The following is a 72,089-nucleotide window of genomic DNA, read 5'->3' as shown; positions in this document are numbered from 1 at the left end:
CAAGTGCTCCACTATTTAAAATGTATTTGTGCTGGTTAACCTGGTCAAATGAATGTAGCAGCAAAATCAACCACAACAAATTCTAAATATTTCAAATATCAACTCGTTTGCCCCGTCATTACCTAGAGAGAGAGAGAGAGATTCTTCCTCCTTCGTTTACTTCATTTTAGTTTCTTCATCTCGCCCGTCTCTCCAAAAAAACAGAACAAAACTATTTTGACATTGAAGTACCTCCTCTCTATAGCTATATCACTGCATCTTAAAGAAGATGAGTTATGGTTTAATTTTGCGCCTATTTAACTTCCCAGCCAATGAAATATCTGATCAAGTTATTCTGAAGACTGAGTGTTTTCTTTAATGATATATTTTGCTTCTAACTAAATTGCTTTACTTAGCAATTTGTGTTACAAGGGAAGCGCTGATTTGATATTTTTCAGCAGGGGGATAAGTAGATCATCCAGTGGCTAAAACCTATCTCCTTGCATCACAACATTTTATCAGGAATGAGTACTTGCCAGTCCTGTATCTTTAGTACAACACTTAGTGTGAACGTCATGAAATATTAAAATGAGAAAGAGGCCTAGCAGATCTTGAGTCTGTAACTTTTAAATGAGGACCTCAGGACCTGATCACCGACCTCAGCTCTACAGCTACGGGCCAACAAAAAAGGAATTAGCACTCATGGCTTCTGGCATAATCGCGGACTCTCCTGTCGCAGTGTGCAAGAAACAAGAAAACAAACAGGCAAAAATCCACGGCCACTGTTCTGTGAAGGAACACATCTCTTTAAAGAAAGTGAGTAGAAAGAAGTGAAAAGGAAACACAATAGGTAAATCTTAATGGCATGTGTGAGAAGAAGCCTGGAGGATTTGGGGGGGGTTAAAGGATGAAATTGAGCAGAGCAGCGTTTTGTGCGCATGAATTCTGTCCCTTCCGCATCTCTTAAGCAAATGCATAAGAAAAAATGCTGTTACTCACAAATGCTTCCCAGAGAGGGTGTTTTGAGATTGCTAACACATATTTTTTTCTCAGTTCATGTAAGTGGCATTCAAATCTCAGGTGGAGGTTTTTTAATTTGACCCTCTTGGATTTACGTTTGACCGTCTAGTCGACTGGCACGTTTTCATTCATTGAAAAACATACACATTTAAGAAATTTGCTTCTCGTGCCAATAAGTGGGCTGTCAAACTCCATTTCAAAAGGGAAGCAAAGGGAGAGCAAGGTCTGTCTTCCCGTGTCCAGTTAGGTGGTGCGTGTAATCCGCTCCCCCCAGGTAGAACAAGCCCTTTCGTTCCCTCTGCATTTGCAAGGATACGTCCTGGAACGTAGTTGGCATATTTATCCACTTCTCCAAAGGCAACCAAACAGAAAAGTTTCACATCTCCCCTGCTTTGAGCAACAGTTGTTGAAGCTACGGTGACACACATTCAATAAGAGCAGGCAAAACCGAGCATGGAAACACCAGTGTCCTGATTGCCAGGCAAGAGGCAGCATCAGATCTTGTTGTACCAACAGAGCTCCAGAAAGACACACGACTGAGCCATTAATGCTTTGACAGCACCCTTCTCCAAGATAAAATTTCTTTTAGGGATTAGAAAAATATTTTACAGATGAAGCTATTTTCAAAGCACGATCGAAAAAGAAGCACAACCGAACTGTTCGCTCCATATTGGGTATTATAAAAAAAAAAAAAAAATAGCCAGGTGCAGAATTTTCTGGAGCAAAAATGGAAGGAGTTTCCTGATTTTGTAAACCATAGAACATATTTAATTGAATTGTTTTTACGTGGGTGAACTATTTTGCCCAGATATCTCAAATCTAGTCATTTACTCGGCGGAAGGCTGTGGTCCTGAGAAACGAAACCCTAGTAGAAAATGGTGATTGATTAAAATTACTTCCAGTTATCTTCTTCCAGGAACTCGTGTAAACGGTGTGCAGGTGACGTCATGGAGCAGGCTGATGCCCGCACCTCTTCCTGTTTGGCTGTTGGTGGAACTAACTGCTTATCTATCACTTGTAACCAGCAAACATGCCTTATCTATGCGTGCCCACGTGCGCTGGAATATTTTCACCCCCACTCTGTCTTAGAGGATGTGATATATGTATATTACAAAAACGAATATATATGAATGTATATAATCACTAGATATGTCGATCCTATCAAAGTGACTGAAAATACCAACCTTAAATAAAAATGTACATCCTTATATTTCTATACAGTTCTTGGAGACAAGTTAAGACAGGACCCTGGTGGGCCAAGGTACATCTGAGCTACAAATTCGGCCTTCCTATTATTCCGTGTTTGACCTCAAGTTGTGTTTTTGTCACCTTTAAAATAATGATAGTTCCACTTTGCGTGTTAAAACCAAGTGGTATTTTCTTTGTAAGGAATTGTTGGAAGTCGTGCTTCTAATGAAGCTTTATCATTGGATACCTTGAATTTTGATATGAAAATTACAGCTATCATTTCCCACTTGCCCTTAACAATAAAGGCTCTTTCTAATGGACTTAGATCTTCATGTCTTTTTTTTTATTATTATTTTTATTTTTATTATTTTTTTATTTTTTTTTTAATGTTTATTTTCGAGACAGAGCGAGACAGAGTGTGAACAGGGGAGGGGCAGAGAGAGAGGGGGAGACACAGAATCCGAAGCAGGCTCCAGGCTCTGAGCTGTCAGCACAGAGCTTGACGCGGGGCTTCGAACCCACGAACCGTGAGGTCGTGACCTGAGCCGAAGTCAGACGCTCAACGACTGAGCCACCGAGGTGCCCCTATTATTTTGTATTTTAATTTTGTTAACGTTTATTTATTTTTGAGAGACAGAGAGAGACAGAGCGTGAGCAGGGGAGGGGCAGAGAGAGAGAGGGAGACAAAGAACCCGAAGTAGGCTCCAGGCTACCAGCTATCAGCACAGAGCCCGGCATGGGGCTCGAACTCACAAACCTCAAGATCATGACCTGAGCCACAGTCAGATGTTCAACTGACTGAGCCAGCCAGGTGCCTCCAATCTTCAAGTCTTTTTAAAAACCAATGCCTGATGCTGTAGTAATCTGAAGAATTCTGTGGGGTTTTCACTTTCTCATTGTTGGTCTTAGAAGAAGAGAATACACCAAGACATCTTTTGACTTTCCTTAACTTACGTTATTTATAATATTAATGCTTTGTGTCCGTTGGTGTTTCGGTTCTTTTTATTCTTAGGTTATCGATTCAACATCAGTAAGATGAAGTACTAAAAAAGAACGTTGTTTTATTTTAGAATATCTCTGATTTCCTTGTTTGGCCCCCAGTGGAGATGGCCACTTTCACAAAAACCTGAAGCAGTGATAAGCCAATTACTGACCACATTTCTGGAGGTGGGATTTAAAAAGTCCTTTAACTGCTCCTTTCTCACGTGGACTAGAAAACTTGATAATCCTACACAAATTTGATTCCAACTTTCTACAACATAAAATCAAATTGTCTCTCTTTTATGTTTGTTTATACATTTTGCCTATGTATATTTAAATTTTAACTCCGTAATCTCTTTGAATTATGAGTAACGCATATTCAGCAACGTATTTGTAAATAAGATTTCTATTCATTTGGGGAGGCAGCATATCTTCTTGTAGGATGAGAAGGAATGTAAATTGTCTGCAGATGATTTCTGTTATAGGTTATAAGCAAAAATACCATAGAGCAACATTTACTTTAAAGAGCAAAAGACAACAAACAGTTACATTTCTCAGTTTAAATATTTGGAAAGGAGATCTATAACATATGTGTTCTTTGTTCAAAATTCCCCAAAAATGGTAGTTTTGTTTAAATTTTTGTTTGCCATTATTCTATGAAATCTGTGTTCCAGAAAGCAGCAGATGTATAACATGCTCTATTAAAATACAATAAAATAGCACCCAGGGCACTTTATTAAAAGTAGCATTGACATAATACTTTTGATGCCAAAGAATTGTATTCTTGGAAGTTAGCTTAGTAAAAGTCATTGGAATCAATGGGTTAATTGTTTCTAGAGCACTTATAAGTAAATATTATTAGCAAAGTATTTTAATTACTGTACTTTATGTGGCCTAAATGTAAGCATTTATTAATACAAACCAAGCACTCATTACAAATTTGCACAGAAAATGATAAAATATTATGTATGAAATGAAGCATTAGCATGGACCATTAAGTCCTCTATTTTCATTTAATTGAATTTGTCAGTAGTACCCTCTTTAACTGAAAACCAGTCATAACCACAAAATTAAATAATAATTAAAGAAACAACTATTGAAAGAGTGTTGCTTGGAAGCTAAGGTGCCATTTAACCAAAACATAGCAATTTCATGTAAATTGCAGACCATGTAGACGCAGTTCTGAAAATTATGCATCCTGTGGTTCCGTGTATGTTTGATTTAGCAAGCATTTTCAGCATTGCAGATTAGATATCCTAGACGAAGGGCCCGTCTATAATTCAGAAAGGTGGGACATGGGCAAAAGTTCCTGTAAACTCACTGATGCCGTTATAAGGTGATAAAAGTCCCACCTAACAATTCAAGTTATTGCTGCATAATCAATGGCTTTGGCCTACTCGTCCACGAATGGGCATATAGGACTCTGAGTGTCTGTGTTCTCAGCATTCCTGATAAGTCACTGTGCCTATCGGGTAGGTGACACTATGACTAGAATTAGGACCGAATTAAAGTACACACACTTCACTATTCTAGTATCTATGAATGTGGGATATATTTTGAGCGTCTTTCTTATTAAAACTATGATATTACCCTTTCAAATACGATTGTGTCTATTGATTATCCCCTGAAAACTTCTAATGTAGGATTCACGTTAATTTACCGAAAGCCTCATGTCCCTGTGTGTGTGCATACACGTGTGCATATATTTTTATACACACGTATGCAGGTATTTATTTTTATGAGGCACCCTTTAAAAGGTCTCCAACCTTTGCCAACTAGTTTTTACTCTACCTAGACAAGTTCCATGTTGCACAGCCAGCAGGGGGAGGTAAGATTTAAGGAAATAGCAAAACGAACTTGATGGAAGCAACTATTTTAGGAGGCAAATAAACAAACAAACAACAACAACCAAAAACGTAATACGCAGAATGAAGGGGTCTCTAATGCATTTGAGATACATTTAACCTCTTAGATAAAACGCTGGCTGTCGATCAGAATTTTGATAAACATTTGCCAACGTGCTTTAAGGGCCTAGCTTTAAAATATTATACACAGATTAATTCGTTATCGGAGACCCTTTGTGATATTTCCAACATGCAAACCATAGCTGAATTTGTGTATGTGGATCTTGGATCCGTAAGACAGCTTAAATAATACAAAAATATAGCAATCAACAAATAGTCTCTTCAGCTTGCAGAAAGTGTTGATTTTGTTTAAAAGTCTTACAGGATGTATACAGCAATTAATAAAAACCACACAGTAACTGAAGGATTCTAGTTCTTAAAAATATGTTACTAAAATTGTATTTCCATACTTGTACACAAGTGGTCAGTTAAATTTGTAGATAAATTGGACATGATGTGTTTTCTTGAAAGAGACTTACGTTTCCTTGGAAATAATCAAGGTTAGGACTTGGCGCAGAGCAGTAAAATTGTCATATCTACAAACCTCATTTTGATAAAGTCCATTTAGCTAGGATGAGAGTTGAAACTCAGCTTGCCTGCCGGAACTTTGACAAGTATAAACAGTGAATGTGTCTGTAGTTAACATGAAGTATATAAAAATGCAGACTGAGGTGGAAAACCTATTGAGTTACATTAACATTGTCACCAAGGAAAGTAGAAAATTAAGACCATGTTTTACATTTGTCAATCGATTTTTCATTGCGAAACATTTCACAGATTTTATTTCAACTGATCCTCAATCAGCTGTAAGAGGAACTTATACCCATTTAACAGATTGAAAAGTAAAACATGTTTTTAAGAACACTTTAAAATAAGTCTTGCTTTCACAAATTGTAAGGATTTTGCCTCTTATGTTAAAAAGATGGTAATTAAGTGATTTTAAGCTTAATTTTGAAATTTTTAAACTTTAGTTGTGACACTGAAAAATTTAGCTTTTTCCATTAATCCAACTTCTTTACTATGATAACTCAAAACAGCCACCATGTAAAAGTCTATTCTTTTACATTTTAGATTCCTCATTGCACATATTAATATTGAGAATTTAAGGCCCATATTTTTAATTTTTAATTTTGTTTATGTTTATTTAGTTTTGAGACAAAGAGAGACGGAGTGTGAGCAGGAGAGGGGCAGAGAGAGAGGGAGACACAGAATCCAAAACAGGCTCCAGGCTCTGAGCTGTCAGCACAGAGCCCAACATGGGGCTCAGACTCATGGACGACAAGATCATGACCTGAGCCAAAGTCAGATACTTAACTGACTGAGCCGCCCAGGCACCCCTTAAAAGCCATTTGTGACAGAATTTCATTTAAGATCGCCATGTAAGGCAAGAATTGAATTTAAACACATCTGAATTCCCATTAAAATAATTTAAGAATCTTTGCTAATCCTCTGTCTCTCTCTCTTCTCTCTCTCTGTCTCTCTCTCTCTCTCTCTGTCTCATCGAACTCTCCAACACACACCATAGCCACACACACCACTGAAACTGCAACGCAACGTCACTGCATTTTCCAGCATTCCAATTTTATTCTCTCTCAAGTCAAAACATAAACCCTTACTCTGGTTTCCAAATGTTTATACTTTTTTTTTTACTTTTAAATGTTTATTTATTTGATAGAAAGATAGGGCACATGCAAAAGGGGGAGGGGCACATGGAGAGAGACAGAGAGACAGAGAGATAGAGAGAGAGAGAAAAATTCTCAAGCAAGTTTCATGCCCAGCCCAGAGCCCAATGCAGGGCTTGATCCCATGACCCTGGGATCATGACCTGAGCTGAAATCAAGATTCAAACGCTCAGCTGACTGAGCCACCCAGGCAGCCCTGCAAAGATATTTTTAAAAACGTGATAACTGGGGCGCCTGGGTGGCGCAGTCGGTTAGGCGTCCGACTTCAGCCAGGTCACGATCTCGCGGTCCGGGAGTTCGAGCCCCGCGTCGGGCTCTGGGCTGATGGCTCAGAGCCTGGAGCCTGTTTCCGATTCTGTGTCTCCCTCTCTCTCTGCCCCTCCCCCGTTCATGCTCTGTCTCTCTCTGTCCCAAAAATAAATAAACGTTGGAAAAAAAAATTAAAAAAAAAAATAAAAACGTGATAACTAGAAATCATGAAGTTCAAGTACGAGGATCCTTGGGGACATTAGATATCTAGTGCTCACACATGCCATGAAGACAATCAACCCACTCTTGGTGCTTCAGTTGGGGAATTCATGTAGGAGAGTGACTGCAAAAGACTTTTGCTAAAATACCTAGTTCTTACTAAAATATTCATTCTTCTAAGCCCCTGAATAGTTTATAATACCTAGATTAAACTGTGAGTCATAGAATTCAACGTGGGGATTTGGGCTATTTTTGGATTTTAGATATGCCGATTTTGTTCTAGGATATCAATAAACTTGCTTTCCAATTCACGTACAACAGGTGGCTTCTCTCATATTATACTTTGCCTCTTAAGCTTTTCCCGAATTGTTCTTCATTTTGAGCAGATCACAACTCCTGATTAACTGCTACAACCAATTGTAAAAACCGGAGTGAAAAAATATGCCATTAAACCCTCAATATTTGCGGAACTATGATGCCACCTGTTAGGTAAATATGACCATATGCCCTTAGTCTTGAAAGAATGGGGCATATGCTGTGAATTTGAGGGCGTTGTATTGATATTTTATGCGTTCCTCCCAATGAGCAAGACACTCTATTTGGGGTTAGCATTTAGAATATGGATTGATTTTTTAAGTTTATTGTTTTATCGAGGGGAGGGAAGGACAGGGAGAGAGAGGCAGAAAGAGAATCCCAAACAGGCTGCACACCATCAGGGCAGAGCCGGACTCGAGGCTCCATCTTACAAACCGTGACATTATGACCTGAGCCGAAATCAAGAGTTGGGATGCTTAAATGACTGAGCTCCCCAGCGACCCCTCGAATATGGACTTACAAGATTTTGAAACTTTACAGAGAAAGCCCAGGGTCAGAGTGATGGATGGGTAAGCAGCCATTCAGTGGAGAAATTATTTTTTCCTGCCAAATAGTCTGGATTATTCCGCAATAACCCCACAGGCTGAAAAATCTCAGTAGCTTCATGCAGCCATCGAATTTTCAGTCCTGTTAGAGGTTCAGCACAGGATGCAATCGGAGAAGAAGACTAGTGTTCGCCCCATCAGGTCACTCGGGAACCTAGACTGGTAGGGGCTCCGCTGTGCGATCTTGACACAGGAACCTGCCGAAACAGCGGAAGTGAGAGCGAGAGATTATGCTTTGCCTTTCAAATGCTTCCCCCAGAAGTGACACACGACCTTTCTTTCATCTATCCTTGACCCAAGCTAGTTATATGACTGTGCTCCCTTTCGAGAAGTGGAGAAGCCAGACTTCCATAGGTCTGGAGAGAGAGGAGAATAAGTTAGTTTGGAGAACTTGTAATGTCTCCCATAAAAAACAGTAACAATCAAATGAGTATTAAAAGTATTGGGGGTTTTAGAAAAAGTATAAAAAGAATATGAAAAAAAATGATGTAATCAATTTTAACTGGAATTGTATATAACTCTCAAAGATTCAATCATTAACTCAGAACTTTATACATAGCCATTGACATAGACTGTGAGGAGATAAAGAGATACCAGAAAAGATCACCAACTAAATGAAATTTTAAACACACACACACACACACACACACACACGCATGCACACACCTCTGTCTGCTGAACTATAATACAGAAACTGTGTGTGATAAAAAGATAAGGGCACCTGGGTAGCTCAGTCGGTTAGGTGCCTGACTTCCACTCAGGTCCTGATCTCACAGTTCATGGGTTCGAGCCCTGTGTCGGGCTCTGTGCTGACAGCTCAGAGCGTGAAACCTGCTTCGAATTCTGTGTCTCCCTCCCTCTCTGCCCCTCCCTTGCTTATGCTCTCTCTCTCAAAAATAAATAAAACATTTAATAAATTTTAAAAAATAATAAAATTTTTAAAAAGATAAAATTATGACCAGGGATTAAAAGAAAAATTCTAATTAAGAAATATATGGGCCCCCAGACCCCTTGTTTTTGGAGTTCCAAAATCCAAAGAAAAGTGTCTTGTTTTGTGTGTGTGTGTGTTTGTTTGTTTGCTTGATTGGGTTTTTTTCTTTGTAAGTTTGGCAACAAACTCGTCAGGCAGCAGAACCCAACCTGAACTGAGAGAAGCTTCTTAAATTTTTGTTTATACCATTTAGTGTGAATAGCATCGCTTTTTCATCGCACAAATGTTAACATATTTGTCTATGGGATCCCATCGCACGTCCTACTGGGGATGCTGTGAAGTATAGAACACGCGCAGCTAATATCCTGAAACATTCGGAATCCAAACTATCTGGCCCCACGCATTTCCAACAAGGAATCGTGTGCCTCTGAACAAAAACCCTTTCTGGTGAAAACGAACAGGTCTGGGTTTGAATCATGGCTACAGAGATTGCTACGTGCTACTTAATTGTGATTGCACCCTCTGTGTCCCACTTCCTTCACTTGTGTGTCAAAATACAGATTTCCGAGGTCTTTCCTGATCTAGTGTTCTGTGACTCTATTAATTTCAGAATATATATCCTCTAAATTGTCCACATTTACTAACTCCTAATATCACACCCTGTCTTCTCGGAAGCAAAATAGTCTTCCTCTAGGGGACAGGCATGGTTCTGAACTGCCCTCTGCCATATAGCTTCATGTATGTCCAGCATAGTGTGATGAATTTATTTAGGGGATTTATTTTCTTAATCCCAGAGTGTCCACACAAAAAAAAAAATACTGAAATTTAAAGCAATTGAAAATTGATTTAGACATAAAGTGGAGAGAAGGACTTTAACTTTGTATTTTTGCAAATTAGCTCATGCTTCTCCCCAATCATTTGGTTTTTATTTTGGCTTTTTAATATACTACATAAAACCTTTTAGACCTCTACAAGAATTGTGGTTTAGACAAAAAGAAATACTTTATGATTTTGTCTGTGTAAGATGGAAAATAATACTTTATTACAGATGTTGTGGTTGTGTCCCAAATTCCCAAATCAATGTCATTTTTGTTAGAAGTGGTCGATGTTATTTACACAATAAAATAACTCATTTGATTATTCCCTGTAATATTCTTGTGTACATATTATGAGCCAGATTCTACTCTTTAATGCGCATGAAAATTTGACCTGACTTTAATACTTTAAATTGAATCTAATTGATTTTTAATTGACTTTATAGGATGGGTGTGTGTGCATATGCACGTATAGTGTGGTGAGTTTCCATGTGTTCAAAACTTAGTTTGAGCTGTTCATATTAATTCATACTAGTAATTTTTAAAAAGCTCTTTTTACATTTCATTTCTAAGACATAAGTCTTTTTAATCAAAAATCTGGAACATCTTGGCTTTCATTTGTGAAAAGACAACCACTTCATTTTATGAGAGGGATTATCAATTTAAAAATACATCTGAATTTTAGAGAGTATCTTACAAGTTCACAGGTGCACCAGTTAGTTCCTGGGGCATAGCAAGCCATCCCAAATCTTAGTTATTTAAAACAATACTGAATTACGCCTTCATGATTCTGTGGGTGGGCAATCTGGACATTTCCACTGTCTGTTTTGCCTTTATTCAGTTGGAGGGATCAGCTTGGCTTCCAGGTCTAGGATGACCTCACTCCCATCTCCGACAGTTGATGCGGGCTGCTGGCCAAGGTGATTTGCTTCTTCTTCGTGTGACTGCCCTTCTTCCAGTCACTAGGCTACACTGAGCTTTCACACAGCGTGCTGAATTGAGGTTCACAAACCTGTCCAAGCAGAAGCTGCAAGGACTCGTAAAACCTCCACACTAGAACTCGAGTTAATGTCAGTTTCATGACTTTCTATTGTTTAAACACGTGCAAAGGACAAGCAGAGTTCAATGGGAAGAGCAGAGCAGCAGCAGCATATCACTAAGGGGTTATAAACACAGGGAGGTATAATTCAACAGAACCCTTATCTTATTGTCTTAAAACTAGTAGGAGGCTCTAAAGGCTTTCTTCAGATAAAATTATTTTCTAATTTCCTCCATTTTGTTTTGTTTTGGTTTTGAGGGAAAGGGAGAGAGAATGTGTATGTGTGGGCATGCTCACATGCACACACACACACACACACACACACACACACACATCCATGCGGGAGCAGGGGAGGGGCAGAGGAAGAGAGAGAGTCTTAAGTAGGCTCTACACGGAACACAGAGCTCAACGTGGGGCTAGATCTCACGACTGTGAGATCATGACCTGAGCCGAAATCAAGAGTCATTGGCTTAACCAGTTGAAACACCTAGGCACCCCCCCCCATTCTTTTCTTTAAGAATGGCATGTTCTCATTACAACCCATCTTCCCTCGCTTTACAAAACCAAGCATACTTCCTGCCCATCCAGCACTGTTGTGTGGTACATCACTCTGGAGTGTCAGTCAAAGAGAAGGTCAAGAACATTGTTGTGAGTGAAGACTGACTCCTGGATATTCTTGAATTCAGGCATCTTATAGGGTAGAGAAAAGCGATAGTGACTTTTTAAAGGATTTTGCTTTTCTCTCATCTGCACTATTGTCAAAGAAGACATTGCTTCATGGGGGAAGTCCTTCAAGAGCAAAACAAACAGAGCACTGAAGGAAACACAGCCTACTTCAACTCAGCTGTAGAACATGATGCTTTTCCTACCATCTCATGCTACGTTTATGTTGTTTTCAGCAACGGTGTACTAAATAGAGTTGTAATGATAACCCCATCCAGGGAAACATTATAAAACATAAATTGTTATAGACACCGGAACATGATTCTTAGAAGTTTAATTACATACATTTTTTTTTGCGGCAGAATATCAAGATCATAAAAGATTTCTGAGCATAGGGGTGCCTGGCTGGCTTAGTTGGTACAGGATGTGACTATTGTCCCAGGGTTACGAGTTCAAGCCCCACGGTGGATGTAAACCACTTTAAAATAATTAACTAATTAATTAAAAAAATATTCCTAGCATAAAAATATATACTACATTAGGATAAATCAGAATATTTAGTGAGAGTGGAGTGGAAATTGAGTTTAAGAAGCAAAAGGAACAATAGAAAATTCCCGCCTGTGAAAGAACATCCAGGGCGTGTATTTATTTTAATTTTAATTTTTTTTTTGCGCATGCATTTTTTTTTAATATTTATTTATTTTTGAGAGAGAAAGCACGTGTGGGGAGGGGCAGAGAGAGGGGGAAAGCGGATCTGGCATTGATAACAGTGAGCCAGATTATTGTGGGGGGGGGGGTTTGTGAACTCACAGACTGTAAGCTCATCACCTGAGCTGAAGTTGGACACTCACCCTGGGAGCCACCCAGGCATCCCTGTGAATGTATTTTTAAAACGCATGATGGTCCAAGCCACGCCCTTCCAGCATTTACATTTAGTCGAATACATTTTTTTTTTATTTTTTTTTTAACGTTTATTTATTTTTGAGACAGAGAGAGACAGAGCATGAACGGGGGAGGGGCAGAGAGAGAGGGAGACACAGAATCAGAAGCAGGCTCCAGGCTCTGAGCCATCAGCCCAGAGCCCGACGCGGGGCTCGAACTCACGGACTGGGAGATCGTGACCTGAGCTGAAGTCGGACGCTTAACCGTCTGAGCCACCCAGGCGCCCCTCGAATACGTTTTTAAAAAGTGGGGCAGCAGTTTTACTTTTAAATGTCAATATTTACAACATACCAGCACTTGCATTCTTCGAAAATATTTAAACCTATGAAAACAAGCTTTTGCCTGTTTCGCTATTATATGCTAGAGAGTACATTCATTGGCCAAAATTTTTAGGTGTTATGCAAATAAAAAAAAAAAGGAAATCCACTGATCTATAGTGCAATCGAATCCTCTCTGCCCTATTTAAGGATCCAACAACAAAAATGTTGCTACTATCAGAATTTACCCTACCCTTGCTCCACACCCACATAAAAGTGCGTATGTGCTCACACACCAAAGTTTACATAGTAACTTCAGGTTTTCTTGGATGCAATGCCCAGACTTCTCGTTTATCAAATTTAAGAACACCGGCTTCAAGGGGAAAGAATCACATCCCCCCATCTGTTTTTATAACCTCCTACACTCTACATTATAGATATTCAGCACTCTAGAAAATATTTGTTGATGATGGTATCTGATATTTGTCTTCCTCGACATGGCTTTTGATAGTCATTTTCAAACAACCTAAATTCAGCACAAAAAAAAAAAAAAAAAAAAAACATTTGGGAAGGGGATGAATTCCCACTTTCAATATACTTCTGGAAGCATTTTGTAATTGACCAGACTGACAAAACACCTAGCAGTCCGAGTCCATTCTGTTTTGTGCACACCACGAAGATTCTTGCTTTCCTACGTCAAAATCGTCCTGTCTCAACTCGGGATCAAACTTACAATGAGGCATTCATTTTGTGAAATTTATCAGTCTACATATTCTGCTTTGAAATCATGTAACATCGTAACAACGACCAAAAAAAAAAAAAAAAAAGACAGTAGAAGAAAGAAAATGATTCCTGCGATTCTATTAATTTTTCCTTCTCCCTCCAAGCTTGCTTAGTTTTAGAGATTTGCCTCTGTCTAGTTTTGTCCATTAAAACCCAAGTCTTAATTTTGACCATGGGAGATGCCAGTTACAGAAGTTATTCATTGGGGGAGGAAAAGAAAATCCCATGTGAGTTATAAATGTGTTGATAGTATTTATTCCCAATAGTATAAAGATATAAATTATTTAAACACTATTTTTTCTGAATTTTAATATCCTGGAGACTACCAGGTATCCAATTACTATAAAAGCAGCATATTTTCTGCAATAAATACAAACTGATTTTTAAAAATATTTTATAGTTTTCTTCTTACATATATAACTCCAGAATTAGCCAAATTCACACCAAAGAGTCTTTTGAAAGCAAACTGCACACATCTCTCAAATCAACCTATACTGCTCTTGCCATCCAAGAAAAGACTGATGGTCTGTCCACGTGTATCCCTTGGTCAGAGAAAGTTCCAGAATTCCACCCTTGTCCTGTAAGCAAGGCTGAATCCAAACTTATTCGTCGGTTTAGTTACAGTTACATTCACTTATTTTATGTGCCAATCTAAGAAAATCATAGCTAAACTGTGTTGGCCGCTTTGAAGACCAAATACAAACCTATGTGATATTAATAGCTAACGTCTACTGAGCACTTAACATGTGCCAGGTACTGTTTGAAGGCTTGATATCTTCCTTAATCCTCACAACTCTGCTATGGGGTAGGTATTATTATCCCATTTCACAGATATAACCACTGGGCTCAGGGGATGAACTTTTGCCCAATCAGATAGCGACCGACCAAATCAGGTTTCTTCAAGTGTAGGTGGTCTGGCTTTAGACCAGTTGGTATTTAGATATAAATAGAGAGTGTTTAAAATTAAGGAAAATTAAAATTTTGGTTTCCCAGTTTCCCAGACCAAATCTGCTTTAGATTACTCGGCCTTACCAACCACGAGTGAAAAAATAACTTGCAGGGGTTTGTAATCACAAATGACTTTCATCTATAAAGTATACCTGACATTATTAAATCTGCTGATTATTCTTCCTTGTTGACTGCGATGAATATTTTGTCGTGTGTAGCCGTTACACGGGCACAAAGTTTTCATTGACAAAACCTAAGTGACAACTATCACATTCTAGGCGTAGGCACTGACTAATGCCTGAGTTATCTTGAAAACGCGCGGAAACAATCAACCAAATTCAAAGCATTGCCAACTCCTGTCTCACCAAGGAAGCGTGGCTCCTAGGAAAGTACGAAGGATTTACAAAACTACGATTAAGAAATTAAAAAGTTAAACTTCCTGCTTCGCGTGGCAATGCTGAAACACAGCAACTGGAACGTCGGTGACAATGGCTCATAAATCCTGTAATCCCCAAACCATTTTAGAACACCGTACTTGACCTTACATCCTAACATGGAAAATTAGGGAATGTGTGTTAATGGGAAGCTTGGTCAGTGGAAACCAAAATCGGATAGAAATTAACAGTCCCCTCAAATACTCTTTACTTTCTAAAAGACTGCAAAGAGGAATTTATGTAAATGGCCAGGCCTCCAGAGAAGCTTGAAGGTTTTTTAGTTGAAATGCAACAAACACTGAGGGGAGGGAGAAAAATGGCAACTTGACTGACCCTGAACAGGACGAAAATCCATTTCCCAATGAAGGGAGGGAGTTAACATTTTGAACAGCAATATGACTTCGATGCGAGGGTGTCGTGCAGGAATCAGCCACGCTTTCAGGGGAACTATCGGGACCACTTGATTCACCCTCAGAATTCTGCTTTTAAACCTAAATCCAGGGCTTCACGGCTTACCTTCGAATCGCTGTTAGGACCCACCGTGTATGAAACCTTTCCAGACCCGATGCTGGCCCGCTGGTACCCGGCCCATCTACCGATTTGGGGGGCGAGAGGGATTTCGAAGGGGCATTCGTGTTAGGGCTTTCACGAGAGCACATCCTCTCCTCTTTCATTAGTGGCAATGAAACCTCTGCGGGCTTCTTGCTCTTTTGGAGTGGTGGGGAAAGAGAAATGCGCCCTGTTGTCTCCGAGACATGCAAGAAAGTTTCTTTCCTAACACAGAGGAAGAGAGTAGACGGAGAGTACAGGACGCCAACTGTCAGGATCCTGTCTCGACAGTCGTTTCTGGTCTCCTTCTGCTTCCCCCTTCCCTCCCCCGGGCGTCCACTGCGGCTGCACACCCAGCTCCTGTGGAGCCCCAGGCCAGGGTCTGGGGAGAGATCGCAGGATTTCAGCCTCCTCTGCTCGGCCTAGGTGAGCCGGGGGCGTGCTGGAGACCTCCAGAAGCTAAGAGGTTCGGCTGCCTCTGTGAGGCTGCCGGGCTTCATACAGAAGTGCCCCTTTGTTGCCGCTGCGGCCGTGGTTTTATAAACGTAGGAGAGCAAATCTGAATGTGTTGACTTTCCCTGCAACTCGAGAGACCTGCATCCTTCAGAGTGAGAATTCAGGCTGACCCTTATGGCTCTCTGTGCTGCCTTCCAAACGTAAACGTTTAAGGGGGGGGGGGGGGGGAAACACACAAAACATACAAGAATTATTGAACTATGAAATTAACAACACGAAATAAGGTGAATGTAGACGTGGACTGAGTGATTTTTTTTTTTTTTAATGTCTGAGAGCTTCTACTTGAAGTCATTTTCAGAGAAGATGACAGAAGTCTCCACTCCTTAAAACCTTTGCCTAAATTTTTTCCTTGTATTCAGAATTTTTGCCAGGTTGCTTCACAGAGTGTAAATACGTAAATGCGGGCTCTCATGGACTGATGGTATCCAGGTCTCCAATTAAAACTCCAGCTACTACTAACACTGAATCGGTTCAGAGAAAATTAATGATTAGCAGATTTTGACTTGTGCATTTTTATCTATTTATACAGCAAACATGAATGGAACAATAATAGTTACTCAATTTGTATCTCTGGATGTCATGGCCAAATATTAAAATTTTTAAAAATCATGTTCTTATATGCACCGAAATGATACAGTAACTGAAAAAAAATCTAAATTTATTTAATAATTTATGATGTTAATTTTAGCTACAATATTCTTGGTATAGCAAAATTAAAATGACTACATAAAACCGATCGTTTTGTCTGACTGATATCAAAGACTTAATTCATTTGTAATTTTAAATTGTGTTTGAGGGAAATTAGGAAATATTTTTAAATTCATATTGACTCCAAAATGTTCAAGCTTATAAATTCAGACAGTCTCACTTGAATCCCCAAATATCTTAATTTGCTTTGAAGAGAAAGTATTTTTTCTTTCATTCATATAATTCAAAATAGCTAAACAGATTCTACTTCAACAATTTAAATGATTCACATGTGAGAACAAATATGGAAAATCTAAGCCCCAAACAAAATTGCAGACTTAAATTATAATGATAATTTAAAATGTGTGTAATATAATTATAGTATAGGGTCTGCTATAATGAGCTTGGAGATACTATATCTATATCAAATGTGTTAGGACGGTGATATTAGATATGCCTTTCTCTCAGCATTTTTTTACACATTTCTGAATTATGATACCTGTGCCAGAATCAGTCTACTGTATCAAGGATTTTTTGGATGGAGAAATGAATTTTTTAAATTGTCAAAACATGATAGAGCAAACTTCCATTTTCCACATAGAATCTACTAAAATATGAATATCAACTATATATGAATTTTGAATATATAAAGATAGTCACATATTCATTTTGAAATATCTCTAAAGGAAAGTTAAAGCTACATACATTGATAATTCATATTCAATAACTTTGTATAATCAAAGCAAATGGGAGACCTATTTAATTATAAATATCAATCATTATTATGTCTTTCCACATAAATGCTTAATAGACCTTTTTATACACATGTATTTTTTTAAAAGTTATACAACAAACCACAATTCAGGCCCTCCTTTGACTGTTACACCTTTGTTAATTATGACATTGATATTGTATGGTTAGATTAGCAAACATCCATCATTCCATATAAAACTTCAGTGGGCAAGCAGAAATTTACTATGTAGCCAGTAATGTTTACAAGGAGTAGTTGGGTGACAAAATACACAGAGCAATGATACAGTTTGTTGTCTGATGAGAAAGTGCTGCTTAAATCAAAAAGTCATCAATTCCAGACGGAGGCAGGGAAGCAAAGTGGTTATTGTATTGAACGGTGACAGACAATGCACCATGAATTCAAGGAACGAACAAGACACAATATTCAGCTACACGTGTCCAGATTAGCCATATAGCCATTCACCTCCCTGTCCTCCGTTCCCTCTACCCTTCAACCATTCTTTTAACAAAGAGATACTGCAGATGAATAATTACAAAGCACAGAAACTCTGGGGCCAGTGTAGCGCTCTATAAGACAGAATGGGTACAATTTAGCCCCTAGTGGTGAGACATGCAGAGAACTAATTCAAATACAGACTCTGGTGAAACAGTGTTAAATGTGTATTATCTATACATATATTATATATATATATATATATATATATTTACATATATATTTATATATATAATACATATGTTTATATGTATTATAAATTATATGTATAAATATATATTTATATATATATTACACATATAAATATATATTATAATACATATATTTAAATCTATTTAAATGTATATTATATATATACACATATATACATATATTATATATGTGTATATATATGTGTATATATGTGTGTGTGTGTGTGTGTGTATTCCCCTTGTTGTGACCCTTAGCAAGGGGTGGTGAATTCAAGATGAGAAAACAGAACAGGTTTCCCAAAGCAAGGCGGAAGTGAGTTTTGGTTGACCAAGTTCAGTGCCCTTAGGATGAGGCAGGCCCCGGAGGTCACCTCACTATCCTGTCAGTCCCCAGCACAGATGAAACGTGTGGCCTGGTCTCTGCAAATAGGAACTGCATGAAAAGGAGCGCGGAAGAGGGGCCGGGAAGAGGGGCCGGGAAGAGGGGCCGGGAGAAGGACACGTGCAGACTCGGAGGCGGGGAAGAAGCCACAGGTGTGGCTGGGGCGTGCGACAAGCCGCCGGTGCCGTGGGGAGGTGTGCCGCGGCGAGAGGGAGGAACCAGATGGCGAATCATATGGAAATGATGAAAACCGATGAGATAACATCTCCTCTGCTTTGAACCCTGCGGAAAAAGACAAGATTATGTTTGGACACCGAGGCACGAATCAATAAAGGAGCAGAAAGATCAGTGCAAAGGCAGGAGACCTTAGGTCTTTAAATAATGCGCATTTTGCAGTATCTCTCCTCTCCCGTTCATGGAAGTCTTGGTTTCTCGGAAGTAACTGTGCAAAAATAAGTGGTTCCCCCGAGGAGCGAGTAGCAGTTTCCTCGTAGCGAGTAGCCTTTTACTAATGACTCGGTTCGGAATAAGCAAATCGCCGCGCAGATAGCTGTCTCCAGGCCTCTATCCTTTGCCGCTCCATTCGCTGGAGCAGGTTTTCCCCTTGAGCGGAAGCCTGCCAGGGTCCGGGGCCTGGCTGCCAGGTGTGGACCTTGACTGATGAGGGCACCGTAACCTGCTGACCCCACCCCCAGCCCTGGTTTCCGGGCTGCCTTTTATCTCCAGCCTCGCCTTCCCTTTCACTCTCTCTCTCCACAAAGCCTGAAGAGCCCTGGGCTGATCGTTGGCTGGCTGCCGTCCCCACGTCCTGACCTGTGTGGACTTCCCGGCTTACCCCCTTCATGTGCCTGTTGACCTCGACTTTGGATTCTGATTCAAGTTTGGGTAACGCCCCCTCTCTGGTTTCTGATTGTGGCTGGACTTGGGAACTACCTGTCATCCTTCATTTACCTTTATCAGAATTTCTGATTTTGGCTTTCTGACATTGCCTCCCCACCTGGGATCCTGACACTAATTCCAGACTTGAAAAGCTTCCAGGTTTTATGCGGTGATGTGACGTGACGTGACGTGACGTGACGTGACGTTATGTTTTATGTTATGTTATGCAGTTTGGTGTTGTACCGCTTCTGATTCCTAATGAAGATAATTCCTGGCTTCTTACAATTTGTGGTCTGGACAAAGGCGTGCGTGCCACCGTGTCCTGTCACACATGCTGTCCTACAGGGATGTTGGCACATTCAGTTCCTGAGGATGGCCCCCGCTGTCAGTGGGCAGGCGGGTTTCGACAGAAGCTTGACAAGGGGCTCTAAAAAAATGCCTTTCAAATCAAAGCCAGTGCGCTTAAAAATCCAGGGGGATTTTTTTTTTTAATAAATGATATTTTAAAGCATCCTTCTAAAGACACTTGAGCGAATACAGTTATATTTCTAGCCTGTTTCCCTGCAATTTTGGATTATACAGGTTGGAGTGAAGTTCTGTAGAAACACAAGCTAGACGACTCTTTCCCAGCAGAAAATTCTTTCTAAGAGCCTCGTGCTGCTGGTGGTGAGAAATATGTGAACTAACTCTTTTACAAAGTAATAGAAGTTTAAGTCAAATTATGCTAATTTTTATATAAATAGACACAAATTCAGGGGGGTAATAAGCTCCAATATGAATCATGCCCAATCTTCTAGACTGCCCTTATGGAAGAAAAAAAAAATTTTTTTTTCCAGTTAAGAGACAGAAAGAAAGATATGTTAAGCTATTTCTCAATTGCCAATTGACTCATTAATACATATTTACGAAACTCATCCGCTAACAAAATCACCTCTCTTCCACTTTTCCAAGCGTTTCAAACGGAAATTAATTTGCTATTCTATCAATACTATAAGATCTTTTGTCCTCCTCACCATACCCGGTGGACACGAAAGTCCTGTGCAAAATAGACCACAGAGGGTACGGTTAATTTTATAAATACATTCAGTGTTTTGCAGGGATTTTGTGATGTTTCAGCAGCATGAATACATTTTTTCTTAAATATCAGTTCTCCATAGTCAACTAGTTAACTGCTGCTGTATCTTTAAATGTATTTTTAAATGTCAAATGACTCTTATGGCTCTTCCGAAATATTTAAAGAGAGTTTTTTTTTTTTTCTACATCAAACTGTCACTTCTATCTTAGAGAGAGTTTTAAAGTTTCTAAATGCTGATCTATCTTATCACCGCCACTCCCATCACCTCTACCACCATGATATCATGTGCAATTATAATTGACTTGCTTGGAAAATGGTACTTAAACCCTGAAATAAACCAATGGCAAAGAGCTATATGTGATAAAATGTATAGCAAGTGTTTATCAAATTGGCTATAGTCTCCCTTTCTTTAGTATTTATGTCTGCTGAGTGCCTGCCTTCTTTTCTTTCTTTTGCTTCCTTCTTTCTCCTTCCTCCCTTCCCTCCTTCCTTCCTGTCTGCCTCTTTTATTTGTACTTTCCTTCCAGCGTCCTTAGTTTCAGAGTTTATGCTCGTTCTGGTTTTCCCCGTGTTAGATCTGCCAAACATAGCCCTGAATCTCCCTTCTTCCAACCATGATTTGAGGGAACAGATGACAAATATAGAAAAAAGACAATAGAAAAGACGGGCGAGATAGTTCTTTTCACCCTTCTGTTTTGCCATGCTATTCTGTTGTGGCTTTGTGCAAAGGGAGTCTTGAGTGGCTGCTAAAAGTTACTAAGGGTCAAATAGGCTGGAGTAGCTGCCGTGTCAATTCTTCGAATTTGTCGACAACCGAGAAATATTAAGAATTCTGTTGGGAATCGGTATCTCCTTAACAGCTTCTTAGGCAGGTATCAAAGGCTGGAAGCGGCAAAGTTTATTAGTGAGCTGACCTCGGGAATCATCTTTCTGCGTATTTTTATATTAAACTCTCCACTGTTGCCTACCATCTGTCTTATGCCTGTCTGGTTGAAAGTCCGTAGACCATTGCATAAGTGGTGCCTTAGTTTCCACTTTCTAACTAAAGCCAAACATCTTTGCGAGCGCCTGACTAGATTCACAGACCCTGGGCTCTCCCGCCATGAGTGAAACTGTGTGCCAGTACGTGGCCAAGCTATCCCGGCTCTCGAATTTATGTAGACAAATTCACTATGTTGCTTGCTTGTGATTTATGATTTGTTTTTGAAATTGCAAAGTCACTTTGAGGTGACCTGCTGTTCTCTGAACCCGTTCCAGATGTGTTGATAACTCTGGATTTGTCAAATGAAAATTAAAAAAAAAACAAAAAACACAATAATAGTAATGGTTAATATTAAAGAAAGAGAGTTCATCAGTACTTTCGGTTTGGCACACTATCTTGGACCGTCTTGTGCATTTTTTTGGTTCAGCAAAATTTGTTTGGCCAAGCATTTCCCCCTTAATTTTTAAACCCCTGAGTATTTCAGGGGAAACTTAATCCATATGTTTCTGGTTCACTGCCTCTTAAATCGTCAAAATGTTGTTTTCCAAAAGCTTTTCAGTGCTGAAAGAGGTTTATCAGACACTACACAAGTTCTCGAAAGTGTTTTTTACCTCAACTTTCAGATCCCACTGGACATGAACTCCAACTCCTAGAGTTTGGTTCTAAATTTAACATCAACAAAACTTGACTGAGATCCAAAGCAGCTTGATTGCAGTTAGTCTTTGAAAAGTACTACATTATTGGAAGAACACATATGTTGAATGGAATGTACAAATAAATGCACACCAAAAAGGCAAAGTTTGAGGGATTGATGGCAAGCCTTCCAAGGAATGACTGCTGTGTAAATTTTGATTTGATTAGCTTTCCTTTACTTGTTAATTCCCCCAGCCACTACTCCTGGACCCCTCAGCTGCACTGTACCCTGGGTAATTCCATTTCATATATAAAAAAGGAAATTTGAAACAACAAAGTATTCTGATAATCTTGTCAGAGCGAAAAGGATAAGGAAAAAAGACATAAGAAATTATTGTCTAGAAAACATCTTGTGATTTCCATAATTCACTAAAAAAAAAAAAATCACTCGCTGCCAGTTTATTTGATTTAACATCCTCCAAAGTGTAAGGTTACATGGAATAAATAGCTAATTGGGTTAATTTAATAGCAGGTTAAATCTTTCTTTTATTTCGTCTAAAAGGCACATTAAAATAGTGCAATTTTCAAGTGGTCTTGGAAATCTAAAGTAGAGTTTCTTGATAAAAAAATATATAGCTTTCCCACTGCTGGGTTTATAGTGGGAGTCGCTGGCATGCTTCCAGTTCACCGCGTGAAAATCTAAGCTGCCTGTATAAGTGCAGAATTTAGTGTTGGGTCTTAAGGTTTTGTTTGGCTTCTTGCCAAAGATGTTATGCATTTAGCTGGGAAAATTGCCTAGAAGTTAATTGAGAGGAAAACACTAATATACAACCTCCCCCCTTAAGAAAAAAAAAAAAAAAGCTATGGATATGCATACGGTGCTGTTCATTGATAAGATTTGTGCATACACAATAAAGACGTATGGTAAAGTCGATCCCAAGACTGCTAAGGATGGATTTTCACTGATTATCCACCCACGTGTATCTGCTCCTCTGTGAGTGTTTAGAGTGTCTCTAGGTTCAGGATTTCCCCACAGTAGCTGCTTTACTAGAGGCACGAGGTCACTGAAGTCCTTTACAAATGTCACTGACGAAAGAATGAGTGATCATTTAGGAAATCGGGAGAGGATGTTTATCCCATCTCTTATTGAAACGTTTTTAAGGGTTTTTTTTAAAGTTATTTATCTATTTTGAGGGAGACGGGGATGGAGAGACAAAGGGAGAGAGAGAGAGAGAGAGAGAGAGAGAGAGAGAGTCCCAAGCAGGCTCCACGCTGTCCGTGCAGAGCCTGACACGAGGCTCAGTCTCACAAAGCGTGAGATCATGACCTGAGCTGAGATCAAGAGTGGGACGCTTAATCAGCTGAGCCCCCCAGGCGTCCCTCTTAAAAAATAAAATAAAATAAAATAAGTTTATTTATTTTGAGAAAGAGAGAGAGAGGCAGGGAGGGGCAGAGCATCTCATTTAAATGTTTTTAAGGGAGATGTCCTGGTGCAGTGCCAGTGTCTTGTCTCTCCAGATAAGAGGGGTGGAATTTGCTCTGGATGTCCCTATGATGGGAGCCTAGGGCCTCTAGTGAACCCCTCCAGGCCCCAAGGGCCACCCGTGGCCGAGTCACCCCTCAGATTTGGTGTGACTTCCACGCCCGAGGGGACATTTCTTGGTCCGCGCTTCATGACTTCTTATTTTGCCACTAGTCTCAGGACCTGCATTCTGCTGCCCCTGGCAGCTAGCCTGTGCAGTCTCTCGGGTGCTCTTCCACGTACTTCTCTTTAAACGTGTGATCTGTTTCCATCCCTGGCCGGCGGCCCTCTCCTCGCTCTTCCTTTTCTGACCCGTAACCATGACGGAACTCATCGAGCTCCCAAGGGATGAACAGCTGTATTTCCTCCTTCAAAATGAAAGTAAAGAGTGTGGGTTGTAGAATTTTGTTTGTTGTACCCAGTCGGTTACACGTATCTGGGAGACCCCCACTTGCACAGTAACGCCGCGTTAGTCATGAACTCTCAGCTCCCGGGACCTTCCATCCATCCACAGCCGCCTCCTTTCTCAGGGTTGCTTTAAGCCTCGAGTAGAAAAATAACACTTCTCAAAAATGGAGTCCAGCCTGAAGCTCGAAAAGCCTGTTCTTAAATGACAAAGCTCGCAGTAAGTGGGCTTCTTGGTCACTTTCACAGCCTTTCTTTACCGGTTCTCACTGTGGTCTGGAAGAAAGGACTTGAAGGCAGAGGGCAGTAAAGACAGAGGAACAAAGCTGGGGGGTACGCTTTGGGCTGGAAAAGGAGGGAAAAGTGATCCTTTAATTAAGACGAGTGTCCTTTTGTACCTGTACTGTATCTTTTTGATGTGTCGAGGTAGAGAGGACATGAGCAAAAGAGAAACAATGTAAGTTTGCTACTGTATGAATTCCTCCTCCTTATACTTAATCCCATCCTTATTGGGGCCCCGGGTAGAAAGCTGATAATTTCGGTGAGACCTCAAAGAAAGGCAGTGGCTTGAATTCCTGCCACCATCCCCTTGATAATGAACAGGCCTAATGAATGCGGGTAAGTGGTAGGAATCTGTGACCAGCTGCAACGGGGCAGGTAATACAGCTCAGATTTAATTGGGAGCAGGTATTGGAAGGCTGTATTACTTTAATTGGTGAGGGGTTTTCTAAATGGAAAGGACAAAGTATAATGGACAAATTGTGCAGTACAATAGCACTTAAGCCGGGATTGTATGCATTCGTTAATCTGCTGAGGAATGAGGCAATTCTAAACAATTTTCTCAGTGAAACCAACTCCAGAAAGCTCGTACCTTTTGTTCTCCCTTGGGAAAATGTAAGATTGAAACAGAAAATACCTTTACCGAGGCAATCATGTGCCACGTGTGGAAAGCGGATACAGCTGTAAACTATGAAAAAGGGATCTTTGTAGTACAATAAAGGATGGAAAAAGAGATAAAGCTCGGGATAAGAGTGAGCCTGTCACTGCCTCTAAAGGAGGAATAAAGTGATGGCATTTACAGTGACAGACGAGACTCTAAAGAGAACGCGGGACAGTTTAGAGAGGGAAATTTGATATTTAAAAGAAAGGGCTGTGATAATTAAAAGTAGCATTACATTAAACTCTTACGCATATCGTTAATGACAGAAGGAAACTGGTGCCTTTTAAAAAGTTAATGATTCTTATAAAACCATTCTTGAAACCTTACACTTTTAGAAGTCGGTATGAACATAAACTGGGCCTCACAGGTTGTATTTCTGATTTCCAACTTCCCTTAAAAGTATAACAAGCTGGGCGCCTGGGTGGCTCAGTCGGTTAAGCATCCGGCTTCGGCTCAGGTCATGATCTCATGGTTCGTGAGTTCGAGCCCTACATTGGGCTCTGTGCTGACAGCTTGGAGCTCTCTTTGGATCCTGTGTCCCCCTCTCTCTGTGTCCCTCCCCCACTTCTCTCTCTCTCTCTCTCTCTCTAAATAAATAAATAAGTAAACAAACATTAAAAAAAATCTCAAATATAACAATCAATACAATTGGAATTATACTCCAGTAATTCTGTGGCATATCGCTCCATGGATAAATGCTCAAGACCTGTGCAGCCACGGAAAGGATGGTCTGGGACCAGTCATGGAAACGTTGCCACAAAAGGCTGTCGTATTGATACGTGGGTATAAAATGAACCTACGGGACATTCATTGTCAAGCTCATGCTATTTTCCTTGTTTTCCTTTGATTATTTATATTTGACAACATCCAAGAGTCAATCTATGGGATGCCACCTCTGAGGGGAAAAAAAAAAAAAAAAGCTTCCAGATTTGTCTTTCCGAGACCTGCTCTGATGGGACTGTTTAACCCGACTTTCAAACTGGTTTAACTTAATGGTTGACAAGCAACAGTACCTGAGTTCTTTTAAGGGGACTCTTACACTTGTATATTTCATTACAGGTGGGAAAACTGGAAAGATTGAATATCCTTTGGAGTTCACAGAGGTTTGGCAGTGGGAGAAGAAAAACAAAACAGAGCCTGGTGGGAGTGTTGAGCAGACTTTCCCAAGATCCCAGGTGGGTTTCATGTATTGCCTAATGTGAAGAACAAGACTGATTCAGCTTTCCACGCCGGCTGTAAAGGCCGAGTTATCTTACCTCGGCTATTGTTCCCGGCTAGAACCAAATCTGCAAAGCTACAGTTTATATAAAGAATTCTTTGGAAGGGAAACTATTTGGCTGTCCACCCATCTAGATCCCACATACTGGACAGCACCTACTTTGGCCTCAATCTGCTAAACTACAGACCATAATGAAAAAAGCCCCCTAGTGTGAAATCACATTTGCTCTCGAAGGAAAGAATGAAAACTTTTTCCTGGCATTGGTGCCTAATGGCCAAATCCTGCTCGAAAGTTGGTAAGAGATGCTGTAAAGGGTAAGATAAAACGGATTATCAGGCACGTCAAAGCTTGTTCACAAAAGTGGTCAAGACTCTCACTACCTGAGCACATCTAAAAAGATGTTTGTGATTGTCGCAATCCAAATTCATTACTGGGACTCTATGCTAAAAAGGTAAATTCTGTCAAATTCTTTGGGGGGGGGAAGGGTAGGAGTAAGCAGGGAATTAGAAGGTAGAGTCCCAAATAATTCTGTGTTTTCAGAATTGTGACTTGAGGAGCATCACAGTCCTTATCTGTACTGAAAAGACCCCCCACGTTTTCAATTTGGTGTGTGGGTGCCCGTGTGCATGTGTGTTTGAGGGTGACTAAAGCTGGTGAAACGTGACTAAGTTATCACAAGTGTGACAAGTCTCAAGAAAAAAATGCAATGAGAGCAGGTTAACTTTGTGTTGAACCCGTGTCCCTGCCTCCCATCCCTCCAGTAACAAACTGAAGTATTTCTGTCCTTACCTCCCCCACCCCGTGCTCATTTCTTCCTACCAAAAGAATAGGGAAAGAATGTCTCCTTCAATAAAAGTCATATACAAATTGTAGCTAAAAAATATTCAGGGGTTCCCCGGGTGGCTCAGTCAATTAAGCATCCGATTCCTGATTTTCAGGTCATGATCTAAGGGTTCTGTGAGTTCAAGCCCTGCCTCGCCCTCGGCACTGACGGTGTTGAGCCTGCTTGGGACTCTCTCTCCCCTTCTCTCTCTGCCCCTCCCCTGCTTATGTGTGTGCTCTCCCTCTCTCAAAACAAATATTAAAAATTTAAAAAAGAATTTAATTAAAAACATTTAAAAAATATTCAGCATTGGCAATATCAACTTACACTAAATTGTGCTATCCCAAGACCCATTTCCATTGGGCATGTAAATAAGAAAGAAGAATCTTGATATACACACACACAGACATACACATACACATTTACTGAATACCTACTCTGACTTATTTAATTCAGCTAGTTAGCATTGTGTTCTTATCAACAACAAATTCAGCCATTGTAGTTTTTTTCTACAACATTCAATTAGAAGCTTAGCAACCAAATATCAACATAATAGAGATTTCAGTTAAATTTGAGAAGGGGAAATCATACAGATATAATTATACCCTTTTCTACCATTGAGTTATCCAAAGGTAGAGTCAGCAAGTGGAAAACAAAATAGAAGGCTGATAGAACTTGGGAGTTTTAAGAAACTAAATCCCACCTATGGCGATAACATCCCCTGGACTTTTTGCTTCTGTACCTCTCCATCATCCTTTAATCTATACCTTATGACAATAGTGAAGGCCACAATGTAATCCCCTCCTCTCCTGGTGTAAAGAAAAATACTCAGTGTATGACATGTAGGTTTAAATTTGCTGTTCAATATTTATCACTTATGCTATCCATCTATACGGAAAGAGAGAGACAGATTTGCATACACACACATGTATGGTTAAAATAAATGTTAGATGTTACATGATATCACAAGACATTAGCAGAAAACTATAATGGAGGGCACCTGGGTGGCTCAGTCGGTTAAGCGTCCAACTTCAGCTCAGGTCATGATCTCACAGTTCGCGAGTTGGAGCCCCACGTCGGGCTCTGTGCTGACAGCTCAGAGCCTGGAGCCTGCTTTGGATTCTGTGTCTCCCTTTTTCTCTGCCCCTCCCCTGCTTGTCTCTCTGTCTCTCTCTCTTTCTCAAAAATAAAGAAACATAAAAGAAATTTTTTATAAAGAAGCATTTTGCTCTCAATCTTATGAAACATGCCTGTGTATAGCTATTCATGGCCGGTAAAGTAAATCATGAAGTCACAACATTCAATATTATCATTATGTGTGTGTTTAGCTAAGATATATGTAGATATAATGAAAATTTTAATTTAATAGTGCCTATGTATCTGTCTGATAATTTAAACAATGGATGTGTTCATTCATCAACATTGAGTAGTCTGAAATCTCACAAAGTGAATACTAACTGGCTGTTCTGTTTTGACATCATTCAACTATGTCTGGAGCATATACAAATTGTATGCTTTTTGTGTGAGATGTAATTAATCAATGGAATGTAAAGACCTTCCCATGGGAAATACTCTCCAACTGTTTGGAGCAGAAATTGAAACTTCAGAAATGAAGAGAAAACAAACAAAAAATATTGGACCTTCTTTTGGTTAACACAATCTGTAGGCAGTTGCAAATAAGACCTTCTGCAAAAATGAGGCTTCCTCAAACTTTACCCATTTCATAAAAAAGGGCAAAGGAAATACCCACTCCACTCTCCCATAGTAGAAGAAAATAATAAGCTTTCACTTTTTTGAAGCTCTGGTGTGGAAAGCTTTTCTGTGAGCAATAGAAGCACTAAATCTATGCCACACTCAGTTATTGAGGATAGAATTCATTTAAAAGATGTTTTTACATGTATTAATTTTGAGAGACAGTGAGACAGTGCACTAGTCGTGGAGGGGCAGAGAGAGAAGGAGACACAGAATCTAAAGCAGGCTCCAGGCTCTGAGCTGTCAGGACAGAGCCTGATGCGGGGCTCGAACCCACTAACTGTGAGATCACGACCTGAGCCGAAATCAGACGTTCAACCAACTGAGCCACCCAGGAGCACCTGGGCTAGAATTCATTTTAACTTGGGATGCTTTGTGTGTTGATATCTCAAGCTGTATATCTCAAGAGTTTCTGCAGAAGCAAAGACAAAACTGTCTATAAGATAATTGTACAGCACAAGGCACCAAGTTAACCTATGGGAAAAGAAAAATTAGGCTGCTGAGGATTAGCTCATGATTTAAAGATACAAACCACATAAAGCAATGTACCAGCATTGAAAGAGTCAGCAGATACCACTGATAGAATTGCTATCCTCTGATACAAAAATTAATGTAATAAAAGTGAGTATAAAATAATTATGTTTAAAATCAGTAGAGGGGCACCTGGGTGGTTCAGTCTATTGAGTGTCCAACTCTTGATTTTGGCTCAGGTCATGATCCCAGGGTCATGGCATCAAGCCCTGCATCAGGCTCTGTACTGAGCATGGAACCTGCTTGGGATTCTCTCTCCATCTCCCTCAGCCCCTCTCCCCTGCTCGTCTTCTCTCCCCCGCCCAAAATATATATGTATATTTGTATGTATATATATGTATATATATATAATAAATTATATTATAATTAAAATTAAATTATAGTATATATTATATAATAATAAATTATATATGTGTGTATATATATATAATAAAAAATAAATAGAATCAGTAGTGAAATAAAAGTTAGAATGGAAATCCCAGGAAAAGAACAACAGGTTGGGGGGGAGAAATCAGAATCTTGAGTGAACCATATAAAACCCCACTGTTATATATGAAGTCACATAATAAAGAGAGAAAGTATACTTACAACTTCAGGTCCAATGTCCATCATATGAGTGTTCATAGAAGAATAAACTAATGAACTTACTATATTTTTATGTTTTATTTTCATAGTTGTGGAAATTTAAAGACTGGCAACTTATAAACAACATTATGTAATCACTGAAAACAGCCAGCAACAATGAAAATAAAAAACAAGTGGCCACGAAATGTTGAATTTGATTATGGAGATGTTGGCCTCTCTTAGATGTCTCAGAACATAACAAGGGAATAAATAAGAGGTTTCTAAGTGTGTCAAAGTGGGTATTCTTGGGAGAATGATGTCAGCCAAACCGTGGATCAAGTTCCCCAAACATAAACAAGAATGACGACAACAACAGTAAGAGACAAACAGAAACTGTGGGGACCACATTGTCGGAGTTCTGGAACATAATCAGAGGTTTACAACAGTCAAGCAAATGCTCAATCAAGAGAAAGCTATCTTCAAATTGCGAAGGAAGTTCTACAACATTTCTACTCTTCATTCCTTTACCCCTGACAAGCACAGAGCCATCTTGGTTTTGAGTAAGGCAAGCCTGGCTACCCGTTACTCTCCCTGAACCGGAATAAGCAGAGCAGCCTTGGCTTGCAAATTATTGTGTACGTTTCTTCTAACCTGGCTGGAAGGTACTCAAATAACTGGCTTGCTTGTCTTCATCTCACAGAACTGAGAACATAGGGAGTAAAAAGCAACCGGCACAGCTCCTAAAAGCTACGAGGACAACAGACCCACAGACTCCTAGGGCAAGAGAGGCTGAAAGGAGATCTGTAATAGATCATCTAAAACCAAGAAACAAAACGGGTGAGACTCTGGGAAACTAGGACATTCAGAAGCAACTACATATATAGGAAAATTTAGAAAGTCCTGTGTGTAGCCAGGCAAAGCACAAGCTCAAAAGTCCTGAGGAGACCTTAAGCTTTCTCCTCAGCTCTTCCCTAGGCTCCCAACAAGCCTAGCTCGTTGGTAAAAGCATACACCCACAGAGAGCTAGTTTGTAAAGACTGAGAGAGATGGTTGTCCTTTATTTATTTTTTCTTTCTCGGTGTATTTTTGTTTGTCTCTTTCAGCTCCTGGCATTCAAGAAAATCTCTGTCAAAACATTTGCTGAACACAAGCTAAAGGAACAGAGACAGTGAGTACACACACCAAAGAACCATCTTTGAAAAACATAGTTTGTAAAAGTCTCAAAACAAATGGACTACAACAGCCTTCAATTATCAAAACAACAAACAAACAAACAAAACAGAAAACCCTAGCAAATAGAGAAAAGCTGAGGTACAACATTATAAAAATCAAATACCAATTTTCAGCAAAAAAAAATCACAAAGCATATAAAAAAAACAGATTTAGGCTTATTCAAAGGAACAACATAATTAATTGACAGAAACTGTCCCTGAGGTAGCCCAGATACTGGACTTACTAAACAAAGACTTTGAAACAATTGTCTTAAATATGCTCAAACAGATAAGGAAAAGCATGGACAAAGAACTAAAGGAAACTTAGGACATAATACATAAATGGAAGGAGGATATCCGTGAACACATAGAAATGTTGAAAAGAGAACCACACAGAAATTATGGAGCTGAAGAGTACAATAACTGATGTGAAAACTTCACTAGAGGGGATCAACAGCAAATTTGCAGAAGAATCAGTGAACTTGAAGATAGAACAATGGTAGTTATATCAGTCTGAGTGCAGAAAAGAAACAAAAAAAGAATGCACAAAAGTGAACAGAGTCCAAGGGAATGGTGAGACCCCATCGAGCCAACTAACATATGTAAAATGGGAATAGTAAAAGAGGAGAGAAAGGGTAAGAACGATTATTTTAACAAACGATGGCTAAATTCTTTTCAAAAAGGAAGAAACTAATCTACAAATTAAAAAACTTAATAAATGCCAAGTACAATAAACCCAACAAGATCTTAATTGAGATACACTATAATCAAATTTTTGAAAGCAAAAGATAATACTGAATCTTAGATGCAGCAATAGAGAAGTGATTTGACATGTATTAGAGACCCTCAATGTGATTATCTGCCAATTTCTCCTCAGAAACCTGGAGGCATGGGGCGCCTGGGTGGTTCAGTCAGTTAAGCACCTAACTCTTGATTTTGGCTCAAGTCGTAGTCTCACGGTCATAAGATCGAGCTCCATTTTAGGCTCTGCACTGAGCATGGAGCCTGCTTAAGACTCTTTCTCTCACTGTACCCTTCTCCCCACCCCAAATTAAAAATTTAAAAAAAAAATTAAGTTTAAAAAAAACCTGGAGGGAAAAGGCAGTGGAATGAAGTTCTGAAAAAAAAAAAAAAAAAAAAAAAAAAAACGCTACCAACTGAGAATTCTATATCTGGCAAAACTGTCCTTTGCAAATGAGGGAGCGATAACAAAATTCCCAGATTAAAAAAAAAAAAAAAAGGCTGAGGAAGTCGAGAAAGTCTATTCCCACTGGACCTGCCCTACAAGAAATATAATCTTTGTGATGTAGTGAAAAGACATTAGATAGTAACTTGAAGCAATATGAAGATGTAAAATTCTCTGGCCAAGGTAAATATGTAAGCAAGTAAAAGAAGCCACCATTATTATAACATTGGTTTATAACTCACACTTTCTGTTTTCTACAGGATTTAAAAGAAAAAAATAGCTTAAAATATTATAAACCTATGTTATTAGGCACACGCCACATAAATATATAATTTGTGACATCAATAATACAAGAAGAGGATGGAATGTAATAGGAGTAGATTTACATATGCATTTGAAGTTGATATTTAAGTTAAATGGTTATAAAACAAAAAGACAACCTATAGAATGGGAGACGATATTTGCAAATGATATATCCAATAAGGAGTTAATATACAAAATATATAAAGAGCTTATACAACTCAATATCAACACCTCATCATTGTCATCTTTGTCACCATCATCATTATCGTCATCACCATCCATTTTAAAACTGGGCAGAAGTTTTAATGAGCAGACATTTCTCCAAAGAAGACATAAAGAAGGCCAATAAGACCCATGAAGAGATGCTCACCATCACTGCTTATCAGAGAAATGCAAATGAAAACCACAGTCAGGTATCACCTCATACCTGTGAGAATAGCTAACAAATGTTGGTGAGGGTGTGGACAGAAAAGAGCCCTCATGCGCCATGGGTGGGAATGCAAACAGGGTGCAGCCACTGTGGCAAACAGTATGGAGGTTCCTCACAAAGTTAAAAATAGAACTACCATATGACCCAGTGATTCCACAGCTGGGAATTTACCCAAAGAATACAAAAACACTAATTTGAAAAGATATATGCACCCTTATGTTTATAGCAGTATTATTTACAATAACCAAAGTGTGGAAGAAACCCAAGTGTCCATCAATAGATGGATGGACGGGTAAAGAAGAGGTGGTCTATAAAATATATGATAGAATATCACTCAGCCATGAAAAAGAATGCGATCTTTCCTTTTGCAACAACATGGATAGGTCAAAAGAGTATCATGCTAAGCAAAATAAGTCAGTCAGAGAGAGACAAATACCAAATGGTTTCACTCATATGTGGAATTTAAGAAAAAAAACTAATGAACAAAGAAAAAAGAGACAAACAAAAATAACAACAACAACAAAACAGACTGTTAACCATAGAGAAAAATCTTGTTGTTGCCAGAGTCCACTTATCACGATGAGCACGGCATCATGTATGGAATTTTGAATCACTCTCTTGTCCACCCGAAACTAATATAACACTTTATGTTAATTATACTGGGATTTAAAAACAATAATTAATTAACAATAACTTAAATAGTTATAACTTAAGGATATTATATTAATCCCCATGATAACCACCAAAGAATCTGTAGGATATACACAAAAGGAAAAAAAAAGAGAATAAAACAGAGTACTACAAAAAAATCCACTAAACACAAAAGAAGGCATTAATTGAGACTGAAATCTTACAAGGTATTATTTCTGAACACAGTGGAATATAGCTAGAAACCAATTCTAAAAAGGAAACTGCAAAATTCACAGGTGTGTAGAAATTAAACATAACGCATTTAAACAACAAATTGGTCAAAGGAAAAGAATAGGAAAATTAGAAAATATTTGAGACAAATGAAAACTCAACATACCAACAAATGCAATGCAGCACAAGCAGTGCTAAGAGAAAAATTCTAACAGCAAATGCATGCATTGAAATAGATAAGTGTCCCAAGTCAATACCATAATTTTACACTTTAAAGAACTAGAAAAATTAATACAATTAAGGGAAAAAACTTGATACTCTCGGTTGATGCAGTAAAAACATTTACCAAAACCCAACACCCTTTATTTATGAAAATACTCAATAAACTGGGAGTAGAAGGAAAATTACATAACATAATAAAGGCCATATATAAAACCCCTCCAACTAACACCATATTCAATCCCAAAAGACAAAAAATGTTTCCTTCAAGATTAGAAATAAGACAGGAATGCCTGCTCTTATCATTTTTATTCAACACAGCATTAAAAATTCTAGTCAGAAATATGGGCAAGAGAAAGAAATAAAAGTCATTCAAATTGGAAAGAAAAAAGTAAAATTATCTCTGTTCACAGATGATATAATTTTATATGTAGAAAACCATAAATATTTCATAAAAGAAAAAAAGTTAGAACTTAATAAATTTAGTGAAGTTGCAGCATACAAAATCAACACACAAAAACAGTTGTTTCTACACACCAACAATGAACAACATGAAAAGGAAACTGAGGGGAGCCTCGGTGGCTCAGTCGTTTAAGCTCTGACTTCGGACCAGGTCATGATTTTGCAGTTCATGAGTTCAAGCCCTGTGTTGGGCTCTGTGCTGACAGCTCAGAGCCTGGGGCCTGCTTCAGATTCTCTGTCTCCCTCTCTCTCTGCCCCTTTCCTGCTCATGCTCTGTTTCCATCTCTCTCCCTCTTTCTCAAATATAAATAAACATTTTAAAAAATTTTTAAAAAAGAAAAGGAAACTGAGAAACCAATTTCATTTACAATAGTATCAAAATTATTTAAATACTCAAATAAAATTAAACATGTAAGTAAAAGACATACTGAAAACTACAGAACATTGCTAAAAGATTAAACCACACATGGAAAGGTAGCCCATGTTCATGGATTGGAAGACAATATCATTAAGGTGACAGCACTACCCAAAGCAATCTGCAGATTCACTGCAGAAATCAGATCTACAGAAATCCCAGTTAAAATTCCAATGATATTTTTCTTCAGATATAGAAAAACCCATCCTAAAATTCATATGGAATCTCAAGGGACTTCATATAACCAAAACGTTCTTGAAAAAGAACAATTAGGAGAAATCGCACCTCTAAAATTTAAAAATACTTCAAAATCATAGTTATTAAAACAATGTGCTACTGGCACAAAAGAATTGAAAGCAGAGACTCAAACAGAAACATGTACCCTGATGTCCATAGCAGCTTTATTCAGGAAAGCCAAAAGATACAACCAGCCCAAATGCCCACCAGCTAACGAATGGTAAAGAAAATGTGCTGTATACATACAATGGCATCTTATTCAGTGTTAAAAAGAAATAAAATTATAATACATGCTGCATCATGGATGGACCTCGAAAGCATTGTGCCAGAAACAAAGGGCAAACATGGTATGATTCCACTTATATGAGGTATCTAGAATGTGCAGACATTCTGAGAGAAAGAAAGTAGAGACTTACTAGGGACTGTGGGGAGGTAATGACTGATAGTTTTTCCTTAATGGGTATATAGTTTCTGTTTGGTGTGATGGCATTGTTCTGGAAATGAATAGTGGTGATGTTTTCACAATATTGTGAATGTATTTAATGCCACTGAATTATACACTTAAATATAGTTTAAAGGCAAATTTTATGTTGTGCGCATTTTATCAAACACACACACGTACATACATACACACACGCACATGCACACACAGAGAAAACCCTTTTCACTCCTCAGCAATATAATACTAAGCAACAAAAGAAGCCTGTTTCTGAAAGTGCCCAAAATGCCAACGTTGACATTAAAATCCAGTATTTCCTTGAGCCAGAAGTGGCCTTAACAACTGATACGCAGTGATTTTTAAGTGAACGAAATGGTTCAAGATTTAAGAGAAAAGGTGATTTTATTGAGAATATATTATTCAAATTGTTTTAACATCTGAAAATAATGATTCAGCCCATGATCATCATAACTGATGCAGAAAAATCTAACACACATTTATGATAAAAACCCTCAACAAACTTACAGAAGGCTAATTCCTCAGCTTGCTAAAGACACCTTTGTAAAACCTACAGCTAATATAGCACTTAATAGTGAGAGATTGAAACCCTTCCCTGTAAGATGGGAACAAAGCCAGAATGTCAGTTCTCACCGCTTCCATTTAATATTTTAATTGAGGTATAGCCAGTGTAAAAAGGAAAATTAATAATAATATTAATTAAAGATATACATATTATAAAGGATGAGGTACAACAGTCTTAATTCACAGATAATATTACCATATATGTAAAAGATCTTAAGGAATCCATAATAAAACTTAATGAAGGAAATGATCATGATTACCCATGGAGAATCAATAAACAAAAAGCAACTGTATTTCTAAAAATTATTAACAATTAAGCCAGAGTGAAATAAAGAACTCCATTCACAAAATCAGGAAAAATAACAAATTTCTTAGGGATAGTTTTAACAAAGGAAGAACAAAACTTTTATACACTGAAAACTACAAAACATTGCCGTGAGATGTTAAAGAGAATTTACCTAAATGGAAAGACACTCCATATTTTTGTTTTTTTTGGTTTTTTTTTTTAATTTTTTTTCAACGTTTATTTTTGGGACAGAGAGAGACAGAGCATGAACAGGGGAGGGGCAGAGAGAGAGGGAGACACAGAATTGGAAACAGGCTCCAGGCTCTGATCCATCAGCCCAGAGCCTGACGCGGGGCTCGAACTCACAGACCGCGAGATCGTGACCTGGCTGAAGTCGGACGCTTAACGACTGCGCCACCCAGGCGCCCCTTGACACTCCATATTTTTGGATTGCAAATCAATATTTAATAATTTCATGACGTCAACTTCTCTCTAAATCGATTTTAGATTTAACATACCCTACATCAAAATCTCAGCTTTTTTGTGCTCGCTTCGGCAGCACATATACTAAAATCTCAGCTTTTTTGTTTTTGTTTTTGTTTACAAAAGTTGACAAGCTGATTCTTAGATTTAGTGAACAATTACAAAGGACCTAGAATAGCCAAGACAACTTTGAAAAAGAAGAATAAAATTGTGGGACTTATACCTTCCAATTTAAAAATTACTATAATTCTGCAGTAAGCAAGACAGAGCACAAATGGTGTGAGGATAGACACATGGATCAATAATACAGAATTGAGAGTCCTGGAATAAACACTTATATTTATGGACAATTGATTTTCCACAAAGGTGTCAAGGCAACTCAATGAGGAAAGGATAGTCTTTTATATAAATAGTACAGGGACAATTGGATGTCCACATGTCAAAAGATTAACGTAGACTCTCACATCCCATCATACACAACTAACTCAAAAATGAATCACACCTGGGGTGTCTGGGTGGTTCAGTTGGTTTTGCAATGACTCTTGGTTTCCGCTCAGGTCATAATCTCATGGGTTATGAGTTCAAGCTCCACAGCTGGCAACATGGAGCCTGCTTGGTAATCTCTCTCTCTCTCTCCCTCTCTCTCTGCCCCTCCTGGCCCATGCTGTCTCCATCTTTCTGAAAATAGATAAACTTTAAACAAAATGAGTCAGACTTAGTATAAAAGCCAACCCCATAAAACTTGGGAAGACAACAGGAGAAAATCTTTGTGACATCAGTTCAGGAAAAGGGACATTTAGACACCAAAAGCACTAATCATAACAACAAAAAGGAGAGATAAATTGGAATTCATTAAAATTAAAAAAATAAAAAAGCTTTGAAAGATACCGTCAGGAACATAAGAGAAAAGATACTAACTGAAGGGAAATATTTGCAAATCATGTATTTGATAAAGGACTTGTTTCTTGAATATATAAAGAACACTTACAATTCAACAATAATAACAGTAAAAGCCCCAGTTAAAAACTGAGCAAATATTTGGATACGTATTTCCTGAAAGAAGATACACTGGTGGCTAGCAATCACATGAAAAGGTGCAAACCTCCTACTCATTAGGGAAATGTGAATGAAAGAAACAACAAGATACCACTTCACACCTACTAGAAAGGTGTTTTGTTGTTGTTGTTGTTGTTTGTTTGTATTTTTTAAAAGACAACACAAACTGTAGACAAGATGTGAAGAAACCAGAACGCTCATATGTTTGTGGTAGACATGTAATGGTTTTCTTACTTTGAAGAAGTTGGGCATGTCGTTTTATTTTTAATTTTTTTTAATTTTTTTAAACGTTTATTTTTGAGAGAGAGAGAGACAGAGTGTGAATAGGGAAGGGGCAGAGAGAGGACACACAGAATCTGAAACAGGTTCAAGGCTCTGAGGTGTCAGCATAGAGCCCAACGTGGGCCTCGAACTCACAAAGGGTGAGATCATGACCTGAGCTGAAGTTGAACGCCCAACCGACTGAGGGACCCAGGTGCCCCATGGTCATGCCATTTTAAAAGTTAACATAAACTTATCAAATAACCCACCAATTCCACTGCTATGTATTTTCTCCATCCCCCCCCCCCCCCACGGAACAAAGTACTATTTTACCCATCTTATTATGGAGTTCGCTAGTACTGTGTTTGCCTACTGTCTGTTAATAATGAATATGTATATTCTAATATCACAAGATTCCATGATTTCTGTCATGCCACATAACTTTACTGAAAGGTAAGTAAAACAAGAAGGGCCCATTTTAGCATGGAAGGGATCATGTCCCCTAGGAGTACTCAGGAATGCATTAAGCTCAAGGGACTGAAAGGAACTAAGAAAAATGGATATGATCTTGAAGTTTGATGGAGAGCACACATTCTTGATATTATAGATACCCAGAAGAAAAGGCAGAGAAGAGCAAATCCCCAGTGTACGTTCAGAAAACAGCGATTACCGTAATTTTCGAGTAGGTCTCTAAAAGAAAAGGGTGGCGGGTGAATTGAGACTCCAGCTCCAACTGGTGAGAGACCATCATAAACTTCAAGGCAACCTCTTGAATGCATGGAAGGATCTCATTACTTTAGGAACCAAAGTTAGCATATATTTGAGTAGGGAATTCACATCCCACTGAAGAGGGATTATAAGTGATATTGTTATTTCAAAGGCTCATGAAGCTCTACTATCCAATAAGCCTATTTTTATGTTGTTAGGTTATGTTATGTTATGTTATGTTATTATTTTATTTCCAACAAGCATATTTTAGATTCTGTTGTGAATTCTTATTTTACTTTCATACATGTCAATAGATTAGTGTCATGACATGTATTTAGAAATAGGCACAAGTAAGATTTCCATGTATATTCATCCTAATGTGTGGCAAAAAAATAGTATGTAATTAATTTCACCTTGGTCATTGGTGAAAATAGTCACAGAACTCAAATTGAATCATTGGATAATAAGAGTAAGACAACTTGTTACAGAAAAAGAGATACTCAGGAACCCTATATTGCTATCTTTTCATGGTAATTGAAAAACCATTGTCTCCTGAACTTACATTTTAAAAACGATAAAAATAATAGTCTTTGGGTCATTCGAATATAAACTATCTATCAAGAAGTACGCATTCCTTTCCAAGAATGGATCTGTATTATTTTGTAAATTTTAACCAAATAAGAAAATTCTGTTATTCTCTTCACAATGTCTTTGTGAGAACCATAAAATATCACTAACCACAGAACTTTTTCTTTATGCACATGAATGATTTGAATGGGTAAAATCTTTAATTATCCTCCAAATGCAGGTAGGAATGCACTATTCCCACAATCCACTCAGGGCATATTTTTTAAAGCTTTGGGCTTTTTTGTTTGTTTTTGTTTTTTGTTTTTTGTTTTTTAATGTTTCTTTATCTTTGAGAGAGAGACAGAGTGAGCAGCAGAGAAGGAGACACAGAATCCGAAGCAGGCTCCAGGCTCTGAGCTGTCAGCACAGACCCCGACCCTGGGCTCGAGCCCATGATCGAACTCAGATCATGACCTGAGGCAAAGTCAGACACTTAACTGAGTCATCCAGGCACCTATGCATACTCAAGATATTTTTTTATTCTGAGTATGGGGTGTTTAACTTTTTATTGTACCTTTCAGTATAAGCTCCAATGTATTAGCAACTTGAAAAATAGGAAAAGATGTTGTTGTACTTAATGATGGCTACCATTTTTATTTTTGTGATTAGAGATAATTATTGATTATGGATAATTATCTGTAATGTTGTATCCTTATATATATGTAATTCTTTATAATGTTTACTCTTTTTTTTAAATTTTTTTAATGTTTTATTAATTTTTGAGAGAGACAGAGACAGAATGCGAGTGGGTTGGGGCAGAGAGAGAGGGAGGCACAGAATCCAAAGCAGGCTCCAGGCTCCGAGCTGTCAGCACAGAGCCTGATGCGGGGCTCGAACTCACAAGCTGCGAGGTCACGACCTGAGCGAAGTCGGAGGCTCAACCGACTGAGCCACCCAGGCGCCCCTATAATGTTTACTCTCTAATTAGTGTATCTTCCACTCTTTTCTGAAACAAAATTCTGTGTCTTGTCACTTTTTTTTTCCTCTCTATTATAGGGGCTCCAAACTAAAAGTATATTCTCACATTTTCTTATTTTTAATTCTCCTACTTAAGAAAATAAGAATAGTCTAACTAGGTAATTTAGTGAGCTTAATTTATTTTTAATGCATTTGTATGAACTTAATAAAATAACTATTCTTAGTGGTCCTTTGGTTATTTTGAACATTTCTGCTTTATTTTAACTTGCAATTCTTGAGAAGATAATTTTTTAAAGGTATGTGCATTGTTTTTCTTTTTAAAAGTTTACTTATTTATTTTGAGAGAGAGAGAGAGAGGGGAGGAGGCACAGAAAGAAAGGGAGAAAGAGAGAATCCCAAGCAGGCTCTGCACCAGCAGCACTGAGCCTGATAGGGGCCTTGAACTCACGAGCCATGAGATCATGACCTGAGCCAAAATCAAGAGTCAGACACTTAACTGACTGTACCACTCAGATGCTCTGAGTGAATAATTTTCTTTATCACTGAGTTTAGTCTGTATCTGGCTTACAGAAAGAAGGAAAAAGAAAGCAGGGAAGGGAAGGGAAGGGAACAGAAGGGAACAGAAGGAGGGAGGGAGGAAGGGAAGGGAGGGAAGGAAAAGAAAGGAAAGGAAAAGGAAAGGAAAGGGGAAGGGAGGAAGGGAGATAAGAATGTGAGAGAGAGAAAGCAAGAAAAAAGAAAGAAGGAAAGAAAGAAAGAGAAAGAAAGAAAGAAAGAAAGAAAGAAAGAAAGAAAGAAAGAAAGAAGAAGAAAGGAAGGAAGGAGGGAGGGAAGAAGGGAGGGAGGAACAGCAAAACAAGAAAAAAAAAGTTATGATCTGAAAAATCATGGATTAGGAATAATTGTTGCTATAACCCATCTTGTAAATTCTCTTTCTTGAGCTCATTTAGCCACACCTATTAACATGATCTCCCTCTGTGTTTTTGAGGATTTTTTTCCTCTAATGCCATAAGTGCATTCAACATATATTAATAAAGTAGATCTACTATTGGATCTTTTAATAATTTTAAGAAATTTACAGAAAATGTTACTGAGCAAGTTGCCTTGTAGAGTTTTGGTTCATGGCTTAAAATATATATTTTTAAATATACATTTTTCATGATTTATAATAAATGTGGTCTATTTGAATTGAGCTGCTTAAAAAGGTTAGTAAGATCCAAAGAACGTTAATATAAATTTACTTCATTCTTCATAGAAATGATATTAGTTGAATCATATAGGAGGTATGAAATAGATTGAAAACATAAAATATAAAATAAGGAGGAAAAGTTTGCATTTAATTAAGGGAAGAAAGGTAATAGCAGGATCTTCAACAGAGAATAATCTTAGATTATTCAGTGCTCTCGGAAGATTTTAATATATATTTTCTCAACAGGATCTCTTCCCACAAGACAAAAATTCAATTCAGTTTATTAACGTTAGCATATCATCTCTAAATGAAGCTCATTGCCATCTAAAATGGGTCCTGCAAGGAGCTAATGAGCAAGCTCTTGCCTGATATTGACAATTAATCAGGCATAAAGGCATTTAGGATCAGGACCCATTGACAACCATGTAGGCTCATACAAACTTCAATGAAACATGATATGTGAACATATTTGTCTAATTGTATATCAGGTTTTCGCACAAATTCCCACCAAAACACTTAATTATCTACAGAGGTGATGCATCCGCTTCAGAATCCGTAGGAAGCTTTCTGGTTTGCTGTAACCATATATAATGGGTTGAATGAAGAGTTATTAGGCTTTGTTGCCAGTGTTCCCGTTTTAATTGCTATAGCAACCTGCAGCCAAATTTGGATCATTGGACTGAGTAACTGAACGATTAAAAGCACCCATCTTTGTGCCCCTGATAGAATTATCCTTGACTCTTAAGGAAAAACAAATCAAGTATTTAAAATAATGAAAAAATATGGAAAGTGGAAAGGAAAAAACGTTTTTTTTTTTCACAAGTAAAGAATTATAAACGAATTTGTATTTATGTTTCTCCTTTCAAAGTTTATAACTGGAAACATTCAAAATATATACTGTATATCAACTTTGAAAACACGCAATGAGTGCTTTGTGTCATAAGTAATAAATTATTGACAGCTGATTTCATTCTGATGTATAGGGAAAGGGAAATAATATCAAATTCCTGTTGTAGGATTTTGTTCTTTTTAAAAAGCTTGATTCATTTTTGAATTTATTATATAATAGTGCGTAATGTTATATAATATTTAAATTATTATATAATATGTAGCATTGTATAATAGTTATTACATAATATATGTTTTGCTGATAAATCAAATTCTGGAATGATCTCCCCTCCACTTCCTTGCCCACATGTGATCTTTAGGACTTCTTTCCATTTATTTAATATTTTTGATCTCTGCAACAATTAAAGGAAAACACATGTATTATTTTAAGTGTTGCGGTTAAATATAGTCTATGCATACTATCGAAAATGAAATAGTTCCAGGTGTTTTTTGACTGTGTTCCTTAGTTACAGATAGGTTCACTGCTTTAGAATATAATACCATCCTAATAGTTTATGCTGATGTGATCTTTCTTAGTTTAGAAGCTTGCTTTTCTCTTTCAAAGGGGATTCAACAAAGAATGTCGCTTCCTTGCAAATTGGCAGGAAGGTTTCCAGCATATGAATGAATGGAGAAAGAGCAAGTTAACCCAAGAATAAAACAGAATAAGTAGAATAGAGAAATACACCAGGAAGGGAGATGGAGGTAGGGACTCGATGAATTAAAAGCAATTTTGGAGGATATTGGAATTGAAAGAATGAATGTGTCCCAGAGGATGGTGAAAACTATACTACAATGGATAATTTAACACTATACTGTATGGAAATCTGGGTAAATTAATAGACACTTCTTTACTTTATGAAGGCTCTGATAACATTATTGCTTTGTACTTTTAGCTACAGTATTTCACTTAAAATAAGAGTACAAGTGTTGAGAATAGTTTATACATTAAGTCTTTGAGACAGGAATGTATGGTTTATAAGAGAAGGAACAGATTTAAATCCTAATTTAAATCAGAAACTCTAATTTAAAGTGTCACCTGGTCATCTACCTTGTAGGCTTTCTAAAAATCTCAATAAAATGTCAGTTAATACAGACATAAAGAAAACCAGCAATGAAAACTAAACTTCATAACCAACCCATTGTCAAAATTCGAGGAATAAAAGACTTAGGGAGTGGAAATAACAATCAGATATGTGTATTTTTGCTGAAGATAAGCAAATATGATAGTTTACAGAAGATGCATAAATATTTTATCAGTTAGCTGCACCCTGGGTAATAGCTCATAATCCATAGCCACCAATAAGAAAATGAAGCAGCCATATGCAAACAGCTAGAGTGTCCTCCAACTTCCTTCTCCCATCATCACCTTCTCTTCAACATTCATTCAGAAATGATCTTCCAAGAAAACACAAGAAAGAAGCAAGAAGGACATACTTGGCTGGATTATGTCATGAGAGGTGGGAGTGTTCTCTCTGCTTCTTCTATGCAAGAGATCATAGACAATTGGTGACATTTCATCCATAAACATTTGGTAGAATTCATCAGTGAACCTAGCTGAGCCTGGTACTTTTTGTATTAATTTTTGATTAAAATTATCTGATAGATACAGGCCTATTCAGTTTTTTTTTCCTGTCTGAGTTATGGCAACTCCTGTCTTTGAAGGAATCGTTCCATTTCATCTACATTACCAAATTTGTGGGCACAGAGTTGTTCATAGTATACCTCTGGTAACATCTTCATGTTAGTGGGATCTGTAGAGATGTCCCATTTTTCCTTCCTAATATTAATAATGTGTGTCTTCTCTCTTTGCTTAGTTAGCCTGGCAAGAGGCTGACCAAGTTTATTCATCTTTTCAAAGACCTTTCAGATTGATTTCTTGATTTTCTCCACTCATTTTGTTTTCCATTCTATTAATTTCTATTCTAATTCGTATGACTTACTTTCTTCTGCTTTCTTCTTTTCCTTCTCCATCTTATTTTTCTAATGTCCTAAGGCAGATAAATCATGTATTTTGCTGATTTTAGATCTTTCTTTTTTTGAGAGAGAGACTAGAGGGGTGTTAAAGTCTTCAACTATAGCGGTGGCTTCATCTATTGTAGTTCTGTCATTCTTTTCCGTCACAAAGTTTGATGTCCTGATGGTACATGCATAGACTTTACGGACCGTTATGTCTTCTTGGAGTATCGACCCCTTTGTTATTATGCAATGCCCCTCCTTAACCCTGATAATTTCCCTTGCTTTGAAGTCTGCTCTATCAAATTCGTATAGCTTTATGGATACCAATACTAGTATATATCTTTCTCCTTTCCTTTCCTTTTGATCTATATGTGCATTTATATTTAAAGTGGGTGTTAGAGAGACAATATAGAGTTGGGACTTATTTTTGTTTTTATCCACTCTGACAATCTATGTTTTCAATTGGAATATTTAGACCATCGACTTTCAAAGCAACTATTGATATAGGTGGGTTAATATCTACCATATTTGTTAATGATTTCTATTCATTTCCCTTGTTCTTTTCTCCTGTTTTTGCCTTCCATACTTTTTATGCCTTTTGTGGCTTTAATTAAATATTTTTTTCTGATTCCATTTTTTTCTCCTGTTTCAGCATATCAACTGTACTTTTTAAAACTGTTTTTAAGTAGTTAGTCTAGAGTTTGCAATTTATTGTTGCAATTATTCCAAGTGTACTTTCAAATAACACTATACTGCTTCATGGACAATACAAATACGTTATAATCACAAAACCCTTTCTCCTTTTCTTTGTCATTTCCTTATGTATAAGTAAGCACACATAATTGAATACATGAGCCTATTTTCATTTTTTTAAATTAAAAAAAAATTAATGTTTATTTTATTCTTGAGAGAGAGAGACAGAGAGAGAGAGAGAACCAGCAGGTTAGGGGCAGAGAGGGAGACACAAAATCTGAAGTAGGCTCCAGGCTCTGAGCTGTCAGCACAGAGGCCAACATGGGACTCGAACCCACAAACTGTGAGATCATGACCTGAGCTGAAGTCAGACGCTCAACCACTGAGCCACCCAGGTGCCTGATTTAAATTTTTTTTAATCTTTATTTATTTTTGAGAGAGAGACAGAGCATGAACAGGGAGGGGCAGAAGAGATGGAGACACAGAATCCAAAGCAGGCTCCACACTCCCAGCTGTCAGACAAAGCCCGATGCCCGGTTCGAACTCACGAACTGTGAGATCATGACCTGAGCCAAAGTTGGACGCTAAACCAACTGAGCCACCCACGTGCCCTGTTGTGTTTTCATTTTCTTAATGGTGTCTTTTGAAGTGTAAAACTTTTTGATTCTAGTGAGATCTAGTTTATACCTTTTTAATTGTGTGGACGATGCTCTGAATTGTTCTACCATCTATCTATCTATCTATCTATCTATCTATCTAATCTATCTCCTATCTACATAATCTCTCAATATATGTCAGTAACACATTGTTTTAATAAGTGTAGCTTTATAGTAAATTTTGGAATCATCAAAGAAAAGACTTCTGTGTTTTTATTTTTAAAAATCTTTTTTTTTTTTTTTTTTTTTTTTGCTGTTCTAGATGTCTTACTTTTCCTTGAAAGTTTTAGGATCTGCTTATCAATTCCACAAAACAAACAAACCACAACCAAAAAAATCTGCTGTGATTTTTTTTTTATAAGTATTATATTGAATCTTTTTTTTTATTTTTTATTTTTTTTATTTTTTTTATTTTTTTTAAATTTTTTTTTCAATGTTTATTTTTTATTTTTGGGACAGAGAGAGACAGAGCATGAATGGGGGAGGGGCAGAGAGAGAGGGAGACACAGAATCGGAAACAGGCTCCAGGCTCTGAGCCATCAGCCCAGAGCCTGACGCGGGGCTCGAACTCACGGACCGCGAGATCGTGACCTGGCTGAAGTCGGACGCTTAACCAACTGCGCCACCCAGGTGCCCCAGTATTATATTGAATCTTTACATCAATTTGGGAGAACTGTAATCTTAACCTAAACTGAGTCTTCAGATCCATGAACATGGAATGTTTCTTCAAAGTTTTGTAATTATCAATTTACAAGCCTTATCTACTTTTGTTAAGTTTATTACCACGTATTTCATAATTTTTTATTTCGTTGTGAATGAACTTGTATTTTTTATTCTAGTTTTGAAGTGGTCACTGCTTACATATGGAATGACAACTGATTTTTATACTAATCTTGCTTCCTATGGCTGTGGTATACTTTTTTGTTCGTTCTCATCCTTTATAATTTTGTCGTTGATGTTGTTGGATTTTTTACTTTTCTCTATATCGGATAGTATCATCTGTGAATAAAGACGGTTTTACTTCTGTCTCCCATTTTGAATATTTAATATTTACTTTTCTTGCCTAATTTCACTGCCTAGAACCCACAATACTATGTTAAAATAGAGTCTGACTCTGTTTTTGGTTTTTGACAGCTGAGAGCTTCCAAATCCCACCACTCTCCTTTTCCTTTTGTTCCATGTCTGTGCCAGCTTATAAGAAAGCCCTCTCGTCCTTGAGAGTGGTGGAGAAGTTCATCAAACCGTGCAAAATTTGCCCCGTATAGGAATCGTCACATCAGCCCCACCCGCGATAAAGACCAAAAACATTTATTGAACGTTTACCCAGGCCATTTTCGGGCTGGCTTTGGTGCCTAGCCTACTTACCCTGAAAGCCTAAACGTGTAATAAATCTTTTCATACCTTCTTGGTGGGTGTGGTAGGCTGAACAAGGGCCTCACAAGATACCAAGTCTTAATCCTGGAACCTTTGAGTATTGCATTTAAGGAAAAGGGTTCTTGGCATACGTGATGAAGTTAAGGATCTTAAAACGGCTACATTATCTTGGATTGTTAAGGCAGGCACCAAATGGTATCCCAACTATCGTTAGAATGAGTCATGGAGAAATTTGATAGAGTCAGAAGAGAAAAAGAAATGTACACAGAGAAGAAAGCAACCTGAAGGCAGCGGGAGAGACTGGAGTGATAAGACCACAAGCCAAGTAATGCCAGCAGCCACCAGGATCTGGAAGAGGCAGAAACAGATTGTCTGCTAGAACTGCTGGAGTTGACATGTTGGTTTTCACCCCATGAGACTGACTGCAGACTTCTGGCCTCCCCAAATTTAAGGGAATGCATTTCCTTTATTTTAGGCCACTATGTTTATGCTAATTTGTGATAGCGGCCACACGGAATTCATACAGCATGTGTGTGGCATTATCTGTCTCAACATGTGAGGGTGGTTAATCTCGCCTTTTGAGGGACAACCACAAAACATATGTTCAACAGATGAGGAAGAGGGAATATCTTTGTCTTATTTCTGATCTTTGGTCAATATTCACAAGGGATATCGGTTTTCTTTCCTTGTGATGGATTTGTCTGATTTGGTATCAGGATGGCATTGACCACATAGAATGAATTAAAAGTTTTCTGTTTCTTCTATTTTTTTGAAAGTATTTCTGGGGGCGCCTGGGTGGCGCAGTCGGTTAAGCGTCCGACTTCAGCCAGGTCACGATCTCGCGGTCTGTGAGTTCGAGCCCCGCGTCGGGCTCTGGGCTGATGGCTCAGAGCCTGGAGCCTGTTTCCGATTCTGTGTCTCCCTCTCTCTCTGCCCCTCCCCCGTTCATGCTCTGTCTCTCTCTGTCCCAAAAATAAATAAACATTGAAAAAAAAAAAAAAAAAAAAAAAAAAAAAAAAGAAAGTATTTCTGGAGTATTGATATGAATTCTCCTTTATTTATTTTATTTTTATTTTTTTTAACTTTTATTTATTTTTGAGAGACAGAGCATGAATGAGGGAGGAGCAGAGAGAGAGGGAGACACAGAATCCAAAGCAAGCTCCAGGCTCTGAGCGGTCGGCACAGAGCCCGAAACGGGGCTCAAACCCACGAACTGTGAGATTATGACCTGAGCCGGAGTTGGCAGCTTAACCAACTGAGCCACCCGGGTGCCCCTAATTCTCCTTTATATGTTTACTAAAATTCACCATTGAATCCACCTGGGCATGGACTTTTCTTCGTGGGATGATTTTGATTTGCTAATTCATTGTATTTACTTGTTATACAAATATTCTTTCAAATATATATTTCCTTCTGTCCCTTTCTCTCTTTCCCCTGGGACTAATGTTATGCTTACATGGTTAACCTTGTTGGTGATGCACAGATTTCCAAAGCTGTGTTTATTTTCTTACATTCTTTTTTTCCTTTTAGTAACTCAGACTGGAAGAAGAATCATTACAGATCAATCTCCTGGTTTGCTGATTCCTTTTCTTGCCAGCTCAAATCTGGTATTGACCCCGTTAGGGAAATTTTAAATTTAAGTGACTGGACTTGTTATCTCCAAAATTTCTATTTGGTTATGTGTGAAAATACTGTCTCTGTCTCTTTACCGATGCTCTCAGTTTGATGAGTCATCACTGTTATACTTTCCCGTAACTTTTTTCGTTATGACTTCCTTTCGTTTCCTTTTTTTTTTTTTTTACATATTTATAATTGATTTAAAGACATTTTCTAACACATCGAACATCTGAGCCTTCTCAAAAGAAGTACGTATTAACTGGTTTTGTTGTGTGTGTAATGTTGGGGGTCAGTCTCTCTGGTTTCTTTGCATGTCTCATAATTTTTTGTTAAAAACTGAATATATTAGGTAATATGGGACTTTGGGAATCCTATTTCCCCCATTCTCTACTATTTTTGTTGGCAGCGGTTTGTTTGTATAGGAAATTTTCTGGACTAATTCTGTTATGCCACAGTCCCTATAGTATGCAGCTACTGAAGTCTGTTTGGTTAGCTTACTAATCAGATAATGACTGGCAAGAGACTTCCTTAAATAGCTTGATCCTGCAAGTTTCCCACCCTTTGCCAAGAGGCTTTGTGTGCGTTGGGGCCGTCATTCAGGACGATGGCAGTTTAAAAGTCTGCTCTAGCCTTCACCTCCCTCTTGGGCACTGACACAGGTTGGGCCTCCAAAGTAACTGATCCGTGCCTCTAAATTCTTTCCTGGGCATATGCACAGCCCCTCATGGCCTCTGCTTGCACGGCAATATGTTAGAGCCTTACGGAGCAACCTCTAAAACATTTCGCTTTCAGACAGTCTTTTCTTTTCTTTTTACTTTTTAATATTTATTTCTTTACGAGAAAGAGAGAGTGCACACACAAAGGGGAGGGGCAGAGAGAGAGGGGGGACATCGAATCCCGAGCAGGCTCCCAGCCATCAATCGAGAGCCCAGTTCGGGGCTTGAACTCACAAACCATGAGATCATGACCTGAGCCTAAATCAAGAGTCGGACACTCAACCAAATGAGCCACCGAGGCGCCCCAAATATTCTTTTTATTTTATTATTTTTTTTCAACGTTTTTTATTTATTTTTGGGACAGAGAGAGACAGAGCATGAACGGGGGAGGGGCAGAGAGAGAGGGAGACACAGAATCGGAAACAGGCTCCAGTCTCTGAGCCATCAGCCCAGAGCCCGACGCGGGGCTCGAACTCACGGACCGTGAGATCGTGACCTGGCTGAAGTCGGACGCGTAACCGACTGCGCCACCCAGGCGCCCCCCAAATATTCTTTTTAAAATGTTTGTCTGGTTTCTTGTTTTTTCCTCACATTACACAATTTCTGGACTTTTAAAATAACCGTAATAATAAATTATGCCGTCTTTTTTGTCTGACTTATTTCATCCCGTGTAATGTGTCCAAGGTTTCATCCAGCTTTTAGCATTGGGGTAATTCCACATTTAATATTTTGAAGAAATGCTAAACTGTTTTAGGACCATCCTACATTCTCACCACTGGTGTATAAGGGTTTCCATTTCTCTACTTCCTTACGAATGCTTGTAATAGTCTGCCATTTTGATTATAGCAATCCTAGCAGGGATAAAATGGTATCTCTGTGGTTTCATTTGTGGTTCTCTAATGGCTAATGTTAATTACAATTTCATGTGCTGATTGCTTTTTGTACATCTTATTTGAAGGAATTTCTATTTGGTTATTTGTCCATTTTTATATTGGGTTATTTGTCTTTTCATTAACGAGTTGTACATGTTCTTTATATGTCTGGATACAAATCCTTTACCGATAAAGGGGTACCTCTGATTTGCAGATAATTTATTGCTGGTTATTGCTTATCTTTTACTTTTTTATGATGCCTTTGGAAGTGCATTTTTAAAAATTTTGATGAAGTTCAGTTATGATTTTTTTTTCCTCTTGGTGCCTCTTGATTTTATTGGCATGTCTAATAAAACATTGGCTTATTGAACAGTGTATGGGTTTTTGGTTGCTGCTGTAACAAATTGCTACAGACTTAATGACTTCAAACAATTCAGATGTACTATCTTCAAATTCTGGAAAGTCACAAGTCTGAAGTCACTGGGCTTAAATTGAGATGTCCAGATGGCTGAATTCCTTTCTGGAGGCTGTAAAGAAGAATCCATTTCCTGGATTCTTCTATCTCAAAGGCATGTCATGGATGGTCGTTTCTCATATTATATCACTTGACATTGACTCTCCTGCCTCCGTTTATCACTTGTACGGAAATTTGCGATTATACTGGGCCCTCTCAGATAAACCAAAATGATCTCTTCATCTCAAGGCAAGCTGATTAGCAAACTTAGTTCCATCTATAATTTGAATTCCTTCTTGCCATGTAAATTCACATACTCACAGCTTACAGAGATTGGGACATGGATATACTGGGAGGGCATTATTCTGCCTACCCACCACACATGGTGTATCACATTGAAAATTTTTCAAATGTTAAAACTTGCGCTCCCAGGAGAAATCCCACTTAGTCATGGTGCACAATTTTAACTGTAGGTTCGCATTCGGGTGAAAGAAATGATATAGAGATATCCCAGGTACCCCACATTCTGTTCCCTTCAAAGATAATACTTTGCAAATATATAGTACAGGGTTAATACCAGGGTATTGATACAGTCAACATTCTGAACACTTCCATCATGGCAAAGATCCCTCATCTGCCCTTTTATAAACACATTCATCACCTTTTCCCTCAACCCACCTGGTCTCTGACCACTATCGACCAATAATCTGTTCTCAATTTCTATAATTTTGTCATTTCAAACATGTCATATAGGTGAAATTGTATAGAATAAAGTAGATAACATTTTGGGATTGATTTTCTTTTACTCAATATATAGCGCTCTGGAGATGTATTCAGATTGTTGCATATAACAATAGTCTCTTTATTTTTCTGAGTAGTAATCTATGGTGTGGATTTTCTACAGTTTGTTTACCCGTTTGCTTTTTGAAGCACATTTAGGTGTTTCAAGCTTTTTAGCTATTATGAACATTTACACACAGGTTTCTATATGAGTGGAAGTTCCATTTCCTGGGATAACTGCTCAAGAATGGAATTGCTGGGTTGCAGGTTTAGCTTTATTTTTTTTTAAATCCCTAATTATTTTTCTCAAATGTGTCATGTTTAACTTTTCAAACGCGATGTATGAAACATTCAGTTTCTCCACATCTTTTGTATTTTTTAATGTTGTCACTATTTTTTTTTTATTTTAGCCTTTTGATAGGTATGAAGTGGTATCTCATTGTGATTTTAAGGTGATTTTTTTTCCTTAAAATTTTTTTTGTTAATGTTTATTCATTTTTGAGAGAGACAGAGCTCGAGCAGAGGAGGGGCAGAGAGAGGGAGACAGAATCCGAAGCAGGTTCCAGGCTTTGAACTGTCAGCACGGAGTCCCACGCGGGGCTCGAACTCGTGAGCTGTGAAATCATGACCGTACCCAAAGTTGGATACTTAACTCATGGCCACCCAAACACCCCGAAGGTGATTTTTTTCTAATGGCTAATAATGTTGAGCATCTTTCCATTTGTGTATTTGCTAGCCATATATCCTCTTTGGTGAATTGTCTCTTCATGTCTTTTACCAATTTTCAAATTGGAGTATATTTTTTTAACTATTGGATTTGTAAAGTCCCCTACATATTCTAGATATGAATCCTCTGCAAGATATGTGATATGTAAACATTTTCTCCACATCTGTAACTTGCACTTTTGTCCGTAAAGGGATGAGGGGTAAGGTCCTTTGCAAATAAAAAGATTTTAACTTTGATTTAACTTTTGATGAGGTCCACATAGCTGATTTTTCTTATATTTCCTTGCCTCTATAATTCTTTTTAATGTTGATGGATTCAGTTTGCTAGCATGTTGTCGCAAAGGTTTGTATTCATGTTGATGAGAAACGTTGGCGTTGTTTGTTTTTTCAATGTAATGTCTGTGTCTGGTTTTGGTGTCGGGGTAATAGCTTCACAGAATCACTTAGGAAATGCTCTCTCCGCTTCTCTTTTCGGTACAGTTTTGTAAAAGATTTGTGCCTCTTGTTCTTAATTGGCTGACAGTGAAGTCACTTGATTTCTCACAAGTCCATTGATATTTCTTCTTGAGTCGGTTTCTGGTTTGTTGGTATTGCGGCTCATGCTGCTGCAATATTAATCCTTCCTGATTTGTTTGTTTGTTTGTTTGTTTGTTTGAGAAATACTCTGGAAATAGAGCTTGCCTGTAGAGTAAGCTCTGAATCGGGTCAGACAATGCCAGTGCCTTGCCAGTGACAGTTTCCCAGGAGGGAACTCCAAGATAGGCTCATGAGTGGCACGGCTCCGGGGGTGGCACCTTTCAAGGAACTTTTTTTCTGGTCTGCCCCCTCCAGTGACTACAAGGCTGCTGGCTTTGACAACCATTGGGATTGCGAGGCTGATGGTTTGCAAGGCTGCGGAGCTTGGGCGAGGAGAATGGGAGCAGGCCAGACCACTAACCCTGCAATTCCTGACAAGGTGCGGCCACCTTCCTTTCCATCATGCTGCCCAGAGTGTTGCAAGCCTTTGGGTAATTTCTAGAGATGGGAAGAGTTTGATTTTGACTCTATTTTCCTTTACCAACCTTTTGGCGCTTTCATGGGGGCGTGGCTTTATAAAAGTCCTCCCTCCCACATTCCAGGATTTCTCCCAAAGTAGACTTTGTTATCACCAACTAATTTTAGGGAAGGCAGTGCAATTTAGTTACAGGAAAATAGCAACAGAGGCATGTTGTCACTAACTTTGGCAAATCAAACATCCCTGTGGTACATTTGCTGGTTTTCTTCAACCTTGCCAATCTTAGCCTAAAATAAGACACATTACAAAAAAAGTTGTGAGTGCAGAACTAACCGTGCCCCATATGGACAAATTCATGGATAGTATCATAAGTAAAAAACTGCTTATTTACGTACTCACTTTTATTTGAATGGCTAAACTACTAGCACATATTTTTCTAATTATGAACTATTCCGGCTTCCAGAAAAGCGCAGGGAACAATATGAGAAATCTCCATGAACCATCACCAAGCTTGAGAAATTAAACATTTCCAGTCCTTTTGTTTCTGTGACTTAATAATCCTGTTAAAGCCACAACCCTATCTCCATGATGTTTTCCCGAAATTCTCTAGAAAGTAAGAGTGTTTAGTTTCTATTGTTTAAAATCAACAAACCTAAACAGAAAGAGAGCTGTGGTTAGTGATTTTTTTTTTCCTTCCATCTTTGGCATAATTGATGACTAGAAAGACTTTAGTTAAGATTTGCAATCATCGACAGTATTTCCAACCTGAAGTAATGTACCAACAGTGATGATGGGTTCTTAGAAATTCTTCACTATTCAAAAGCAGGAGTGCGCCTATCCACATTTGCACATACTGAAAATATCATTTGGGTGAGTTTTTGATTTATGAGGGTAGAACAAAACTTCAAATGAATAGCAAGAATAAAATTCCTGCTACATTAGTCCATATCTGTTTTCAATATGACAGGAATTCATTTGACTATGTTGCTTTTGTTTCATAATCCCCCAAACTAACATTTGTATCAAAGTTACCTGATGATATAACTACAGGACAGAGTATAATGAGAATGACTTTCTATTTTCATCCCTTCTCCAGGGAATTGGAAGAATTGCTGAATCAAGCGGTGGTTTTAACTAGAAACACAAGGACTCACTCATTCCAGCCAAATGAAAGCCAAAGACGTAATTGCACTGTTCACCATGGTGTTCCTGATACACAACCTATGAGACAACATTCTACCATTTTAACAAAAGGTTTTCCTGCCAGTCATTTTTATCTCATGGGTATTACTGGCAACGATGGAGAAATAACATGTTGATTTCACTCCCATTATGTCATCCTACTCATTCTTTTCCTACACAAGAACCCTTGGGTTTGATGAGCATCACATATTTTTAGAGACAGCTCACGACTGACAGTGCTGGGGCCTGTTACTTGGTTCTCCTCCTTCGGGCACTGGCAATGAGTCTCTCGGAGTGGTTTCTCTGGCATTGAAAGAGTCAATGGGAATGGAACAGACTTTGCGATCTTAGTCAAAATTGTAGTCCCAGGGTGACTTTCCTTTATAAAGCAAAATAAGTCTGTTTATAGACACAAAGGACTACATTAGAATTGGGCTCTGAAGGGGATGAATGAATAGCAGAGTCGGTAAACTTAGAGGTAGGGGGGAAGGGGGGGAAAACAGGTCAGACAGCAGAACTGAATCTTCAACAGTCCGGATGTGCGGGCGTTTGTCTGAGCAGCATGGGGACTCTCCTCTCTGCATATGGGCAAGGGTATGGATTGCTGGGGAGGAACTCAAACAACCAGAAGGAGATACAGGAAACTTTCATAAAGACATCTATACACAGATGGCTTCCAAATTGCTCCTAGACCCCTTCCCTTGACCTCCGAATGCTCACAGTCCTTTTTCAAGTTGGCTTTGCTTCCCGGATCGTTTAATCAAAGACATTTCAAACCTAAGGCATTTAACACCAAGTTCCGGATGCCTGCCGTCCCATCCTTCCCCCTCAGCCCTCCTCACTGCCCCCCCCCCCCCCCCCCCCCCCGCCAAGCGAACGGCGATTCTATCCTGCCATTGGCAATTTGGAGGCTTTCACTCCTCCTTCCCTTATCTGGTCTATCTGAAAACGCTCCAGCTCCGTTTCTTAAATGCATTCAGTAACCACCTATTTCGATTCACCTTCACTGCTACCACCTAAGTTCAAACCTACCAACAGGCCTCCTCGCTCCCCTCCTTTCCCCTCTTCGTGTCTATTTTAAAACTAGTACCAGGGTGATGTTTTTGAGACATGAGTCAGAGCATGCCGTTCTTATCCTCAAAACTCTCCAATGGCTCCACATCACAGGCAAAGTATGAGTGGAAGTGTTAACCACGAACCACAAGACCCATTCAGAGCTGGTCCCTTGCTGACTCTGACTCAGCACCCATGACTCCCCTACTTTCTCACTCTCCTTGGAGCCACTCAGGCCTCTATGCTCTTTTCCAAGCGCCTGAAGCCAGCTCCCACCTCAGGGATTTTGCAAGTATTGTCCCCCCTGTCTGGAAACTTCTCCCACATATCCACATGGCTCCTTCTTCTTCTTCCTTCAGAGCTCTTCAAATACCACCGCGTCACAGAAGCCTCTTCTGATGGCTCTTACGAAATGGGCTCATCAGGGGTGGCTGAGTCAGTTGAGCGTCCAACATTGGCTCAGGTCATGATCTCAGGTTCGTGAGTTTGAGCCCCGCGTCGGGCTCTATGCTGACAGCTCAGAGCCTGGAGCCTGCTTCTGATTCTGTGTCTCCCTCTCTCTCTGCCCCTCCCTCCACTCGCGCTCTGTCTTTCTCTGCCTCTCAAAAATAAAGAAATGTAATGAAAAAATTAAAAAAAAAAAAAAGAAATGGGCTCATCTGCCCTGCTTCCCTATCCATCTTAGCCCAGTTTATTTTTCTCCAAGGCATGTATTATCACCTTAAATAAACTATTTCATTGACTATAAGTTGCAGTAATGATAAGAATCATGGTTATTTTATGCGCCAGAAAAAAAAAAAAAAAGAAAATACACTGACAAAGTGTGAAACAATTCCTTCTCCATGTAAAATTTTTACCTTAATCACATTTAAAAAAAAATAGACTTATTTAAGTATAATAGCCGTTTATCACCTATCACCCTTCTACAAAAAAAAAAAAAAACATGAAAAGTACAATAAAAGAAACTGAGTTATTTAAAACGGCACATTAAGAAACAGCGAATCGTCAATATCCATGTTTCCCTACACACTATCCTTCGGTATACATTTGAGAGCTTTGGTAATTTAACACTCCTAAAAATTATGCTCCACTCTTGTTCTCTGTCTTGGGTTTTCCTCTTAGCTACTGATATCTATTGTAGTTTTGATGGATTTTTTTTCTTTATTTGACTAAAGTCAAATACATGAATCTGTCACTCCAGACTCATTACACTGAGGGACTTCTTAAAATCTATTCCAAGGAATTGGACAACATGTCTTGCAGGTAGGAGAACTGTCCCATCGTTGCTCCACGATGATCTTGCCCATATCCAACACAGACAGGCATGCAAATGCTTTCGCTGCCCTTTATCTGCAAGGCAGAACACCCTGCGGTCTCTCTGGAGCAAGAGAGGAAGGGAGGCTTGGGATGAGCTGCTACAAAGCCACCTTCCATCGGTCTTTCCAGCTCCTGGGGCAGTTTTTTCATCGCCTCTCTGCATTCCGCTCCACCCTCTCAAGGTATAGCCTCAAACTATCGAACTGCTCAGCTGAAGCTTAGAATGTGCTCTTCAGCACAAAGACGTCCCACAAATCACACTGGATTACTTTCTGTTGGTGTTGTCATTTTTGGTATGTAGGACAAGGACACCAGGGGCTCTCACGTTGGTCGTCTCTTCATTTTACTGTCTGACCAGCAAGAAACCATCTGAATCCAACAGTGTCTCATGTCTTTAGAGGCTGAATCAGACCTTGACCTTGGCCTTGTCTTCTATTTTGGCCTTGACACTGCCTTCAGCTGGATTTCAGTCGGTATTTTTTTTTTAACGTTTATTTATTTTTGAGAGACAAAGGGAGACAGAGCATGAACGGGGAAGAGTCAGAGAGAACGGGAGACGCAGAATCTGAAACAGGCTTCAGACTCTGAGCTGTCGGCCCCGACGCGGGGCTCGAACTTATGGACCGCGAGATCATGACCTGAGCAGAAGCCGGACGCTTAACTGACTGAGCCACCCAGGCGTCCCAAAGTCGCTATTAACCCATTGCCTTTTGCACACATCTCAGCTTGCACCAAAAACAAAAACTATACTGCTCTTCATTAATATGTTGGCATCTTCCTTTTTTCAGTCACATAAAGCACATAGTTATTGTTCTTTAAGACAATAAAGAACTCAGGCTTGCCTCCAGTGGTAAGTATTTGTATAAGTGATATAAAATGTATGTTCTGCTGCTCTAGATCTGTGCCTTTCTGCATAAAGATAACTTTGATTTCCTCATCATGTCATCCTGTAATCTCTCAGAAGAGTTTTTTTACACGGCAGATGGACATAACGCACATGATTCTATAGAAGTGTTGAAAATATGAAAAGCTATAATTAAGTTACATATCACAAACACCACCTGGGCAACAGTGAATGTAAAATGCATGTTGATGTCAACGGTTTTTATTTCTATTTGTTTTTAATTTTTTTTAATGTTTATTTATTTTTGACAGAGAGAAAGAGCATGAGCAGGGGAGGGGCAGAGAGAGAGAGGGAGACACATAATCCGAAGCAGGCTCCAGGCTCCGAGCTGTCAGCACAGAGCCCGACGCGGGGCTCGAACCCTCAGACCGCAAGATCATGACCTGGGGCGAAGTCAGACACTCGACCGACTGAGCCACCCAGGAGCCCTGGCAACAGTTTTTAAATACAAAAAAAAAAAAAAAAAGATACAACTTAGAATTGTCAAAATGCAACGTTTGTTTGCTCCTCTGTATGCTTATAAGCCCTCTTCCAACCCTGAAATGTAAATTTTTTGAGGGGAGGGACTTTATGGATTTATTCACTACTCATATCTTCAAAGCCTAGAGTATGGCTAACATATAGTATGCCCTTAGAAATTATGGAAAGAGGGCACCTGGGTGGCTCAGTCGGTTGAGCCTCCGACTTTGGCTCAGGTCATGATCTCACAGTTTGTGGGTTCGAGCCCCGCATCAGGCTCTGTGCTGACCGCTTGCTCAGAGCCTGGAGCCTGCTTCCGATTCTGTGTCTCCTTCTCTCTCTGCCCCCCTCCCCCCACGCCCCGCTCATGCTTTGTTTCACTCTGTTTCTCAAAAATAAATCAATGTAAAAGAAAAAAAAAATTTAAAAAGAAATTATGGAAGGAAGGAAGGAAGAAAGGAAGGAAGGAGGAAAGGAAGGAGGCTGGGAAGGAAGGAAGGAGGAAGGAAGGAAGGAAACAAGGGCTTGGTTTAGCAACCTTGTAGGGCTGCAGCTTACAAGATGGTGTGTTATCATTGCTTTCAATTGGTTTCCTGATACTCCCTGGTTATTGATAGCTAAGTAACAGCTTAATAAAACTTAACTGCAAACAAGGTTGAGTAGAAAATTCAGATCAAAGTACCTTTGAAAGGCTAATATAAGAATGCGATATAATTTTAAAGATCACAGAAGCAGATATAAAAGACCAAACTAATTTCTATTGCCATCTAGCTGGCGGACCCAAATTTCGCAGCCTTTCATGGTGCATTCAACTATCTTGGGTTTCATTCAGGTCACTCTTCCCACAGACATCATAATTAAAAGTTTCATTTCCAGGGTAAACTAACTTTTTTGTTTTAATGTGCTTCCTCTTATCGCTGCAATACTTGCTTTTCTCCTTTTGCAACGTTCATAGATTTCCTTTTGTCTCTAAATGTTAATGTTCTGCTGAAGTAGGTTCTTGCGCTTGCCTTTGAAAATGAGACACAAAGTTCCTGGGCACGCGTACTCGTATCTTTAAAAGAAAGTATACTTGGGGCGCCTGGGTGGCGCAGTCGGTTAAGCATCCGACTTCAGCCAGGTCACGATCTCGCGGTCCGTGAGTTCGAGCCCCGCATCAGGCTCTGGGCTGATGGCTCGGAGCCTGGAGCCTGTTTCCGATTCTGTGTCTCCCTCTCTCTCTGCCCCTCCCCCGTTCATGCTCTGTCTCTCTCTGTCCCAAAAATAAATAAACGTTGAAAAAAAAAAAAATTTTAAAAGAAAGTATACATACACCCGTGGGCAGAAAGATGTCAATCTAGATACCCAGTTTGACATACACAAAAGAAGTGCTTGTGTATTTATGTGCAGGGACTCATTTAGAAACGGCTCAGCCCAAAGGTACTTAACCTTTGAGCAACCCATGTGGGTTAAAAGAGATTGGGGGGCCTATAACATTTATGTGAACTTTAACTGTATACATTCGAGGTGAGAGAAAAGAGAGGAGGAATTGTGTGAGGACATAATAAAGTTTTATTGTTCTCTGCTGTGGGATCTATTTGAGTCTTCCCTTTATTCCCTCTTGTTTTCTGGTTGCTCATGAAGATATCCAATGGTAAGGGAAAGATCCCTAGACTGGCAATTTAGAATGGACAGGGAGAAATTGTAGGAAGGGAATAGCAAGCTTAACGATCCTCTTTTCAGATCAATTTCTCCAATTTTCTAGTCTCTCCACTCACTACAACAGCTTTATGTTTTCCACGTTGATAATGTATGGCTCCTCTTAAGTAATTAAGTGCCTAGGATTCTGAGGACTTCCCAGGTACTGTGCAGAGCACTAGCTAAGCAATCATAACTAGAAATAAAGACTGCATACTGTATGTGCCTATATGATGCGATATCATATACGTATATCGCCCCAACTCTAGCAAACACCGATAAATATCTTTTGGTGATGATAAATTAATGAATTTAATGCACTCTATTTTCATGTCTATTGTGTATGGGACAAAACTATCTACACAGGGATATGGAACCTGGAACCAGCTGCATTAAGTGACCCTAATGCAGTTTCACCTCCTGATAAATTTCACTTAAACTATGGTTTTGCTATAAAGATAAAGTTCCAGAGGACCATACACCAGATCACTCTTGTAATCTCTCCTCTTGGCCATAATTTAAAACATAAGGATAAACAAATATCGAGATCTGTCTGAAAATTTTTAATTATACTGTTTTGAAAATAAGCAATATAGGTTACACATCCTGTATGTAGATATTCATTTGTATAAAATTGTATGAAAACATTGCAGTGTTTCTTTGGTTTCACCAAGCAAGCTCATTATCACCTACTTATTTTGCATACCTTCTAATATATATAAAAAGGGTCTTCAAATGTAAAAATAGACATTCAAATAGGAAACAAAGATGTATAATATGCACAGCAAAAGGTAGAGGAACTGTAACAATGAGTGAAAGAAGCGTCCTTTCTCAGACTATCCCTTTTCATGCCAACACCACCAGGATCCGGTGAGTAAAGTGATGTGCATTTCTAGCAGCGGCTCAGAATTTGAGGGAGATAGGTGTAATGCTAAAATAAAAAGAAGGATATTTGGGTTTTTATAAGGTGTGTGTGTATGTGTTTGTCGTGCACGTGTATGAAAATGTATGTGTGTGTTTGGATTTTTGTGCCGTATAACTCATTATATATAACATATCTGGCATTTCATAATAGAAATGATATATGCGGCATCCATAAATACATACATTTTCTATTAACTTATAATGACATTGGAAAAAATTTTAAAAGATAATGTGACATTTGCATTCAGTTTTCCATAAAAGGACATGAAGCTCTAATACAAGTAATTATTATAGGGATGCGAATGTTCCGCTCAGAGAATTGAACATGAATGTTCTGGTAAGAATCTTACAGACTTCGGTGGTTTTCAAAATCCTTTACACAAGGTTTGCCAGAGAATGATTGACCTGTGTGTTTGTTTATCAACAAGAAATTGTACCTATTTTTTATGAATATTGGAATGACATATGCCTTATGGAGGTGTTTCCTATTTTCAGATGGCTCTGTATATATGTCTATGTGCATGTGTATACACACAGGCTTAAAATGACTTTACTGGGGCGCCTGGGTGGCTCAGTTGGTTAAGCGACCCACTTTGGCTCAGGTCATGAACTCGTGGTTCAGAGCCCTGCATCAAGCTCTGTGCTGACAGCTCAGAGCCTGGAGCCTGCTTCAGATTCTGTGTCTCCCTTTGTCTCTGCCCCCCCAAAAGTAAATACTAAAAAAATAAAAATAAAAATAATAATAGGGGCGCCTGGGTGGCGCAGTCGGTTAAGCGTCCGACTTCAGCCAGGTCACGATCTCGCGGTCCGTGAGTTCGAACCCCGCGTCAGGCTCTGGGCTGATGGCTCAGAGCCTGGAGCCTGTTTCCGATTCTGTGTCTCCCTCTCTCTCTGCCCCTCCCCCGTTCATGCTCTGTCTCTCTCTGTCCCAAAAATAAATAAACGTTGAAAAAAAATAATAATAATAAATAAAATGACTTCACATATTATAGGTATATACCACCTTTTCCACATAAACTTTTGCATATAAACCTTTATTCCATAATTACTTGTATGTAGATATATGTGCCAATATAAAAATGAACATAAAGTAAAACATAAACTATTGATTTAAAATTCTGTATTTGGATGAGCACTGGGTGTTGTATGGAAACCAATCTGACAATACATTTCATATATTAAAAAAATAAAATAAAAATAAAATTCTGTATTTAACATAATAATGTGTCATCTTATTTATTTAGCAATTGTTAGAAAGATGAATATTCATTTATCCAACCAAAATCTGTTGAATAACAACTTAGTATTGGACAAGTGATAGATATTAGAGAAGCAAAGATGACCAAGATATGGCCCTAGAGCTAATGATAATTCATCTGTGAGGACATCAATAGAATTTCTAGAAAATCTGTGCTGACTCTAAAGGAGCACATTTCTGTTTGCTGGGAAAAACAATGCTACCACAAGAGCTCACTATATAAATGCGTGTTCATTACCGAGACCATCTCAGGAAGGTGAGGTTTATCACATGCTCCTCTGAGGTCTGTGCCCAATCAACCGAAGAAGACTGGAACAATCATGCTGTGCAAAGGGAGACCAATTTAGAAGAGTAGCACTCGTAAGAAGATTGTCCAACTTCCTTAAATGACCTTCATTAATTTTCCACCTTCTGCCAATTAATTGCACTTATGAAACTTCCTTCCTCACTCTAAGCAATTGGACTACTCATGGCCTATTCGTATCTTGTGTTTTTAATGGTTATTTCCAATTATCGATATGAATCATTATAATCACGTTGCAACATTTCACTAAATTTATTCAATCATTCTTTGTCCAGACAAAATGAGTTCCTATTATCTACTTTTAAAACATCTTGTCTTTTTTCTGCTCTTAAAACATCTTGTCCATTCAACTTGAAATGTTGTGCTTATTTGATGATTATATTTAAACAAATGTAATCCATTTAAAATATAAGTTCAGTGAGTACGGGTACCATATATCCATTCTGTTTTCACTGCATGCATGTTATACAGAAAAGACAGAATTATTCTTTGTTCAATAAACAAATAAATGAGTTGAATGCACATTTATTTTTCATTTGCTGTGAGTTATATTCTATTGGCTTACAAAAATGAGTAAGATCAAGATAAATGTGTCAAGAAATTCATGGTCTGTATTTCAGTGTGGTCGGTGCGATCACAGATTTATTCACTGGCATTATGATAGCACAGAAGAGGGACTAACTCAACTTTATATGAGAGTAAGCTGCCCTTAGGATATGGTTTATTTTTAGATGTACGTAAAAGTAACTATTCTAATCAAATACTAGTCACCGAAAGGACAAACAGGAAAAGTGTATATGTTTTTGTTTTTTTTTTAACGTTTATTTATTTTTGAGACAGAGAGAGACAAAGCATGAACGGGGGAGAGGCAGAGAGAGAGGGAGACACAGAATCGGAAGCAGGCTCCAGGCTCCGAGCCATCAGCCCAGAGCCCGACGCGGGGCTCGAACCCACGGACCGCGAGATCGTGACCTGAGCCGAAGTCGGACGCTCAACCGACTGAGCCACCCAGGCGCCCCTAAAAGTGTATATGTTTTAAAATATGACTCAATGTAAAAAGTTTCCCCAGGGCACCTAGGTGGCTCAGTTGGTTAGGTGTCCCACTTCAGTTCAGGTCATGTTCTCGCCGTTCGTGAGTTCGAGCCCCGTGTCAGGCTCTGTGCTGCTAGCTCAGAGCCTGGAGCCTGCTTCAGATTCTGTGTCCCCCTCTATCTCTGCCTCTCCCCCACTCACACGTTGTCTCTCTCTTTCTCTAAAATAATTAAACATTAAAAAAAAATTTAAAAAAAAATTTCTCCAGTACTCACTACTGAAAGCAAAAGAGTTACTAGAAATCAGGACGCCTGGGTGGCTCAGTTAAGTGTCCAACTTCGGCTCAGGTCACAATCTCACAGTCCCTGAGTTCGAGCCCTGCCTCCAGCTCTATGCTGACAGCTCAGAGCCTGGAGCCTGCTTCAAATTCTGTGTCTCCCCCTCTCGCTGCCCCTCCCCTGCTCGTGCTCTGTCTCTCTCTGTCTCAAAAATAAATAAAAACATTTAAAAAACACAGAGAGAGTTACGGGAAATGAAAAAAAAAATGTTTGTTTGTTTTTAATTTTAGTCTCATGACTATGATACGTGACTCCAGAACAGTGACAAATTGTGGCATTAATAAGAACAAACGATCAGGCCTTTGGGAGAACAGTAGACTAGAACTATCTGAGGGCTCTATCCTTCAATGTTTCATTGTACAAGAAAGTTTCTAGAAAGTTAAAATTTTCTGACAAGACCCCAGACTGATGGTGACAATTGAGCATGTCCCTGAAATCATGAGGACTCCCACATCTGATGAAATTCGTTAAAATCCATAACCAAGAGCACACCAAAAATTGTTCACTCTTCAAAAACTGAACCTTGGTCATAGAGAATACCTGAAACATGGTTCTATTGCATCTGCCTCCACCTTAAGAGGGTGTGGTGTTGGCAGAATGGCTAAACAGGGCAGCCCAATGCTGAAGCAGATCAATGGGGATAGAATTACCACATCCCATGTTAAAGAGAAGCACCATCATCGAATATGAGACAAATCTCTTATAGCTTTAACTTTATCGTGATTGTAGAACAAACCGGGAGCAGAATGTATTTTTTTAAGTTTATTTATTTATTTTGAAAAAGAGAGAGACAGAGAGAGGGAAAGAGAGAGAGGGATAGATAGAGATTGAGAGAGAGAGAGAGAGAGAAGGAGAGAATCCTAAGCAGGTTCCACACTCTCAGCACAGAGTCTGACTTAAGGCTCCAACTCAGGAACCGTGAGTTCGTGACCCGAGCTGAAATCAAAAGGCAGCTGCTTAACTAATTGATCCACCCAAGTGAACCTCAAGGAACTTATTTTTCAATTAAATGTGCATCTCACATGGATTGTTTCCTAATGGATTACCCCGTTTATGAAAAAGAAAAATAAGAAAAAATAAAGAAAAATACTAAACATCTTTTAAAAGTCTTTACTGACAACAAAATAGCAGGAGACAGGTACAGTAATAATTTGGTAGCTGACATAAAGCAAGACATATAGAAGAATGCAGTAGAATAGAAAGCTCAGAAATAACCCACTATGTCCAACCCTCATGTCAAGAGATTTTCAACCAGGAAGTAAGACCATTCAATGAGTCGAAAGGTGGTCTTTTTTCAACAAACAAAGCATGGAAAACTTAGTATCCAAGTGCAAAAGAATGATATGTTACCCATACCTCACACTGTATGTAAAAATTAACTCAAAATGGATAAGAAGCATAAATATAAGAGCTAAAGCTATAAAACTCTTTGAAGAAAACATAGGAGAACACCTTTATGACATTGAATTTGGAGGTCATTTCCAGAATACATTTCCGGAACACCAAACTCAGAGGCAATAAAAGATAAACAGCAAGCCACCTAATAAGAAAAAAAAAATTTGTAATTCATATAACTTATAAGGGATGATGTTCATACGAAGAACTCCAGAAACTCAATAACAACAAAAGAAACAATTCAGTTCAAAAATGGACAAAGGACCAGAATAGACATTTCTACAAAGAAGGTATACAGAAGACCAACAAGCATATAAAAATATACTCAGTATTACTAATAATTAGGAAGATGCAAATCAAAACCAGCATGAGACGATACTTTGTGCTCACTAAAATAGCTGTTATCCAAAAGCAGAAAACAGCACACATTAGTGAGGTTGTGGAGAAATTAGGAGCCCTGTGCATTGCTAGTGGGAATGTAGAATAGTAAAACGTTATGGAAGACAGTTCCTCAAAAATTAAACATTGACTTACCATATAATCCAGCAATTCCACTCCCATGTGTATATCCCATAATCGCAAGCAGAATTCAAGCAGATATCTGTACACAAATATTGATAACAGCATTCTTCACAATAGCCTGAAAGCCTACTAGGAAATGATGAGATAAAGAAATTATGGTATAGACCTACACGGGATATTATTCAGCCTTTAAAAGCAATGAAATTCGGGGCGCCTGAATGGCTCAGTCAGAGGAGTGTCTGACTCTTGATTTCGGCTCAAGTTATGATCCCAGGGTGGTGGGATCCGTGGTAAGTGTGGAGCCTGCTTAAGATTCTCTCTCTCGCTCTCGCTCTCGCTCTCGCTCTCTCTCTTCCTTGCCCCTCTTCCTTGCTCAAACACACTTTCTCTCTTTGTCTCTAAAAAAAAAGCAAAGAGGGGCGCCTGGGTGGCTCAGTCGGTTAAGCATCCGACTTTGGCTCAGGTCACGATCTCACGGTCTGTGAGTTCGAGCCCCGTGTGGGGCTCTGGGCTGATGGCTCAGAGCCTGGAGCCTGCTTCCGATTCTGTGTCTCCTTCTCTCTCTGCCCCTCCTCCATTCATGCTCTCAATTTATTTCTGTCTCAAAAATAAATTAAAAAAAAAAACATTAAAAAATTAAAAAAAGATAAAAAAATTTAAAAAAAGCAAAGAAAGTCAAAAACATGGATGAACCTTGAAAATATTTCGCTAACTGAAATAAACCAAACAGAAAAGAACAAATAATGTATGATTCCACTTAAATGAAGTGTCTACAATAGACAAATGTAGAGAGACAAACAGTAGAATGGTGGTTGCCAAGGATGGGGTGGGAGTGGGGTTTTGGGATAATATGTATAATTTCAATCTGTAATGATGGAAACGTTCTGGAAATGAATTGTGGTGATGGCTGCCCAACCATGTGAATGTATTCAATTTTCCCGAATTCCACTGAATTCCACTGTACATTAAAAAAGGCTTCAAATGGTAAGTTATATGTTATGTTTTTGTTTTACTACAATGAACACAATGCCCATTAAGCAAAAACAAGGAAAGTCTGAGAAACTGTCACAGCCCAAAGGAGTTAAAGAAGTTGTGATGACATTCATGAACATTAAAAAACAATAGCTAAAAACTAAATATATATATATATGAATAAAGTATAGATCTTAATTAATAATAGTCTATCAACAATAGCTAATTCATTATGAAAAATGTGCCATACTCATATAAAGGGGGAAAACTTGGTATGGGATATATGAGAAACTTATACAATTTTTCTAACTTTTCTGTAAATCTAGAACTATCCTATAACAAAAACTTTATGTTTTTAAAAAGGGAAAAAATAAAGAACAGAACAAAACAAAAAATCATAGAAGTCAATCCATTCTGAGAACACCCCTGAAGCTCTAAGAAAATGAGTATTTTTGGGGCGCGTGGGTGGCTCAGTCGGTTAAGCGTCCGACTTCAGCTCAGGTCACGATCTCATGGTCGGTGAGTTCGAGCCCCGCGTGGGGCTCTGGGCTGATGGCTCAGAGCCTGGAGCCTGCTTCCGATTCTGTGTCTCCCTCTCTCTCTGCCCCTCCCCCGTTCATGCTCTGTCTCTGTCTCAAAAATAAATAAACGTTAAAAAAATATTAAAAAAAAAAAAGAAAATGAGTGTAATTCTTAAGGAAAGTTTTAAGAAGATACGATACTTTTATCACAAGAACACAAAAATGATTTCTTCATGGCATAATTTGAATTATTATTAGAAATCATAAAATCATAACATTAAGGCAGCAGAAATTCAGATTATGGAAACAAAATTTGTACTCAAAGAGCTAGACAGTATGCACAAAAATTTAATATGGGTAAAGGTAATCAAAGATCGGGTGACCAAATGGAAACCAAGAAACAAAGATTAACTCACAGAAAAACAGGAGTGGAACAAGTTTTAAAATATTAATAAGAAGTTTCTAAGTCAATAAAAAAATCTGTCAGAGTTAACTTTCTCTGCAGGCAATTAACATTCTTACCTCAATACCCAAGAAAAATTTGTCACATGGAAAGGCAAGTGTTAAAGCAGCTGGGTTGTGATCTATTCACTCTTTTTACTCAGGTTCTCCTCTGGGGAAATAAAGGAAGGGAAGTGAACTGGTCTATACTTGCCAATTGAAATAATTACATTTTCTAGGAAGAAAACATCTTACATTCAGAATAACCTTAGTAAATTGTCCCTAGCTTAAGTAATAGTTATGGCAAGTAAACTCAGAATCCACGGTTTTATAAGGCAAGGTTTTCTAGAGAATGCTATATTTTTTTTAAGATCACATTTGTTTTGTAGACAGAATATAGTTGTATTTTACTTTATGACCAGCCTAAAATCTGCTTTTGATTGAAATACTTATTCCGCTCTCATTTAAGGTATGGATATGGTTAGGTTTACTTCTAACCTGTTTACTATTTATTTTCTATTTGTTACATATCATTTTGTTTTTCTGCTTCCCTTTTATTGTTTTGTTTTGTGTTAGAGAGATATTTTAATTTTTAAAGAGCTATTTCAAATGTAATTTTAATTCCTTTGTTGACTCTTTAACAATTTTAAAATTTATTTTCTTAGTGGTTGCTCTCAGAATTACATTACATTTCTTAACTTCCTAAAATCTACTTCAGATCAATCAATCAATCAATCAATAAATTAACAAATAAATCTGGTAAAATATAGCAACTCTACTGCAGTATAACCCTATTTTCCTCACTTTTGTGCTATTGTTATATAATAAATATAGATTACATCATATTTGTTACAAACTCAACCGTACAGTGTTATAAGTATTGCTTTATATAATCTATTGTTTTAATGAAAAGGATATATATCTCTATATACATAACCTTTATATATATATTTTTATATAAATTAATATATATAAAACAATAAATAAATATTAATTTAAGGGAAAAGTACATACATGCAACTTTATATTTACCCACATTTTACCATTTCTGATAATCTTACTTCCTTCTTGTATATTTGAATTAACACCCGGTATTATTTTTCTTTAAGCCATGCAAAGCTTTCTTTAGTATTTCTGGTAAAGCAGGTCAGCTAGGAATAAACTCTCTCAAGTTGTATTCATCTAGGAATACGTTGATTTCTCCTCATTCATTCTGGTAAAATATAGATTGCATAGCATATCTATTGCATAGCATATTTACCATTTTAGCTATTTTAAGGTATACAATTCAGGAACGTAAGTATATTCACAATGTTTATTTACCATCATCAACATTTTCAGAACCTTTTCATCATCCCAAACAGAAAGTGCACCCATTAAACCACTCTCCATTCCAATCTCCCTCGAGCCCCTGATAACACTTTGTTCATTTTTCAATTGGGTTGTGTTGTTTTTGAGTCTTAGAAGTTCTTTATATATTCTGGGTATTGATTCCTTATTAGATATAGGATTTACAAATATTTTTCCCCCTCTGTGGGTTGTTTTTTTCACTCACTTGATAGGATCATTTGATACACATGTTTAATTGTAATGAAGTTCAATTTTTCTATTTTATCTTTTGTTGTCTGTGTTTCTGGTGTTATACCCAAGAAATCATTGCCAACTCCAATATCACAAAGCTTTCCCCCTGTATTTTATTCCAAGATTTTATATTTTGAAGTTTTATATTTAAGCCTATGATTCATTTTTCAGTTAATTTTTGTATAGGGTCTAAGGGGTTGGTCCAACTTGATTCTTCTACATTTTAATATCTGGTTTTCCAAGCGTCATTTATTGAAAAGACTGTCCTTTCCTCATTGAATGTCAAATAACAATTGATCATATAAGTGAAGGTTTATTCCTGAACTCTCTCTTTTATTTTCCTGATGTATATGTCTGTCCTTTGCCGATACAACATTGTATTGATTACCATAACTTTGTAGCAAGTTTTAATTAAAATCAGGAAGTTTTCCAACTTTGTTCCTTCTTATTCCATAAGAATTTTAGAATTGTTTTTTCCATTTCTGTAAAACCATAATTGTGGTTTTTTTTTTTTTGACAAGTATTGCATTGAGTCTGCAAATCTTTTTGGATAGAACTTTCACTGAAAAAATACTAAGACTTGGGGCGCCTGGGTGGCTCAGTCGGTTAAGCATCTGACTTCAGCTCAGGTCATGATCTCGTGGTTCGTGGGTTCGAGCCCCACATCGGGCTCTGTGCTGACTGCTCAGGGCCTGGAGCCTGCTTCGAATTCTGTGTCTCCCTCTCTCTCTGCCCCTCCCCCACTCACACACTGTCTCTCGCTCTCAAAAAATAAATAAAAAATTTTAAAACAAGGAAAATGAAAAAACACTAAGTCTTACTATCCATGAACATGGGCTGTCTTTCCATTTGTTTGTCTTCTTTAACTTTTTTTAGCAATGTTTTGTAGTTTCCAGTGTGTAAGTCTTCTATTTTCTTGGTTAAATTTATTTCTAATTGTTTTATTATTTTCTTGTTTTCATAAATGGATTATTTTTATAATTTCCTATTTAGATTGCTCATTATTATTGTACAGGAAGGCAACTGATATTGGTGTGTTGATTTTGTATCCTGCAACTTTGATAAACTTGTTTATTGCCTTTAAAGTTTTTGCGTGTGTGGAATCTTTAAGGTTTTCCACATATAAGATCATATCATCTGAGGACAGAGACAATTTTACACCTTCCTTTGCAATTTGGATATTTTTGTTTGTTTGTTTTTAGCCTCATTGCTTTTGCTAAATCTTTCAATACTTTGTTGAATAGAAGTAACAAAAGTAGGCACATGTTTGTCTTGTTCCTGATCTCAGAGGAAAAGGGGAAAAGCTGAGTCTTTCACTATTGAGTATGATCGTAGCTATGGGTTTTTCACATATGATCTTTATCATGTTGGAGAAGTTTTATTCTATTACTTGTTGAGTGTTCCTACGATGAAATGATGCTGAAATTTTATAAATGCTCTTTCTGCTTCAATTGAGATAATCATGTAAGTATTTTCCCTTTGTGGTTATTACATTGATTGATTTTCGTAAGTTAAAATATCTTTGTATTCTGGGAGTAAATCTCACCTGGTTCTGTCATATATTTCCTTTATTTTTTTTCATGTAATTCTTTTAATAAGTTGCCAAATTACATTTGCTAGCATTTTGTTGAACATTTTTGTATTAGTATTCATTAGGCTTATGGGTCTACAGTTTTCTTTTATTTTCTTTGTCTAGCATCAGTGTGAGGGAAAGGTGGCTAATAAAAAACATTGAGAAGCATTGCCTCTTCTAATATTTTTTAAACGTTGGTATTAATTTTCCTCCAATATTCAATAGACTCTAACAGTAAGGCCAACTGGACTTGGACTTTTCCTGGTCAAAAGTTTTGATTACCAATACAAAATTATAAGTGATATAGGTATATTAAAATGTTTCTCAACCTTGGTACAATTAATATTTAGGGATAGATAATTATTTTTGTGGAGGGCCATCCCATTTATTATAAGAATGAAAAAAATTTAGTAGCATCCCTGGCCTCTACCCACTGGATACAATAACACCCACCATCCCTCCATTTTTGACAAAAATATGTCTAGACATTGCCAATAGACCTCAGGGGGGAAATACCATCTATGGTTGAGAACGACTAATACAATCAATTTTTTTCTTTCTTCTAAGTGTTACAGATTTGGGAATTTGTGTCTTTTGATAAATTTGCCCATTTCCTTAAATTACCACATTATTTGTTTATAATAGTTATCTCTTCTTACAGCCTTACTATCTATAATAATGTTCTTTGCTGATATTAGATGTGTTCCTCTCTCTCTAATTAATCTGTTTAGTCTGATTAGAAGTTCATCATTTTAACTGTTTCAAAAAATCACATTTTTATTTTATTGATTTTTCTCTACTGCTTATTCATTTTCAGTGATTTTTTTTCAGTTTCACTGATTTCTGATAATACCTTTATTATTTCCTTCCTGTTAATTTGTGACTTATTTTTAGCTAATTTTCTTCTCATTTTAAAACATCTTAACATAGGTGACTTTTAAGTATTGTTGACTTTTTTTTTAATGTTTATTTTTGAGAGAGACAGAGACAGAGACAGAATGCGAGTGGGTTAGGGGCAGAGAGAGAGGGAGACACAGAATTTGAAGCAGGCTCCAGGCTCTGAGCTGTCAGCACAGAGCCCGACGTGGGGCTCAAACCCATGAACCGCGAGATCATGACCTGAGCTGAAGTCAGATGCTTAACCGACTGAGACACCCAGGCGCCCATTAAACTATTTTTTTTAA

Source organism: Lynx rufus, unplaced genomic scaffold (assembly GCF_022079265.1).
Source record: "Lynx rufus isolate CCGP_SWC_20201006 ecotype Redwood Valley unplaced genomic scaffold, mLynRuf1.p SCAF_8, whole genome shotgun sequence".
In the NCBI taxonomy this organism is placed as follows: Eukaryota; Metazoa; Chordata; class Mammalia; order Carnivora; family Felidae; genus Lynx; species Lynx rufus.
Note: the sequence above shows the minus strand (reverse complement) of the source record.